At 43.5% G+C, this 70,299-nt stretch overlaps 5 protein-coding genes and 1 non-coding gene across 11 annotated transcripts; 4 read left to right on the forward strand and 2 right to left on the reverse strand.

Annotated features, from left to right (window-relative positions):
• The first annotated feature begins 26,795 nt into the window (after positions 1-26,795).
• Positions 26,796-31,809, forward strand: LOC139664245 (uncharacterized protein CXorf38). 2 transcript variants are annotated; one of them, XM_071543017.1, is made up of 6 exons: positions 26,796-27,036; positions 27,571-27,714; positions 30,073-30,195; positions 30,558-30,707; positions 30,918-31,100; positions 31,272-31,809. In XM_071543017.1, the coding sequence occupies exons 1-6, from the start codon at positions 26,824-26,826 to the stop codon at positions 31,380-31,382; spliced, it is 924 nt and encodes a 307-aa protein (XP_071399118.1). In that variant the 5' UTR covers positions 26,796-26,823; the 3' UTR covers positions 31,383-31,809. The 2 variants fall into 2 exon arrangements, with proteins under 2 accessions (XP_071399118.1, XP_071399119.1); XM_071543018.1 differs by lacking the exon at positions 26,796-27,036 and adding an exon at positions 28,254-28,375 and having other exon boundaries at positions 27,587-27,714.
• A 1,853-nt stretch (positions 31,810-33,662) lies between these two features.
• LOC139664238 (uncharacterized) lies at positions 33,663-49,009 on the forward strand. 4 transcript variants are annotated; one of them, XM_071543008.1, is made up of 25 exons: positions 33,928-33,973; positions 34,221-34,304; positions 34,510-34,638; positions 34,997-35,122; positions 35,228-35,383; positions 35,599-35,757; positions 35,855-36,023; positions 36,651-36,758; positions 37,206-37,376; positions 38,111-38,218; positions 38,667-38,837; positions 38,936-39,076; positions 39,179-39,304; positions 39,636-39,929; positions 40,171-40,311; positions 40,406-40,531; positions 42,202-42,495; positions 42,703-42,843; positions 42,938-43,063; positions 45,051-45,347; positions 45,510-45,653; positions 45,774-45,911; positions 46,300-46,389; positions 46,792-46,898; positions 48,278-49,009. In XM_071543008.1, exons 2-24 carry the CDS (start codon positions 34,293-34,295, stop codon positions 46,893-46,895), a joined length of 3,471 nt encoding a protein of 1,156 aa, XP_071399109.1. In that variant the 5' UTR covers positions 33,928-33,973; positions 34,221-34,292; the 3' UTR covers positions 46,896-46,898; positions 48,278-49,009. The 4 variants fall into 4 exon arrangements, with proteins under 4 accessions (XP_071399108.1, XP_071399110.1, XP_071399111.1 ...); XM_071543007.1 differs by lacking the exon at positions 34,221-34,304 and having other exon boundaries at positions 33,663-33,973; XM_071543009.1 differs by lacking the exons at positions 34,221-34,304; positions 36,651-36,758; positions 37,206-37,376 and having other exon boundaries at positions 33,663-33,973.
• Positions 49,010-49,529: 520 nt separating this feature from the next.
• LOC139664251 (SH2 domain-containing protein 1A-like) lies at positions 49,530-52,551 on the forward strand. The gene is made up of 5 exons (XM_071543024.1): positions 49,530-49,575; positions 49,708-49,940; positions 50,992-51,052; positions 51,262-51,409; positions 51,758-52,551. The coding sequence occupies exons 2-5, from the start codon at positions 49,765-49,767 to the stop codon at positions 51,778-51,780; spliced, it is 408 nt and encodes a 135-aa protein (XP_071399125.1). The 5' UTR covers positions 49,530-49,575; positions 49,708-49,764; the 3' UTR covers positions 51,781-52,551.
• A 485-nt stretch (positions 52,552-53,036) lies between these two features.
• LOC139664244 (interleukin-13 receptor subunit alpha-1-like) lies at positions 53,037-58,584 on the reverse strand. The gene is made up of 10 exons (XM_071543016.1): positions 58,483-58,584; positions 57,870-57,952; positions 57,709-57,770; positions 57,403-57,569; positions 56,647-56,837; positions 56,364-56,497; positions 55,128-55,272; positions 54,830-54,941; positions 54,024-54,105; positions 53,037-53,865 (listed from the first exon to the last, which is right to left on the reverse strand). Exons 2-10 carry the CDS (start codon positions 57,943-57,945, stop codon positions 53,776-53,778), a joined length of 1,059 nt encoding a protein of 352 aa, XP_071399117.1. The 5' UTR covers positions 57,946-57,952; positions 58,483-58,584; the 3' UTR covers positions 53,037-53,775.
• Positions 58,585-59,429: 845 nt separating this feature from the next.
• On the reverse strand, positions 59,430-59,501 carry trnae-cuc (transfer RNA glutamic acid (anticodon CUC)). Its single transcript has one exon. It is a non-coding gene; the product is annotated as a tRNA-Glu (tRNA).
• A 1,085-nt stretch (positions 59,502-60,586) lies between these two features.
• On the forward strand, positions 60,587-64,536 carry LOC139664217 (caspase-8-like). Of its 2 annotated transcripts, XM_071542968.1 has the most exons (7): positions 60,587-60,685; positions 60,818-60,920; positions 61,638-62,023; positions 62,188-62,222; positions 62,884-62,986; positions 63,087-63,645; positions 63,869-64,536. In XM_071542968.1, the coding sequence occupies exons 3-7, from the start codon at positions 61,645-61,647 to the stop codon at positions 64,020-64,022; spliced, it is 1,230 nt and encodes a 409-aa protein (XP_071399069.1). In that variant the 5' UTR covers positions 60,587-60,685; positions 60,818-60,920; positions 61,638-61,644; the 3' UTR covers positions 64,023-64,536. The 2 variants fall into 2 exon arrangements, with proteins under 2 accessions (XP_071399069.1, XP_071399068.1); XM_071542967.1 differs by having other exon boundaries at positions 60,589-60,920.
• Positions 64,537-70,299: the final 5,763 nt, after the last annotated feature.

Raw genomic sequence — 70,299 nt, forward strand, 5'->3', positions numbered from 1 at the left:
TTTATGCTTAAACACTGTTCACTAGGACCCCCGTGCACGTGTCATGCGTGTCATGTGTAGCCCATCGGAGTAAAGGCTGTCTCCGGCAGGCCGAGCTGTCCCAACGACCTGCCCCCTTTGACTGGAAAATAACTTCATGCATGCAAGAAGGTGAGATGATTTGTCCTTTACTCCAACCCCAGAATGCCCTGCTCCACTCACCCACACAGATGAGCTTTCATGATGCACTTTCCAAACAGCTGAAATAGTGTTCCAGTAGCTTCACATGCTGAGTGATGGTAGAACCACAGCCGCAGAGAGATTCAAAAGAATGTGGTGTAACTGGTGGTAATAGCATCATTTGATTGTTCATTTTATTCCCATTCATAAATTCCATAAATCTGCTCTGCCTTTCTATTATTCATCCCCCTAGTGTGTTGTAATCCAGTAATTGTTTGCCTATCAGATCATATCTGATTCAAGAAAAATGGCTATATCCACTTAAACATTGATTTTATTCTAATTTGGACTCAGCTCAGATCGGCTCACGAGATGTCGTGTGAGCGGGAGAGGGGATTTTTTAATTAAAGCCGGTGTAACGGCCCGGTTTAACATGCGCCTCTCCTTGGCCTCGCCTGCCAGAACAGAGTGGCGCAGGTGAAGACGAGACACACACACACACACAGGCTTCCACACACCCGTTACAAATGGGATTTGGCTGTAAACGCAGGGGGGATTTATCAGGATTTCAATAGTGAGATTATATCAAAGGCCTATGAAGCCCTCGTTAGTAGTGGCGGTATAATGGCGTGGCAGGGTCTCCCTTTGCAGCCGTCCACGGCTGTATTGTGGCCCCTGAGCCGGCCTGCGGGGACCCTAACCCCTGCTGCCTCCATGCAGCCCTCCGCCTAACTGCAGCATAATGAGGCAAAGCCACATGCAGCCTTTGTAACAACTCGCCCCCCACCCTCCCGCCCCCAGACCTGCCCCGATCCCGGCCACGGCTCCTTTCATTAGACGGGAGATGGGAGATGAATTGCCCCGGACATGAGGGTCCCTCTTATTAAAATACATTTAGAGAACGGCCGGGGCCCCGTCACGGCTCTTTAAGAGATTTTCTCATTCTTTCCATTGGACTCAGGCTCTCTCTCCCTCCATCTCTCTCTCCTCTCCCTCTCCTCCTCTTTCACACACTCTCACACACACATACACACACGCAGCTTTGAGCTTTTTCAGGGGCAACACTTGCCTTGCAGGAGAAGCTAATATCAGTTGGCATGTTCTATAAAGAACCCATCTGCCACAGAAAGTCAAATAGTAGACACCTGAATGGACAACATCCAGTCAAGCAGCATGCAGTTAGACACAGTCAGGCCTATCCCAAACGAAAAGGAACTATAGTAATCCTATGTTCAATTTTAGAAGGATAGCCTTCTAAAAAAAATATCACAACAAAACTATAAGCCCCTACAGGAATATAATAGGGATAACACAGTTGTACCATATAGGATAAGGCAACTGTCAACTCATTATGAATACCACTGTGTAAATCCCTATATTTTAGGAATATATAAAAGTAGGCTATCCGTGCAGCAGCATCATTGAGCTTGATCCAGTAGACCTTTTATTAACTTTAAAGCATTCTGAAGAGCCTATTCTGTGTAAATTGAACGCAGAGGGTCCATTCAACCGCCGTAATAATGTGCTCACTGCGGGGTTGTTTTTTTGTTGGTTTTTTTGCTTTTTTTTTTTACTCCGCCGTGTGAGAATCGTCGTGTTTATTCTCATTTCTTTATGTGTTTAGAATACACAGAAGTCTAATGGTATTCTAATACCGCTCAGCATTCTCACACACACAGAAAGACAGAGCAATCAAAAGCAAATTACACTATGTTGAGTCTCGCCTTGCGGATTAAGCTCTGTGTGTGTGTGTGTGTGTGTGTGTGAGAGAGAGAGAGAGAGAGAGAGAGAGAGAGAGAGAGAGAGAGAGAGAGAGAGACTTTTCACAATGTTGGGCAGACTTTTGCACCCCCCCCCCCCCCCCCCCCCAAAAAAAAAAAAAAAAAAAAAGCTGTCTTTTGAAGGACACACAGTCACACACACTCACACCTCAAATCGCAATTCTCTCACGTGATCACCATGTCAATCTCGCCCGTCTGCACGCGAGTTCAACAATGGTAGAATTAGAGAGAGACTCCAAAATCCCCTCCATTCTTCACGGGACACATTAGCATTTTCTTTAAATATATATATATATCTCGTTGGAGGATCCCCCCTCCTCCTCCTCTCTCCCTCCCTTTCTCCTCTTCTTTCTTTCATTCTTTCTTCTAACCCCTTTTGGCATTGTGGTCCCATTTGCTCTAGTGATCGCTGGGTATTTGGGGTCTGGAGCACGGTCGCCCGATCCCTGCCTCTTGTTGGAGCTTAACGCATTGAGATGGAAATAGGCGATTTGGTCTCTATTGTCCAACAGATAAGCGGTGGAAGGGGGGAAAGCGAGGGAGGGAGAGCGAGAGGGGGGGGGGGGAGTTTAGGGTGGTGGGTGAGAAAGAGATGGAGGGTGGGTGGGGGATCTAAGCTAATCGATCTGAGAGCTGCACCCCCCCACCTCCAACCCTTCAGCCCCCCAGCTAACCTTTGCTTAACTCGCGTGCCATCACAAGCGCACCGTCCTAATTGGTTCCCAGCACTAATTATCCAATTATCGCCTCTCCACCGGAGAAGCGCACTCCAGGGCCCGTCTGGATAATGGCCCCGTCCTCGATCCTATTGATAGATATGATTAAGAGTGAATGCGCCGTTCAGGCTCGACAGGAGAGAGTGCAACACTTGAGAAACTCGTGTCACGGCCCCCGGTGTAAAAGGTCTTCGAGAGAGGAGCGCACTCCACATAACAAGGGAGGCGAGATGCACGAATTCAAGCCGATTCAACCCGTATATTCCTAAACTGTTGGTGGAATTGAAGACATGACTAAGTGCTGTGGAGGTTAATTAGGCCTTTGGGGGTGGCCAGACAGTGCCACTTTGAGTATTTCCATTTCGTGAGACTTTATACTTTTACTCCACTACATTTCAGAGGGAAATATTGTAGCCTACGTTTTACTTCACTACATTTATCTGATGGCTGTAGTTACTACTTACTTTGCAGAATAAAGTTTTACATGCAAAACATAATAAGCTCTTAAAATATGTTGCATTGTTAGAGTTTAAACTTCCCAACATTAGGCTATATGGAGCAGTTAGACAACATTAAAATACTTCTTACAGATTAATGCATCAATAATTTAACAATCTCAAAAGGATCCATTCTACAGGATGAGTACTTTTACTTTTGATATGTACCTACATTTTCTGCTAATACTTTTACTTAAGTAAACTTTTGATTGCAGAACTTTTACGTTTAATGACGTATTTGTCCATTATGGTATTGCTACCTTTACGTATAAAGCAATAAACTAGGCTATATAAAGTAAAGGATTTGAGTATTTCTTTCCACCATAGCACCTATAGCCTGGCCTGGATTCTCTAGTAACAACCATATAAACTTATCTTCATTAACAAATCATTTACTGAGTCTTAAAATATAATTCCATAATAAGTGAAACATCTTGGAGTGAAACTGGTTGGTGGTTTCCAACACAATTGGTCTTATCCAAATAATTTCCTTGAATCCAGTGACATTATCTTGTTACTAGTGGAGTGATCTGCTTTTTTCCCCCAAGATACTGACACATGTTCATAACAGGTGAACCTGCATAGGAAACGTAGGCTAGTGCAATTATGTCACACCACTGGCAAATTATTTCACTCAGATTCAGGTTCAATACTCGATTAAATTAGGCTACTTGTTTGGAAGGACATTAGTGCAGTGTACGAGTATGGGCTATTAGACTATTTTGGCTACATGCTCAAATGTCGCAACTTGCAGCGACTGAATGAAGTGCGCCAAAAGCTGCGGCTGAATGCGACGGCGCACAGCAGGCACGGACTGGCACCAGAATGCCACCAGATTGGTAACGTCCAGCCACATTAAACATTTATTCTCTTTCCTCTGTCTCCTTCTCTCTTAGTTAACTTCTGCTCCGATCCATCACCTTACAGCCCATCTGTCGCTGATAACTGCAACACTTTGAATAAATTCCTCGCAACAAACAAAACGGTTAACATCTCATGAATACAGCTTTTTACACCCCGCACACCAATCGGGGGAAACTTTAGGGCCAGTGGAGTAACTAGTGCAAAGAAATCTGTCCTGGGACACTCCCTCTTCGCTTCCACTTCATTACCGGTATTGTGCTCGGGAGCGCGCAATCTGTGCGGCCGTCTCCGCCCGGCCCCGCCAGGTTTCTAATGACTTTCCAATGGTGATTTAAAGGGCCGCTCAGCCTTTCCCCCCCTCTAAACTCCTCCCACCCCCCCTCTCCTTGTTCCTTTCACTCCTTTTGAATCTCATCCGCTTTTGTCTGGAGCCGTTTCCATCACTGGCATTTCTGGAGCGGGATTCAGGGGAGGTCAGGAGGAGCGCACATAAAGATTCACACATCAGGCCTGAATAAAGGGAATGGCCCAAGTTACAGGGGAGTTACATGGGACCAACTTTGGCCCCTACATTAGTCTAGTGGGAGAATCCGGGGGAAGGGATTAGACAGTTGGATTCGGGCCTGTGTCTGGTCTGAGGATGCTGGTCTGAATGCAAAAAAAAAAAAGTCTGCTCCAAGGCCATTCTGTTGTTTTTTTTCTTAGTTTGGTCGGGCCAGAAAAGACAAAGAGGAAGTAAAAAGTTGGAGTTGGAGCCAATGAAAGGCTGTGGGGGCTGTGTGTGCACACACCTGATGGTCGGGGTGAGCCAGATTGTGCCGTGCCTTGGCTGAACAGATGGGGGTGGATGAGTTAAGAGAAGCATGGAGGAGGGGGGGAGGGGCGGCAGACGTCTGGATATCACTCATGTGAAGTTATGTCTCCCCTTCTTTCTTCCCCTCCTGCACGGTCCACATACATTCAGAACACACTGACCAGCATGCAGATGAGCGCCTCCCTTCTAGCTCGCTTGATGTGTAAGGTTGCTGTGTAGGCAGTAATCGGTGGGACACTGTCTCTGCTTACAGTGACCTAGATATTAAACTTAGAGAGGACCGAATACAGCTTTGTGATGATACTCTGTTTTAAATATATACACAGCAGTGTCACATCACACACACAATCCCTACATGAAAGATGCCCACACAGCAAAATGTATCAGCGTTAAACATCAACGCTATGCCAGGGTTTAAATCAGTCCATAGCCATCAAAGTTAATTGAACACTTTTTGATAGTTTTGAACAGCCGCCCCAGTGACATTTCAGCTCTGCGAGTGGGAAAACACTCCAATCAACACTTGTCGACACCAAATAATTGTCACTGAAAAGCAACACTTACTAGCAGTGGAAAAATTGCTGTGCACACAACTTTTAGGCTGATTACAGCGACGATTTGGCATCATGGCTGATTTTCAAGATCAGACCGTATCCACCCTACAGAGCTAATTTTCCAGTATGTGTATCTTTCATTTTCCTCACCATATGTATATTCGGCATTATCCATATAGGTCATTTCTGACTGAATGGCTTTATTGTTATTGTTTGGGGCAAGATCCCCACATCTTCAAATGACATGTGCTGCTTGCATCAGTGTGTCAAACCAGAGAGTGTTCTGCTGCAGTGTCTTCTTGATACACCTTGAGACAAAATGTTCCAGTCATCAATTTCCCCTGCTGAGATCAAAGAATCTGGTCCCCAGTCTAACAAAAAACAATCCAAATTTGCCGTTTAGTCTGCCTCACCTATAGCATTTCATTTTTAATGATGCATTACCTTATCATAGCCAAACTTTTGGGCAGACTTCTCTGTTGCTGAGTGATTACTGTCGTGAATAAAAACATTTGGAGGCTTATTAGCTGTTTAACTTTGGGCAATAACCCACTAACCTACTTTATAGAGTCTATGAGTCACGCACCACAATCACCGGGTGCATTAGCAGCCGAGGTGGAAACGGCTCTTAAACTTGCCTACCTATTTGATAGGCAACAGAACTCCTACTCTCACTTACTTTGTAATTCCTCTCTCTTATCTTTTCTCCCACTCCTCCTCTCTCTTGCCTTTTCCCCTCTCTCTCGCTCGCTCTCTACTATTTCTTTCCGTTTCAAGTCTCTGCAGCACTATTTTGAGCCGAGCATTGAACTATATTAATTCGACTAAAGAGAGGACTGTACAGGTAGGCTGGGGGTCGGTGCGGGGTGGGTGGGGGTCGGTGCGGTCCGACCCCCACCCCCCCACCCCCCCACCCCTGCTCCTCCCTCACAGAACATTGTTATAGCTCCCCTGTTTATGGAGTCATCCTCCATAAACAATACTATATAATTCTCTTTGAACGTTCGAGCACATGCCTCATAAAAAACAATGCATAATATGAGGGGACACCACACACACACACGCCCACACATACACACACTCACCTACACACACACACACACACACTGAAAGGCAAGCTGGAGGTGCACGTGCACACAACCGAGGCATTATGCGATCAGTGTGTCCCCTCTGCATGTGCCAGAGAGACTTTGAAGGGAAGGCACTGTTTTCCCGCGGGAGTAAACAACCGCTGAAGACAAATAACTATATGCAACACATAGTCTATATGCGACAAAACGCCCCGCACAAAGAAAATGCTGAAATATCTCTCCGTACACTATAAGGCCTAATCAATATTTCAACAGCCCAGCCTTGATTGTTCATGCAGGCCATGAGAGGCCTAATGAGGCGAAGCTGCAAAGACAATGTGCTCACCAAAGTAGGCTATCTTACTAAAGGACAAAATGATCCTTCAGATCTCCCGGATCAGTCGCACTCTGCCCAGGATGAGATGTTATTGAAGTGAGCCACTTGAGACCTTCCGCCGCATGACATCTTATGAGTAGGCATATCTGCCTGAGAGAGCACAGATGTGCCTCTCTCTGTTCTAGCATGACAAAGTACTCACACATCATGTGCCGTTTGTTGTCAAAGCAATTTGAATTGCATTTCATGTGTGAAACGTCTTATGCAAATAAATACTGCTTGATATGTTGACCATGAGCTTGGAATTCTAAGGCTCTATCTGACTTTTTTTTGTGTTATCCACATATTCATAATCTTTGAATGTTACTAATGCTTGTAGGGTGTTATTTCTTTTTAAAAGGAAGCTTTTGAGGTTAAATATCTTAAAGGACAGAGCTGGTATGTCAAATCTTTGATGCTCAATATCTCATTCCTGGTTAGAACCTTCTAATTCCAAGCTCACAAAATGCTAAAAATGTTGAAATAAGGGTGTTAAGGTCATATAGGGAAATTAATTCAAGAGATAACATATGGAGCACTGTCAGCCTGCTGCATTTAGAGGTTGGGTCTCTGCTGCCATCAAAGAGAAAAACAAGCTATATAAACACAGAGATCGTTACACACGCACACACACAGCAGGCAACACCCAATTATCTTTGCTCACAATAAATGAGAAATAGTCAAATTAGTATTGGGTCTGGGAAGAAGCTTCATAGATTAGAATATAAAAAGAGGAAGAAAACATCCTCACTCGCAATTCCTCACAGACCCTCGACACAAAGCCAAATGTAGGCTATTTCATAAAACTACAACCCCGTGCCATCAAAGCTCTCCCTGCGGAGGCGTTGTTCTTGATCGCTCCTCCCGCCTAAGCGCCCTATTTCTCCACATAAGCATCTTTGTTTGCAACACTTGTCTCGCGTCACCGAGAGGAAAAAGCCCGCGTTCGATTCATCTTAACAGTTTGTGTGTCACTGGGAAAGAAAAAAAAAAAATGGGTGAAACTTTAAAATTCAGGCTTTGTTGCCAGAGAACAGAAGGCTGACAAAGTTTTATAGAGGCAGCCATGAAGTTCTGCCTCATTAGATAGAATAGCTGTTCTATATTCAGGGTCTCTGCGGGGCTAACAAACGCAATGAGTGGGCTAAACTTGCTTCGTTCCGCCGGAGTGAGGGCCTTTTTGTCTGCGTTGGGTGGGTGGGGTTGGCTGGGGTAGAGGGGCCAGGCGGGCCCTTCACAACCTGGATTTGACCACGACAGAGGAGCCTATAGCAGGGAGGGAATGTATGCGATGGGCCGAATGAGACACCCTATAGGATCTGAAGTTCCACAGAATGAGCTAATCCAGTCGGTTACATCACTGCTTAGACCCAGATTGATATCTGCCATATAAGGTCAAATCTATCAAAGAGGGAATAAATTCGATTTTTACTGCCCTATAGCACAAAATGACCATAATATATCTGCATTGGGTTGGATGGAGCTGTTGATCAATACCAATGACTCAGCAATTACTTTACCAGATGCTGAGATTTCCAGCTTTCCAAACTCACTTTCAGTTTATTTAAGTCCATTACAGGCCACCGTAAGCCAGAGGCATGTGATGTTTTGCAAATCATTGGTCACCAATAAAGGTTGATCAAACTCATAGATCAATTAACGCCCCTTTATACTTAAAAACCTCCATGATGCAGCTGGGGAAAGCACATGCATGTGTGATGCTGCGAGTTTGAGACCAACCTGACATGCCAGCCTCACTCAGTCACATTGTTTCCTATCACTCTCTAGTGTGTTATCCAATTAAGCAGAAATAGCATATTTTTTTTAATTGAACACATAGAAGCCACTGTGTATGGTGAGAGGCTCTATATGAGGAGAGCGCAGCTGCTTAACATTTGCATGCCCCGCCACTTCACATTGGGAATAAAACTAAGACTGAGATACCAGCTGTCATTGTATAGGAGAGCTGATTACTTGAATTCTAATTACCTTCATCAGTTTCAAATCGCACCTCCAACCAGGCCACTTGTAGAGCTACGGGGATATATCATTTGCTGATTTTAGATAGAGTGCAGTAGTATAGAGTGCAGCTATAATTACTTGTGGTGTTTATTTTTTCCACAGCATTTACATTTCTACCAAGAGTGCCACTAATTCCAGCAGGCACTGGAACTGAATTTTTTCTTTTTCTTTTAAATCCACTGAATTTAAGAACACATCTCAGAGTTGTCCTCCCAAAAAAGATTAGAGGATTAGGAAACCATCTAGAAGTTGCTGTTTCAAGTCGGTGTCCTAGATTCAGCTTGATATTCTTTTTGATTGCACACTGAAAGCAGCTCTAAGGCTATGGCGCTTTGGGCCAGCATAATGGGGAGAAATTGCATTGTGAGTCATTATTTTCGTCAGTGCGTGGTCTTATTCTGTAGCAATCATTTACTATTGGTGGTATTTCATTGATAACTTAATAGGTTTATTCTCTGTTCAAGTTGCCTTGCTCATTAGGCCTAATAATGCAAATGGTATACCGGCTATTAGAGGTGTTTAGCAGCCGTGTGTCTGAAGACGTGGGTATTTGTTGGGCAGATGGACGCAGCTCCGGGGTTGCCCTCACCCCTGACCCCCCACAGATGTCCCAACCCGACCGCAGCTCCGTCACGAAGGAGTGGAAAATCAGTAATACACCGGAACCGGAGTTGTCAATAAGCGGGACAATTAGACGCGTTTGAGCGCCACTTCTGGCTGCGCAGCGGCGCTCGTTGCTGCGTGAAACACGCAGTGATTACTGCCGGGATGAAAGAGGGAAAGAGGCCATGCGGTGCCTTTCTGTGAAGGCCTGTTTGAACGATGGGCCTCGCCTGAATGGGGCTCTGGTGGTCATACATAAATTAAGAGGTTAAGTGAGCCATCAGCGGAGCCATCAGACACAAATGTTTGCATTTATTAACTAAGGAAAATAGCTCCCAGCAGTGCGTCCACTGCCCGGCTTTTGCTTTAAATTGAATTTCTAAGCTCACGAAATTATTACAATTTATAAGATATTCAGTTTTGTATCATATGGACTCAGGCCAAACTATAGGCTATATGTCGATCAAATATAATTAGCCTCGACATAGGCTCTCTCTAACGAAAAAGAACGATGATTATAATAGATGCTGTACAAATATTACATCAAAACTTCCAGTCCCTATAGGAATATTATAGGAATATCATAGAAGATAAAACATGCACTGAAGCACATGCACTCACTGTTGAGTGCCATTGCCACAAGTCCCTACAGGAAAATATACTATAGTGATCTTTCTAGCCTATTAGGGTCATTAGGCTACAGACAGCTATGTTTCAGATGAGTAACTAGCCCGTTATGTGCACCAGGGACTGTCTTTAACAATGTTCAAAACCAATAAGCGGCGACTTCATTAAGACATCGGAGACTAAATGTTCACGAGGCTTGTTACACAGAACAAACATTCCCACTCACATACGAGCAGGGATCCCGCAGGAATGCATGAGGCAGGTGTAAATTTAAACTGTTAATGAGGCGCATCAAAAGCATCAAAGACGCGCCGTGCTGAGCCATTCTACTGTTAGTCCATACTAGACAAAAGCCATCAGAGAGTTTTCCTCGCTAAACGGTGCTGAATGAGTCCGAGCAGCGGGAGTTATATTGTAGCCCCGAACCCCCGCGGACTGAACCAGGCTAACCAGCCAAGTCTTATGGGTTTAGGCCCTAACTAGACAGATGAACCGTCTACTATTGGCCGGAGCGCAGTGCATGACCTGCATCTGGACACATACTATATCAGAGAGAGTTCAGCAGTATTCACGACAAGAGCTTAAAGTCAGTGTATGTATTATCAAAGGAGGCATGGAGTGAAAGGATGGCCTATCCTCTGAATGACAGAATGTATCTTGTGATGTGCACTCCTCATGAAAATGGTTCTTTAGGCTTGAAACAAACCATTTTGTGTGATAAAGGACCCAGATGGTTTTGTTTTGTTGTTTTTTTTGTACCAGCGTGATCTAATGGGTCTATAGCCTTCATGGTGCTATGAGGAACCCCTTAAAGATGCATGAAATGTCCAATATCAGCAGCATTAAAAGACCTTTTAAAGAAACACACTGGGGTATTTTTTCTGTTTTTTCATGTTTTTTTATTTCAACAAATCAGAGGGTTATTTGAGTCATTACATTTCTATATAGAAGCAAAAGCCTAACCAAACAACTGTTCTTTTTCTGTGCATGTAGGCTGAAATGAAAGAGCCCTTCTCGCCGCCAATCCCTGTTGTGCTGTAACACGCATTTCAAATGGGAACATTTCACCACTCAGTCTTCAAATTCACATATGATATTTGCATGGCCTTCAGGTCCAATCAGCATTGTGTGAATATGAACAGCTCCCTGCCAAAGCCAGAAACTAGAGAGCCATGCCTCTGTGGTACGTGATGTCATATCAATCCCGCTCCAATGATAATGAATGGGCGATCCTGACTTTGGAAACGTGGAATATCTTTGCATCCAAATGGAATTTTACATCGTCTATGGCGCTCTGAACCAGAAAATGCACTCTTATCCCCAGAAAATCCTCTTTGATATTGCCAAGAGTGACCTTTTCCACTTCATTTTCCTTGTACATCAGTGTGAATTCACAGATGCAGGGGCGGGACAAACCCTCTCTATCCTGTTTCTGGCAATGGGAGCCCAGCAGTGAATGTTCACTAATACATAGGAAACTGTCCTAGGGCATCGGAATAACATATTGGAATGATGAAATCCGGTACTATTCCCCTTTAGCGGGCTGCTTCCCTTAAAACCTATATGCTTGCATCTCAGTAGGTACAAAGGGAAAAATGGAGAGGTTTGAGGAAATTAGGTGTGTGTGTGTGTGTGTGTGTTCGTGTGTACCTCCCCGAGGGCTGGTGGGGTTTTTTGCATGTGCGTTATGCACATTTGTTGTAGGTGGTTACATGCGTGCGTGTCGTCGGAATAAAAGGCAGCTTATGCAAATGAGCTCGTGTGACCAACTCGGGGGACGATGATACCTCACGCAGAGTTTCACTGTGTGCCGCACCACTTCACCCCGCTGTCTGCAGACTAACGCAGGACACAGAGGAGGAGGCGAGAGAAACAATGTGCAAGCGGAAAGGAATTAGGAAGAGTCGACTCTGTGGCCTAGTTCTTGGCCTTTGGAGAGGGACTTGATAGGTGACATCCACTGTGTGTGACACGTTGGCATGGCAGCCTGTGTGCCAGTGTTTGTGTGGATTGTCAAGGGGATAACAAACAAGGGGGATCGCCTCCTCTCCTCTCCTCTCCTCTCCTCTCCTCTCCTATTTCCTCCTCTCCTCTCCTCTCCTCTCCTCTCCTCTCCTCTCCTCTCCTCTTCTCCTCTCCTCTCCTGTTTCCTCATCTCCTCTCCTCTCCTCCTCATCTCCTCTCCTCTCCTCCTCTCCACTCCCAGCTGTCACTCATCCCTCATCCGTAGGACGGAGAAGGTGGCGACGACTCCAAAGCATGGCCTACTTTTCCCCCTTCCTCTTGCGGAGAATGGAAATGAGCTCAAGTTATTTCTTGCGAACGTCTGTCTGATTTTAATTAACATCACAGTCGTCGTGATAAAACAGCGCTCTGTCTATATCTTACAGCAATGAGATCCCACATCCGCCTTCTGAGAGGGAGAGAGAGAGAGAGAGAGAGAGACAGAGAGAGAGAGAGAGAGAGTGCACGACAGAGAGAGAGAGCTGAAATCCATAATTTAACCGAATGCCCACAAGCTGCACAGAGCAACAGTGATTTCAACACGCCTTTCTCAGGTCTCATATGAAGTGTGGCTGTGGGTGTTTTCTAACACATTCTTACACACACACACACACACACACACTCAGATGCACACACACGCACACACGCCCTGTTATTCCAATCTACTGTATATTTAATTGTTGTTCATGTTCTCCTCCCCAAACATATAGCATCATGGAGTGCAGTGTTTCTCCCTTTCTTTCACTCTGTATGTTTGTCATACAGCACACAAGGCACATTTATACCATATTCTGTCAGACAATGTAGTGCATTTGTGTGTATTCATTTGGAAATAATAACATTGACAACTGCTTGAGAGATGGAGGGGGTGAGAGAGGGAGAGGGACTCATTTTGAGCATGTACCCACTAACGAGCTGTATTGTGCTCCAGGCGATGTGTATGATGGCTTGAAGCCGCTGTGCGTGTGTGTGTGTGTGTGTGTGTGTGTGTGTGTGTGTGTGTGTGTGTGTATGTGTGTGCATACTTATTGGCAGCTGAGGGATCTTAGCCGTCTCTCATTTTTTCTAATTTTCATGTGCTCCTCCTCTCCTCTCCTCTTCCTCTCCTCTCCTCTCCTCTCCTCTTCCTCTTCCTCTTCCTCTCCTCTCCTCTCCTCTCCTCTCCTCTCCTCTTCCTCTCCTCTCCTCTCCTCTCCTCTCCTCTCCTCTCCTCTCCTCTTCCTCTCCTCTCCTCTTCCTCTTCCTCTTCCTCTCCTCTCCTCTCCTCTCCTCTCCTCTCCTCTCCTCTTCCTCTCCTCTCCTCTCCTCTCCACCATTTTTCACACTGAGAAGCATAGGGTTAGTTTCTATCACGGCCCAAACTCTCTCTTCCGTGCCATTGTTTAGAGTGTAATGCATTATCCATCTCCATTCCACTTTGCTCACTCCACTTCACTTCAAGCAGCTGCAACTTATGAGCAACACACACGCACACAAACACACACACACGCACGCGCGCACACACACATGCAGGCACGCACCGCTACGATCCCATTAGCTTTAATATTTCAGCAGCGTCATAGCATTCGCCGGCGGCCTTGTCACCGCCTCTCCCCCGGGGGGGGGGGGGGGGGGGGGGACGCAGATCCTAGATCAGCCCGGCTCGTCCTCACCCTCAGACGTCACCGCCCAGGACTAGGAGGAGAGAGAGGCACTCGGCTGACCTCGGATCAGCGCTCCCAGGAGTCTGCCTGTCAACCCCCCCCCCCCCGCACACCTCCCCGTCCTCTCCCACCTCGGGGGAGGAGCAGAAGGAGGGGAAGGGTAGTAGGGAGAGTGTGGGGACTGAGAGCGGAAGAATGCAAAGGCAAGCCTGTGTGGGAGGGAGAGAAGGAATGAAAATAAGATGAGGAGAAGAAGAAGAAGAGAGAGAGAGAGAGGGAGAGGGAGAGGGAGAGAGAGAGAGAGTTTGTGTGGGTGGGCAATGGGGTGCTGATTAGGCCCTCGGTTTGAAGTGCTCAGTGGCTTACCCTCGTGGACGTGCACGCGCGCACACACACACACACACACACACACATTGTTTCACGCTCTCTTCACAACTCATTCAGTGCTACAAAGGCCTCAGAACTAACGGTGAAGACAGCGCGCCACGTTTAGACATTCTGTCAGAAACTCTCCGCTCTCTTTGAGGTGGAATATTTCTCTTTTGTTCTGAAATTCATGTCTCTGATCAGTGGGAAGGAGAGGTCTACTGCATAATAGAGCTGTGTGTGCGCGTGTGCGTGCGTGTGTGTGTACGCGTGTGTCCATATGTGTGTATACGCATCCGTGTTTATCCTGGCTCTGTCTCCGCGCATAACGTCTCCATCGGGCGAAGAATAGAGCTGAATGGGAAGACTCGAACAGAACATTCTGTTACGCGAGGCAGGAATTTGTCTTTGTGCTCACCTAAGGCATACAAAACCTCATCACAGCGTGCACAGCTCTTTTGTATTTGCGCTGCACAATACTCCCAAGCTCCGCTCTGTTCGCTCTGCCAGGGTCTGACCACTCGTTAGCCAGGCGATGGAGGCTGTGGAGGCTGTGAAAGCCCGAGACGTGAGGACACACAAGCCCAGACACACACACATATACACACACACACACACACACACACACAAACAGCATAAGCTCTGTCGTAGGAGTTATAACTCATGCATGATCACTAAATGGAAAGCATTTGTTATCTCCACAACAATACAGCCAGAGGAGCTGAATCTTTTATGGCTCCCTCGTACCCCCCACCCCCCACCCCACCCCCACCCCCCTTCTTCCCCAAATGCCCTCCCCACCGCACACACACACACACACACACGCCACACGTTTGAGCTCACAGGTCGTACTCCTGTGAATACGCCCAAAGACGAAGCATCCAGGCATAAACAACCACGCAACACCTCCCCTAAACTTATGCTGCATGAAACATTAAAAACCGGGGCGGGGCGGGCGTGCACGCACACACACACACACACACACACACACACACACAGGCCTTAACGCCTTGATAAACGTATGGTTATGAAACATTAACACAAATATATCCCCAATGTGTGGCCATGAAACATTCAGGTTCTTGTTTAGAGTGATCCACGCTCTCGGCGCTCATCCTCTATTCATATGGACTAAACATTCACTTTATGGAGGCTTGAGGGGCTTCGCCGGCCTCCTACGCCCCACTCCAAATCTCCAAAGTCTCCTCTGTTGGTTTTTTTTTAGGGGGGTAACTTCCGAGTTTTGACCTACTTATTCCAGCTGGGGAAACTGTCCACTGTCAATTTATGCATCGCAGTAAGATCTAACCTTGACTAGCGTCACTATTTATAACGAGATAGATAGATAGATAGATAGATAGATCGATGGAGAGAGAGAGAGAGAGAGAGAAAGAGAGAGAGATAGACTACTGTTGCAGTCACATGATGCATAGAATTAGTGTTGGTGGTGGAGAGAGACAGAAGGACAGACACTCTGGAATGAAACACAAAACAGCACCGTGAAGAATAGCTGGGCGGAGAATGGAGAGAGAGAGAGAGGTTGAGTGAACACACACACACACACACACACACACACACACACACACACACACACACATACACCTAAATCATCATTGGAAAATCATTAGAAATCTGGCGAAGTAGAGAGGCACAGATTGAGGGACAAACCCCCCATTCACACGCACACAAAGACGGGCCTAGACACACACACACACACACACACACACAAACACACTCACAGAGAGGCAGCCGGGTGGAAGGGAAAGAGGGGCGGTTCCAACGATACACCCCTTCGCACACACACACACACACAGAGGCAACCCCTCCGTACTTCCCACCCCCCCCGCCTCCGTCGACATTTATTGCTCCCTCTGTGTGAATGTGTTAAGAGTTTCATTCACATGTCAGCCATTCTGTGTGTGTGTGTGTGTGTGTGTGTGTGTGTGTACGTGCATGAGTGCCTGTGTGTGTGTGTGTGGGTCCGTCAGCGTGAATGAGTGCTCCATTAGTAATTCATTTGTGTGTAGTTAACCATTGTGGAGAGAAGGCAACATTTTATTTGTCTGAACCCAACCCTGACCATATGGCAACACCTTCCATCCCCTCCTCTCTCCTCTCTCTCCCTCTGGACTTTGCACCCCTCTCACTCTCTCTCTCTCTCTCTCTCTCTCTCTCTCTCTCCCTCCTCTCTTCCTTCCCCATCCCATCTTCTCTGCATTTTCTCCCACTCTCCTGCTTTCTGCTAAGTAGCTGGCCCCCTCCCTTCTTTCTTTAGTGACTGTTGGACTTTTGGGAAGCTATCACGCAGTGTGTGAGTGTGCATGCGTGTGTGTGTGTGTGTGTGTGTGTGTGTGTGTGTGTGTGTGTGTGTGTGCGTGCGCGCTCTAGGTCGATGGGGACAGGGCTCTTTGCTTGTCAGCTACGATCAGCGCCTCACGTGTGCCAGTAATGTTGTGTATTGTCCGAACGCATCGCCAGAGCAGCATCTGAGCCGTCCATTAAAGTTCAAAGCAATTTATCACTTTCTCCCTTCTCCTCCTCCTCTTCTTCCTCCTCCTCTCCATCCCTCTCTACGTCTCCCATCCCACCCCCCACCCCCTCCCCCCGCTCCCCGCTCCCCGCCTCCTTCTCCCCATGCTGTCACTATCTCTTCCCTCTCTTCTCCTCCCTTCCTGTCCCACTCCCTTCCTCTCAGTCTCCTCTTCTCTGCCAGCCATCACCGCCTCTCTCTCTCTCTCTCTCTCTCTCTCTCTTGCACTCTCTCTCTCTCTCTCTCTCTCTCTCTACATCTGTAAATGTCTCTCTCTCTCTCTCTCTGCCTCTGTCTGTCACACTTGCTAATGCACGATGCCCTTGACATCTTGAGTGTGATTTGTGACAAGCTGAAGGTCCTGAAGGCTTTGAGCGTGTGTGTGTGTGTGTGTGTGCGTGTGTGTGTGCGTGCATGCATGCGTGTGTTTTCTATGTGACAGGAGCTACCCCGGGGTATGATAACTTTAGACGGCGAGTTTAAATATTAAACTGGCCTTAACAACTGGCAGCTCTCTAACACCCGTTCAACAGCCGTTCAACATGCGTGCACAAGCTCTGCTCGCAAACACTCGCCCACACGTGTTCCAGGCTTGACAGTAAGTAGCTTTCCTCAGCATACATGGGTGTTGCGGATGTGTGTTGTGTGCGTGCATGTGTGTGTGTGTGTGTGTAGTGTGTGTGTGTGTGTAGTGTGTGTGTGTGTGTGTCGAGCGCATGCGACACAAGGTTGGATTTGGACTTGTTTTTAATCAGTGGGATTTTGCAAATGGCCTCGGGCTTCTCCCAGGGACTAATTAGTGATGTGACTTCGGCATAATAAATAAACACACACATACACACACACACACACACACACACACACACACACACGCGCAGCCACCAACACAGCATCAAAACACACACAAAAAAAAAGAACACATGCTCAGAAGAGAGAGTTAGAGGAGCGTCAGGATTCACAGATCAGTTGGAAAAAAAAAGCTTCCATTTACAAGGGAAGTAAACAAATACACTGATGCCGTCTCTCTGTATCTCCACCCTAATTTCTTTCTCTCTTTTTCTCTCACTCTGTCTGCTTTTCAGTGTGCCTTATAATGTATGTTTCTATCTCTCTGTCGCTCTACTCTCCCACACACACACACACACACACACACAGATTCCACTATTTAATGTGTTGACAGCCTGCGCCCAAGTGAGAGCAGAAGGTTGACGGCCTAAGAGAACTCCTCGGGCTTTTCCACACTGCGCCTTAATGCGGACACATGCACACACACACACACACACACACACACACGCGCGCACACACATTCTGGCTGTGTAAACCAGAGAGATTAGCAGCTCATTACCATACCACAGAGGGGCTAAACACAAGGGACTGTGTGTTTGTATGTGTGTGTGTGTGTGTGTAGCCAACACACCTCAGAGCATTGTCTTCTGGTCATAACAACAACTGTTCCATTATTTGTCGGTGTGTGCCAGAATAAAAGCGTCTTTAATCAGGAGGACAGACAAACAGAGGCCACAGAGAATTACTGAATATGTTTTCATCACCGAGACAATTATCAGATTAAACAAATTCACCTCGTTAAGCAGCTAATCCATCTGTCCAATCAGCGGGCGGGACGGAGGCAACACCTGCTCCCTGGCTGTGACCTCAGACAGATGTGGAGCTGATCCACTTTCTCCAGTCACTGTTTGAATTCGAGGGAGGATCGCTTCTTCCTTTTGAAGTCCCGCATTTGGCAACGGAAAGGGGAATGCAACCCAATTTAGGAACTTTTCCCTTCCTTTTTTTCTTTCCACCTTTATTTTATCCGGGAGAAGTTGACGGAGCGCCGTGCACTTTTCCGGCAAACACCAGATGTGAATGCATGTAACTGTATGAATGTGAAGCATCACATTCATACAGTTACATGCGTTCACATCTGGGAACCGCCCAGTGCGACCGCAGTCTTCTGCTGGACCAGTAGAGGAGAAATTTGGGGTCGCAAGAATACTTCGACTGTACTTTCTCATTCACTTTCCCCAACCCAGATCTTTCCAGCCATTCCAGGGATTTCAACCAGCGACCATCTAGTCCAATGATTCTCCTTTTTCATATCAAGGACCCCTAATTTAGTCCATATTAGGGCCACAGACCCCCATTTGAAGAGATTTTGTCTCTCTGACCCAAATCTGTGAATATTTTTTATTCTGAGATATGATTTTGTCCAGAATTCCATGACTGTCTGTATTGTAGGTAGAGAGATAACAGTGAAACTATGATCAAAATAGTCATTCTTCTACATCTACATCTTCTTGTAAATGAAATAATGGTGAAGTTTAACGATTTATCAACTTGCTGGGGACCCCCTGGAACCCCCTCAAGGACCCCTGGTGGTCCCCGGACCCCATGTTGAGAACCGCTGCTCTAATCACAAGCCCAGAACAGCCCAGTCAGCCTGTGTACTGTATGAGAACAACTCTCCTCCAACACCAGAAGCTAGAGACCCGACACACAGCCTGCTGCAGAGGCTTCATTGACAATGAATGGGGAACTGACTTGCTGCACGCATAGCAGCCTCGTATGAAATTCTGTCTACCAAACAAGCTTTATATTAGAATAACGCTATTAGCTCTGAACGGGCAAATAGAATCGGTTCAGCAGAAAGTCCTGTCGCAGGCACTTTTTCCCGTTGTTCATTGTGTTTTCTGTTTTTTTTCCCTGTGTATTGGTACAGCATCACAGGAAAGGGACAGAACAGACTCTTGACTCATGTTCCTGGCTGCAGGAGACAGCAGGTAATGTTCGCAACAACAAACAGACGCACCCTGGGGCGAACGTGTCTCAAAGCTGACATTCAGTGGCTTTCTCCTTTAAGAATGGGAAGTGCAACGCTGACCCTTGATCAGGCTGTAGGCCGAGATTTACATAGACTTATAAGATTATCACAGTCATCTCACACTGGATAATTTATCGAGGGCTACAAAGAAGCTGCCCAGCTTAACTTTGGATCGCACCGAAAGACACCAACATGCTAGTAAGAGTGTGTGTGTGTGTGTGTGTGTGTGTGTGTGTGTTGTGTGTCTGTGCACACCTACACACACACACACACACACACACACACACACACACACACACAGACACACACGCACACCTCTTCACAATCAGAAATCAGTGCCTGGCTGCAGAGAGAAAAGAGAATTCATTAAACTCAGCCACCCACGCTGGGCCACAGAATAGACGGGGGGTAGAGCGGGAAGGAGGGGAGGAGGACGAGAGAGAGAGAGAGAGAGAGAGATACAGAGAGAAAAGAGAGAGCGAGAGGGAGGAAGACGAGGGAAAGGGAGAGGGATGAAGTCCTCTTAGCAGGGGCCCATCAAATGAAGTGGATGGGAGGTCAGTTGAACAGAAAAGCTCTTTAGGAGCAGAGGGATGTGAGAGAGAGAGAGAGGGAGAGAGAGAGAGGAGACTAAAGAAATAACAGAACGCTGGAGGAGAGAAGAGAGCAGTACTATGTGCGAAAGAGGTATTAGATAGGCTCTACTGCTGTGGAGTTACAGGGTCTGAGATGACACACACACACACACACACAGCAACAATGTGAACCTACATCACTAACATGTCTTCTTGTAACAGGGACAGACTGATGTGTTTGACCGTGTCGCTGCTGCATCCAACAGTTTGGTTATGTCTCGTTGACCTGCCTTGCCCAGCAGCCATAGCACAATGTCATCCCTGCTCAGTAGCCAATAGGCTGTCCTCATACCTTGGACCAGACCGGTGTGGTAGCCAATAGGGCGGTGCGGTCCTGGTGAGCCTGACTGTGACCTGAGGCCAACATGTCAGCAGGCCTTTTCCCTCTCTAACCCCTGCCGCTCCGTCCTCATCCCGTCCTAATCCACACTGCGCTAATCTGGTTAACTAGAGCTGTTTCCGAAATGAACAAAAGCCTAATCTAATTCCCACTTAGCACTAATTAAGAGATTATTGACCGCATATCCTATTATCATAATCATCAAACCTTGGCAAACGGTCAAATAGGAAAAGGGAGTCAATAAAATGTCGGCGGCAGTCACGAATCAGGAGCCAGCAACTGTGTACTGTTAGAGATTCTGTGTGCGACAACAGCACTCACTCAGATAAGATGCAGAGATACACTGAAGGAAGAATTGTGAGTTCCTTCTCTCTGCCTTGGACACACACACACACACACACACACACACACACACACACACACTGCACCTTAAGCCTTTTACTGTCCAGAATGTCAGCAGCCATCTCCAGCACCGTGGCCTGTCACAGAGAGTGAGAGAGAGGGAAAGTGTGTGTGTGTGTGTGTGTATGTGTGCGTGCGCACGTAGTGTGTATATGTGTGTGTGAGACAGAGAGAGAGAGAGAGGCTGAGGGACGGAGACATGGAGGAGGGAGGGGTGTCCTTGAAAGAGGACAGAGGTGTTCGGCTGGATCTAATGTGACGGAGGGAGCCACTGGAGCACTCACACACACACACACACACACTTGCACACACACAACACACACACACACACCACTGTTGCATCAATAACATTCCTTTTCGGGGGAAAAAAAACATTTGCTGGGATCAAATTCACATGAATCCACAATCCTTTCCGACTAAATCCGTTTGTCCCGTCCAACCCTCCATAGGTTTGCCTTTTCTATCGCCACTATAGGAATGGGAGCGAGAGCAGGCCGAGCCCCAGCCCCAGCCCCAGCCCCAGTCCCATCCCCAGCCCAGTCCCAGCCCCATCCCCAGCCCCAGCCCCAGTCCCAGCCCCATCCCCATCCCCATCCCCATCCCCATCCCCATCCCCATCCCCATCCCCGGCCCCGGCCCCGGCTCTGGCTCTGCGCTGGGCCTCAGCATCATTATCATCAGCAGCGGCCCCTCTCAGATGCGCCAGCACAAGATCAAAGGAAAGCCTCTCAATCTTCTCCCCTCACTGAGGCAGCACAGAGCCGCTCTATAACTGGCATCTTGGCCCCGCGATAATCCTCCCATTGATCTACTTCACAGAGTTTAGTCTGCGCCGAGGCTTCTGGGCCGAGGGTTAAAGATGCCGAGGAATGTCTGTCAGAGTTTGCAGCTCTTGGGTAGCCAGATCTTATTAGGCTGCACACAGGCTGGGGCGCGCCTCACAGTGTCCTGCGTCGATGCGGCCCCTCTCGAAGTGCTTTAGCTCTTTAGGGCTAATTTCGGTGTTTTTACGAGGCCTTCTAGCATCTGCGCAGATTCTACACACATCATCATTTAGGCTTTTGTAAAGGATGGGAAAATGAGTTATGTATTTAGCACAAGCAATTAAAAGGCATATCCGCCGCGTGCCAAGTGCTACCGTGTAGGAGTGGGACGGGGGGGCAAATTTATTCACCTTATTTTCTAGTTCCTTCCTTTCCTTTGAAGTCCATGGGGGTGGTGGTGGTGGTGGTGGGGGGGGGTATAGACTGGAAGGCAGGGAGGGTGGAGGGTGAGGATGCATACAGGGAACAATAGACCAGAGAGCCATTACCTCAGCTATGCCACTGGGCCTCCCTCTGCTCACCGGCTCCATCTACTGGCGGCTTTGTAAACTGCGCCATCTGTTTGTCCCCCATAGCTCTGCTGATTGGCACTGCTGAGTTGACAACATGGAAGTCTGTTGATATAATGTCGGCTGTAATTCACTAAACCCCGAGGAGCGGTAAAGTCCCCGCATCTACCATTTACCACCGAAACTCTGAAACCTTGTCAGACGTTTAGCTTATATAAACCCATTTCTCGGGGCAAGTGGAGTAATGACTGATGACTGACAAGATATTGTTTGGTCAGTGTGATAAATGATTAGACAAAGGTCACCAAATGCACACAGCTTAGAGGGAATATCTGTCCTGAATGCTCCCTCATGTGTTTTTTTTTAGCCATGGCCTCCAAATAGATGTTTTTGCTTGATCTTTATTTTTCATTATACTGCTAAAAATTACAAGATTAAATTTGGACCCACTTAGGCCAAGTTAGGGTGAGTGCCTTGCTTTATCATTAACTGAATGTGAGAATTATGGCAAGTGATACAAAACCGGAGCAACAATGTTTTTTATGTTGTAGTGAGAAGGGCTATAGCAGGACTATGGTGTGGCCATTGTGCATTATTATGAATCCTGTGTTATCTGTGAAGCACTGAATGTGTACATGGTAGATGAGACTCATCGCGTGTCTTTTTTGTTTCTTAAACACTATAAACAGACAAAGGCCCACTCACTCACACACACCCACTCACGCCTCTGTAGTGGCATCTTCATCACTCGCTTCTTTCAAACATGGTGAAATGCATTGATAAGCAAGTGCACGTGTGCATGCATACACACACACACACACACACACGCATACACACACACACTGCAGTGTGAAATTGGGTCAGCAGCGGAGAGTGGGCTTTAATGCTGAGCACATACGCTCTCTAAAACTGATCTGCATATTCATGTGGGTGGCTATCAAAATGACACACACACAAGTAGACACGCACAGACAGATGCACACACATATATAAGTACATGCACACATTCGACTAAACTTATCCGTCCCACACACTTGCCCACATGTGTACGCACACGCACGCACACACACGCATGCAAATGCACACACACAGACAACAAAGCAAAAAAAAGCCCCTCAATCTCACGGATATTGTAACTGTCAGAGAGCTACAGGGGGCATTTATGTTCAACTCATTCTAATTCTATGGCTAAAAACGAGCTGCTTCCTCTCCAAGTTACCATGTCAATCATTTTTCTCCCTTCCCTTCCACTTTCTCTCCTTCTCTCCCTCTATTCCCCTCTTTCTCCCACTGGCAACAAAGTAAAACCCAGCTGATGCCGGCTGCCCGACAGGACGGCTTGTATTACTTGCTGCACATTCATAACTTGTGGGGGTTAGTGGTAACATTGTGAGAAGTCTCAGAAGTGCACACACTTCTCCAAAATGATATTCAACCGCAAAAAAAAAAAAAAAAAAAATCACCATCGCCTAGCATCATTGTGCTGCCGAGCTTAGAAGAGAGTTGGGGAGAGAAGCAGAGAGAGTGATAGAGAGGTGGTGGGGGGGAGAAACAGGGAAAGATAGAGAGAGAGATGGAGAGAGAGAGAGAGAGCGAGAGAGAGAGAACGAGAGGTCTCTCCCCAAGGATATACTTGTCAAAAGCCCCTACTTTGCGTTTCTGACTTTTCCTGCGATGAACAACAGTTTTCTCTGACAAAGCATTTTCCTGCTTATTTGCAGACGGAGGGAGGAGACGGGGCTCAAGTTGGAACGTGAGAAACTGAAAGGAGGTAACAAAGGATTCAGAGCCAGTAAGCAGATAGCTGTGAAGGCCGCTAGGGGCCGGTGGGGAAGGGGTGGGGTGGGGGTTGGGGTGTCTTTTGAAGAGAGAGATGGTAGGGGAAAGAGAAAGGAGGAGACGGAGAGAATGAGAGAGAGAGCAAATGAGAGAGCGAGCGAGAGAGAGAGATAGAGAGATAGAGAGAGGGAGAGAGAGAGAGTGTGTGTGTGTGTGTGTGTCTCCTGTGTATGTGTTTGGGGACCCACACAGCGAGGCCTGGGCATGTGATTTATTTCAGAATACTAATGTCTCTTTGATCTCCTCTGCTTAAAAAAAACACCCTGCTGGGATTGCGGGCACACACACACACACTCACACACACACACACATTCATACGCTCACACTGACACACACAAATGCATACATATATACACTCGTGCACACATACATACATGCATGCATACAGACGCACACACACATTTGTACACACACACACACACAAATGCATACGAGTACACACATAAATATTGTCGTGTCCCTCTCGATTGACTGCTAAACAAGGCTCATTTATGCGCACACACACACACAGACACTCACACACACACACACACACACACACACACACACACACATACACACACACTCCAGGGCGTCTAATCTACTTTAACTATCATCAAATCCATAGAGATCCAATTACAAAGATAGAGGGATATTTGTTTTTCTGTGTGCATCCTAAAAGACTAATTAAATTTTCATGTAAAGATGAAATTATTTGATACAACACAAATGTCTTTTCATTTTCATAATTGCTCTTGGTTGTATAATATGTTTTAATTTGGGTTTTGTGACTATTTCAGCCCATTTCTTGAGCCACATTTCTCGTCTTGTTACCCTGTTCAAAGGTTAAGTCAGTCACACAAAAACTAGAATGCACGCTCCCCTTTTACCTGCTTATTTCTATTCAGGGTCACGGGGGGCTAGAGCCTATCCCAGCATGCATTGGGTGGAAGGCAGAGAAACATGTGCAGGTCGCCGGTCCATCACAGGACTAACCCAGATAGACAGACAGTCACTCACATCCATACCTATGGGCAATTTAGAGTCTCCAATCCACCGGACTGGCATGTGTTTGGACTGTGAGAGGAAATCTACATGAATATTAGTAATCCTATAATGAATTTTAGAGGGAGATTATACAAACATCACAGTGAAACTACATGTATAACTTAAAGTAATACCATGGGAGATTAAAAAAAATACAATAATGTACAATAAGGCCAATATAAACCCTCTATTGGGTATCACAGACACACAATATGTCCCTAAGGATGTAATATAGGAATATTGCAGGAATATTATTGGGATGTTTTGGAAAAACATCTGAAAAATAGATGAGAAACTAAACACGCTCAGAATGAACACGTTAAAAACTCACTAACACACACACACACACACTTCCTGCAGGTCAGAAAATTGCTGCCATTTTATTTTGTTAAGAAGTGTTGTAATTTACTTTTTTGTTGTAGCCACTTTCCCTCAACCTGCCTCACTTGCCTCTACTTCAGTTAGTGATTTCCTACATTTCCCAGAATGCCTTTCAACATCCCCCAGAGAACATTCCTGAACTTGTTGCAACCAGCTGTGTTTGTGGAGAGAGCAATAGCGATAGTGACAGTAAAAGCAAGAGAGCAAGTTTTTCCAGTTGAGAAAAAGTGAGTCGTCAAAACACAACATGTCTTGTGGCTGCATTGCATTCTGGTCTACTGAGGCCACTGTCTGTAGAGAAATTGGTCTCTCTGCCTCTTCTATGATGGATTTCTCCCAGTATGATTGTTGAACATCGGTGGATTTCTGAGGGACTGAAACCAAGACCTGACCTTTGTCACCGTTGATATTTCAGATGGTTGAAAATTGTTATGCTATTAAACTCCATTGTAGCTGCTGGAAATATCTCAACGTGACGTCACATCACCAGTTGGCCAGTTATCCACAGGAATAAGAAAAATACACCACCGAACAACAAAATAGACCCAGAAATGCCAATAGCATGCTTTTTGGGGGGTTTTTTTTTACACCGTTTAAGTGTTTTAGGGTGTATTTTCCCTATACCACACTATACTGTATACAGGACCTTAACTGCTGTCTGTCCACACTGCCCAGGCCAGCAGTCTCCCTTCCCCCTGCATGCTCCCAGGTTCAGATGACACACGGCATCTGTCAGAAACTCCAGCACTTCCCTGTTGAACCCCTCCAGCAGCCTCGGGGAGGGCAGTCCAGCCTGTTGGCCGAGCTCTTGGGGGGTTTTCCACCCTCCCCTGACAGGACACGGCAGATGTTGTAGCTTGGTGATGCCACCTCTCATAAGGCGCTTGGGGTGGCAGAACGGCACCGGCTCCAGAGGAAACGCTGGGTTACGGAATAGAGGCTCCTGCCATACCCACAGTCCCAGCTTTGCAGGATGTTTAGAAACCCCCCCCCAATGGGACAGGCAGGTAGAAGACAGCAGCTCTCAGCCAAAGATGTCCTGACCAAAATAAGTCCACCAGCTTCTTCTGGACCTCTGCAAGAAAACTGCTATAGGGGCCGTTAGTACAGTCTAACACCTTTGTTATCAATTAGTTGCATAAAATAAATTCCTATAGCCTACTGAATCTACTGAATCAATACTATGAGTGGCCCACCTCCTGCCTCCAGCAGCAGCAATCGCATGGTAGAGGCCCTTCCCTGCGTTTCCAATGCGGATGGCGCCATCTTGTGGCCACTGCTGCACATTAGACGAGAGGATCTGCCTTTGTTGCACTGACTGGGTGGAGCTCAAGACTGTAGGCGGAAACTCCGAGGACTCTCTGGAGTTGTCGCGACTTGCCCGTCGCCTTGTTGTTGATTATAAGCAAGTTGAGTCGAGATGGTTCTCGAGGAGCTGAGGGACCGACTGAATGAAAGCGGGTATAAAAACTGGCTGAAAGCAGGACGATGTCTCCTAATACTGCAGCAGAGGCTGCATCCGTTTATTAACAACCAGATGAGAGCTTTCCATGGCGATCTGCTCAATCAAAACCCTCTTCTGCGGAGACAGTGTGGGAGTGGGACTTCATGCAGCAGGCCGAGAGGGAATAAGGTCAATTTGCCTTTAAATTCTGCTTAATAGCGGATTAATTCTTGCCATTAAAGCTTAACCAAAGTATTTAACAGAGAACTCCGTCCAAAGCATTTCATAGCCTGCTTCTATATGAAGACACGTATTTTTCCCCATAATATATGATCTAGCAGCAAAATCCTAACGAAAAATCACTTTATTATTCCTGTAATACTCCCATATGGCCTGTAGTGTTTCTGTGGTACTCAATAGTGACTTTATGGTGACTTTATTGTAGCCTACTTAATGGTATGTTTTTTATCTCCTGTGGTATCATTATAATATTCTTGTAATAGCCCTGTAGGGACTTACAATGTATCTGTGGTACTTAGTGCTGAGTGTATGGTGACCTTATTATACTTAATGGTATTTTTATCACCATAATATTCCTTCAATATTCTCATAGGGACTTACAGTGTATGTATGATATTTCTCTCTCTCTCTCTCTCTCTCTCCCTCTCTCTCTCTGTGTGTGTGTGTGTGTGTGTGTGTGTGCGTGTGTGTGTGTGTGTCCAGTCTGGGGCCCTGACTGGGCTATGTACAGTGTGTTCAGAGTGGGGGAAAGTGATCCTGAAACACCACAGACAGCCTGATGCCACAGTGAATTGGGACAACTGTTCCCCCCCCTCCTGGAGACACAACCACTGGGAACTGGCCAAGGTATCTATACTGCTCAAGAACCCTGATTTGTAAACCTGAAAAAACCCATAAATAAATCATTAAAAAAAAAAAAGAACCCTCTAGTCCCTTATTTAAAGTCCCCATGAAATGAACTCCCATTACTTTTACTTCCTGGACAACAGTGAATCTTTCATGGTGACCTCATGCTGCACCAGTAATAAAAATTCCAAACAATAAAACCATCAGAGATTTTTGAACAATCCGACCCCTCCCATCCAATAAAACTGCCTTTCTCTCCCTGACTCATATTCCATTGGTTTAGACTTTTGAATGATCCCTCACTGTATTATGTCCCGCCCCGACATCCTGTTTCAACAGGAAATACATCATATCAAGGAAGTATAGATGCCGTTTCAAGGGGTCTTTAAAGAGCAAATTAACACTAAATCACATATCTCAGATATATTCGCAGAAAATCATTGTTGCACTGCTTTCTATGGGTTGAAACTTTCAAGCATGTTGCACTTCTGGCCACATCCCAATTGATGATGTCAAATCCGGTATTTTGCCTTTGACAGATGATGCCAAACACCTGGGGCACGTTCAATCTGAAAACGGTGTGCACCGTTTTGCTACGGTTTCCGGGTTGAACTTCATGTTTCCTCGAAAAGGTGTGAAACGGTGTGCAACGGGCTTTGAGGTACGTTGTCTCTCGTTTGGTGGGTGTGTCAGAGGTGTTACCCAATCAGCAGCAACGTGTATATAAACCCCGCTGTATTAAAAAGGCAGTGCGCACAATGGATCCAACAAAAGTCCTTTACAAATGCGTCCGCTGCAGCTTGGTGTCTGCAACAACTGAACTAATTAGAAGACATGTTTGTATCTTTTGCTATTGTATGTACCATTGTGGAGTGACACTTTCATAAACTTTTCTACTTCACTCTACTTCTCTAAATATATAATGGTAAATATTACAATATCATATCACAACAACAGTGATCAGCAATAATGATAGGCCTCATAATAAAATAATTAGCTCATATAGATCCTAACGCAGTCTTGAAGGTAAGAAGTAGATTACCCTTCACCTGAAATGTTTGCCTTGTCATCCTGAAATGCAAATGAGGCAAATGCAGGGCACTATAATTAGGAAGCACAGTTTCCAGAAACCCCTTCACTCGATTGGGATGTTCTCTGCTATTCTGGACGGCAAGGGCAGTGACTGTAACATCGAGCGCATTTTGTAGTATTAAACACATATTTAAAGAACCCAAAGAATGGCCTTCTCAGCTGCCGGAGTTGCAACACTTGCGTAACACAACAGGGTGTTCAACGCACCACCGTTTCCGTTTAAATAAACGTTTTGCTACGTTTTGTCGGGGCTGAACGCAGGGCTGCTTTGACATCACTGATTGAGCTTTGGCCAGAACTGCAACATGCTTTACAGTTTATGATTTTCTCCCCTGAGATTTAGTGTTGATTTGCTCTTCAAAGGTGCACGAGTAGCATTTTAACATCAATAAATCATTACAACATTAATTTGGAGACATTAGTATAATTACCCTAAACAAACAGATCTACTGGATTGCTTTACACCACAAAACAGGAGGAAGGTGTTCCATTGGTGCTCCAAGTAGCATCCTCTTTGTAACAGGAAGCAACAGGGGATTTATGGGAAATATGGTCTTCATTTTGAGAAACAGTAGCACTAACAATACCACTGATGTGAGAGAGAGGCTACCAATCGTCTCCACCATGGTCTCATTTGTTTTCGGTAATTATACCAAGGCATCACAGTTAATTTGACAATGATATATTGAAGTTTAAAATGCTACACATAGCACCTCTAATTGATTTTGTTCAGCAAATGTAAGGACACATTTGAAATGATCAGGGCTGCCAGAAAGAGGTCAGAGAGATGTGTGTGACTCCAGACCTGGCAGTCTCTCTCTGCTCTCAGTGTTCAGACTGTTAGCCTCTCCTACATTTCACATTTACATTTTAGGCGTTCAGCTGATGCTCTCATCCAGAGTGACTTACAATGAGTGAGTAGGTAGGGGCTCAGTGCCTTGCTCAAGGATACTTCACGTGACTTGACCTGTACACATTGGATGGGGATTGAACCCGTGACTTTTCCACTGGAGGACGGTCTCTCTAAATATTAGGCCCCCCTCTCCTTATGAGAGTGAAGCACGGGTCATTGTCTTGATACTAGTGATTTGCCTTGTTTTGCATTGCTTCAAGATATTAACACTTGTTCCTGAAATAAAACAAATGGAACCATCTCACCTCATTGGCAGAATTACCCACTAGTTTAAAGAAAATAAATAATTTTAATATTACATTCAAGCAGTCTGAAGTAGATTCTAGTGATTAATTCTCTCTCTCTCTCTCTAGGCCTATATGCCGCGGGGCCAGGTGAAAGTGAAGGGTGCAGATAAGTGCGATGCCTCTGCTCTGCTCAACCTCATGAACTACTGTGATCGTTTCCGCTCCATAGACACCAGACCAGTTAGAGAGGTAACACATAGTCTCACACACACACACACACACACACACACACACACTCACACAAATACGGTCAAGTCCAATCCAGACTTTTGAGTATGGCATCCCATCCTGTTTTGCCACAATTCATTAACAATGGCAATGGGTGTGTCGCCATTCTTTTGTTCATTCGTTTTTCCAGCACACGCTATATCTCAGACAGCACTGATCAGAGATCGTCAAAATTGGGGGCAGGGGGTGGGGGGTCGGGGTCATGTAGGTCATGTTCTTTTTCAAATTAATTGGAATGGACTGTTGATGCAAAGACTGACAATATGTGACAGCTGTTGTTATCTCTAATAACCGTGTGTGTGTGTGGGTGTGTTTGGTCCTAGGTGATCCGATGCAGGAATGAGTTGATGCATTCTTGTGAGTTGAGTGTGAGTGATGAGTGGATGAGACGCTTCGAGAGCAGCCTGAAAAACCTTGTGCGGCAGTTCAGACACGTACCAGAGGTGGGAATGGTTGAGCAACAAATAGACGAGGTGAGGTGAGCGTGTGTGTGTATTTGTGTGTGTATGTGTGTGTGTGTGTGTTTGTGTGCGTTTGTGTGCCTGTGTATACAGTTGAAATTTGTCAACACTCAGTTACAGAAGTTTGGGCTTAAAGCAAGATTTGATGCTAACCTTAGAAAGCGGTCAACAACCTATGATGTTTTGTTTAACTTAATACTGTGTGTGTGTGTGTGTGTCCAGATGCTGGGAGTTGATTGGTCAATATGTGTCTCTGGTTTGGACCAAATGGATGCTGCTGACCTGGATGTTTTAGAGAGTGACTCTGCCAGCCAATGGGAGACCAGCGCCGACTCAATCAGCCAATGGGAAGCTGAGGTGCTACGAGAGAGACTGGAGGAGCTGCTGTGTGATGCGGAGACACAGGTGCGAAGAACACGCGCACACACACACACACACACACACACACACACACATGCATACAGTATAAGAAATGTATAACATGACTCTTACTTACTAGATCTCTCTCTCTCTCTCTCTCCCTCTCTCCCTCTCTCTCTCTCTCTCTCTCTCCCTCTCTCTCTCTCTCTCTCTCAGGACATGGAGCAGTTGACGAGGCTGGGTGATTTCCTGCAGGCCAACAGAGATCTGGCCGAGCTTTTCTCTGCAGAGCTCCAAGCCATCAGCTCACTGAAGGCCAGAGAATGAGGAGAAGAGGAGGAAATGGTTGAAAAGAAGATGAAAGAGGAGCGAACTGTTTGACAGAAGTGTCTTCCTAAGCCTCTGGACACTGGGGTTTTATCCCTTTAACAACAATGGAGATATGACCAAAAAAAATGTATTCTCTCATAACTCATTATTTTATTAAGCATGTTTGAAGACTGTAGAGGTTACTATATGCACACTTTATAAGAAGCAGGTGAACTATCAGTACGGATGCAAAGGCATAAATGATCTGCTGTCCAGCAGGAGTATCTCAACCATCCATTCATTCCATAAAAAAAATATATATTTTTATTTTATAGTGGATATAGCCATTACCCAGCATTTAAGCTGAGGAGGAAGATTTGTTACAAATTACATCTGGCAAATGTGGTTGTGTGTACAGTATTTCTATGAAAATGTGAATAAAAAATAGTCCAATGAGAAAATGTGTATAGCATCTATTCTGATCAGAGGTGACACTCAGGATCCTTGGGATGCAGTTTAATCAAATAGGGTGCATGGCCTATTTGGAGGGGCCAGTAACGCCTTAATATCATTACTTTTTGCAGTAACTAGCAGTGCAATGAATGACTGATTTCAGTTTCAGTAATAGTACCAGTCAAAAAATGAGTGGTTACTTTTGCTGTCACTCCTCTAAATACCAAGTTAAGGTTGAATTACACACACACACACAAATATCAGATACACTAATAAGTCCCTGTGAGAATATTACAGTGATTAAAATACCATTAAGTATGATACGGTCACTATACACTCAGTAGGCTATTACAGTTTTTTACAATTGGTTACAAACATTTCTCAATACTGAGTTGAATTACACACACACACACACACAATCCCCTGATTAGTTTTCATTCTCACGCTAAACCACCTTTGATTAGAGGCGATAGAAAAGTTGACTTTCTCCGGGTGGAAGTATTCTCAATACGTTGTCTTTATCCAGCAAAAGGATGACAAGAAGACAACTCTTTGGTTTCCTGATTATTTACAAGCGAGGTTACTGAGTTTTCCTGATTTTCAAATAAAGAGAGGATGCAAACGCCAATTTGGAAGGCATAACGGAAAAGACGCGACTAATGAAACTAACAGTATTTCTGAAATGAGTAACGCCTGATGAATCATACATTAAACTTCTTTATGAGCGACAAGCCCAAAACTGGCCTTGAGATGGCAGATCTTGGGAACGTGTGATCTAGTGCAGGGGTACTCAAATACAAATCTTAAAGGTCCACAAAGAAAATTTTCAATTAGACAAAGGTCCGTTTATTAAGGTCAGTCAAGCTTTTAACGAATTATAATTAAATTATTAAATTAATAATATAAAATTAAATATAAAATATATATAATATAAAATTAAATTATATAAAATATATAAAATAAAATAAAATAAAATATAAAATTACATGTTAAATTAAATTAAATTAAAGCTACAAATCACCATTTCCCCATTATCCCCATCCCCCAAACCCGGTTCACACACCCAGCCACCAAAGGTGAATCAAACCATCCTAAGAATCAAAGTCCAAATAAGTCCAGAACTATTGTACATTGTGTCAAACACTGTTGCTTAATGAGAGAAGTGGCACCTTTGGTCTGCTGCCAAGACTTTGAACTTTGGCACAAAAGGTGTGATGACCAGGCAGAGACACTGATGCAAGTGTTCATAGGTGAGTCGGCTGCGGTACTCGTTCTTCACCGTGTTCATTGTTGAGAATGCAGACTCACTGCTGTAGGCTGGCCAGCTTTGAACGCCATTTTAGATTGATTCACGTTCCAAATCTAGGCTAGTAGCTAACAGCTGACGACACGAGCTGCGCTGTCAACTTGATTACACCGGTCTTTGTTCTCTTCTCTTGTAAAAATAAAGTTTGAAAAAAAAAGTGTGGCTCTACAGTATGACGTCGCGTCCGCGACTCACCGCTGTCATGGAGATGACGGGACGCTGAATGTGATTGGACCAAACCAAAGCAGAGTAGACGTCCTCACACAGACAGTGGAGCAGTCAGACATCAGAGCGCTGCTTGCAGTGGAGAAAGCGGAGAATTTTGACTCGTTGCGTTGCGGCGAAGTCTCGCAGATAATACAAATAATACATATGAAAAGTATAATTTGCTCAGAGTCCGGAGACAGTTGTGGTTCGGTCCGGGTCCGGACCGGAGTCCGGACTTTGAGGATGACTGATCTAGTGTATGAGGAATATGATTAGTCATCCTGCGCCGCCCTCCGTCCCACAGAAGCCCAGTCGGCTCTGATAGTGTACGGACACCGGGCGGTGCGTCCTGACAGCGGCTGTACGGCGGAAATCCTCTCGGCGACTGAGCGCACGAAAGTCAGTCTGTGCACAGATGGATAATACCGGCGGCACGGGGTCCTTTCAGAGGTTTCAAGATGAAGGATATAAGAATTGGATCAAAACCACCATGGGTCTGGCGTATCTGAAAAGGAGACTGGAGAGTTTCCTGGAAAAGGAAACCGAAACTTACCACCAGGCTCTGTGCAATAACATCGACTTGAATGAACGGGAGTGTTCCAAGAAATGCGACTTAAAAAACTGGAAACCCGGGACAAACCAGGTGACTGAAATTTAGATATGCTAATCATCTGGGGTGCAGGGATATGAGGGAATCCACTAAAGAGCAGTCACTTATTTCAATAAATAGTCAACTAAAATTGATTTCCACTGCACCACCACTGTGTATAGCCACTTATAAAAGTTGACATTTTTGTTAATAAGTGTGGCTTGGTGGATCACGTGTAAGCTAAATTCACCAGTGGGGTTGAAATATATATAATTTATAATAATCACCATTTGTCAAACAGATTTCAGGGTGGAGTCGACAGAATGGGGGCTAGAAAAAGTCCAGCCCAGGGAGGACAAGAGTTGAAAATGAAATGGAAAAAAAAGTATATGTGAAAATTAAATAAATAGGAAAAAAAATACATTCACATTTACATTTTATTGTGACATCATTATACTGCACAACAGTAGGCTAAATAAAAATTAAATAAACAAAAAAATTATTTGGACTCTTTTGGTCCTCCTGTTTTGTTGTCGTTGTTGTTGTTGTTTTTTTTAACTTTGATTCTACTTTTGTGTTGCTGATTACAGAAACCCAATTTGTGTGAGTTGTGTTCGGCTTGGGAAAAGGAGATTTCGGCCAACCACGCCGGTGGAAAACGGTTCTTGATTAACTCAACGCCCCACCTGTGGCCCACAGATAAGTGGGAGGTGGCTAAGGTAGGTAGGCCCACGATTATCATAATGTTCAACCTGGGCCTTATTTTCCTCGTTTTTGCCTTGACGATTGAGCTTCCTGGCTGATTTTCAAAATGTCTTCACTTCACTGTGGAGCTTAACAGATTTCACCTTGAGCGCTGATCTCGATACACACACAGAGGGCCAAAGCAATCTCCAACAAGCAAACCCAAAAAGCGATTGAAATCCGTCCTTTCAACACAATAACACTCACCCTTCAATGAGACCTTCCTACATCTGACTTTCCAACTATCCATTGCCTGAAACTTGCTTATATAAAAAATGTAGACCATTCAAATAGGTACTCTTTAATGATCTTTTGTATTGTGTTTGTTTACAGGTGCACATGCCAAGTGGCCATAAGAACCACAAGTCAGTTGGCGACTTTGACATCAGTGCCTTCCTCACCCTCATGACTCAATGCAAGCACTTCAAGCACTTTGTGAAGGACAGTTTATGTACAAAGGTATACTGCTCATGTTTGTGCAGGATCCGATAAATACATATTGAAATAAATTAGCTTTCTCTGACCTGTGGAATGTGTCCTGTATATTTTTGCCCCTGTGTATAGGTGGTCTATGTAAGGAACCAGGTCATGCATTCTGCAAGTTTACAAGTGAAGCTGGAGGATTTGCATGACTACCTGGATCAAATCAGAGCTCTGGCTAACGCACTGGAAGAACAATTCCCAGAGTTCTTCAAAAGCCTGTCCAAAGAGATTGATGAGGTGCGTGTTTCCCTCTGTTGCAGTTTATGAGTAAACGCCTGTACTCTATAGCATGGTGTTGTATTTGATTTTTTTTATATAGGGACAGAATGCAAACTCATTGATAAACATATGAGTTCCATTGTGAACCAAGACTGAAATGTAAGACATTATGAAACTGGCTGAAGGAAGAGATGATCTTGAGTTGTGATGTATATTTATCACTCTGTCTTCAGCTCCAGAACCTAGATTTCAGTCTGGTCTTGCATGGAGCTCAGGCTGCTGACACAGGTCTTAGTTCCCAGGACGTCCTCAACATGGAGCTGCAGAGCCTGAAGGAAAAGATGGAGTGTCTGACTCAGCTGTATGAAGATGACAGACAGAAGATGCCTACTGTAAGACACACTCATACACATGCACATGCACAAACACACACACACACACACACACACACACATACTGCTTATTCTAAGACTGTGTGTATTTATCCAGCCGGAGGAGCTGCATGGTATGAAGGTGTTCCTGAAGGAGGTCAGGGACCTACCGGAGAGCCTGGTTTCACAGTGGGAGAGGCTGAGCAGGGTGCAGGAGCAGCAGGGACAGCAGATAGACTCGCTTACTGGCCGAGTGGAACAACTGGAGAGGAGGGCACACACCCCCGGTAAGACCAATATGTTTTTCCATTATGTTTTACATGCTGGTTTCTGAGTTGTGCTGTCCCACACCTGCCCAGTATTCCAATGAAAAACCAATGGGTTATAATACTAAGAACAAGAAAAAGACAGGTTGGGTGTCCGTCTTTGTCGGTTCTGTAAGCAAAATCATTTCATATTTCACTGCTGTCAACCAGTTTAGGAAGACTTACATTCAGTTCCAGGCGTGGCAGACTGTTTGACACTCTGTTGAATTTTGCACTGCAGTCCACAGTCAAGCTCCAAGATTCATAGCAAGAATCACACATCACGTCCAAACAGAGCTATAATCTATGGTACAGAGCAGGTTGAAACAGCTGGGAAAATGAACAGCTGGGCATCTTAAATGATTGCACAACATCCAGCTCAAAGCTCATCTCAAACAGTATTGAAGAAGTATCGAAATTTCAGTTATCGTGACAACACTAACATGAATAAGAAACACAGGATGGGTAATGACACATTAAATGCCAATGAGATGTGTGAGTTATATATGGGAGAAAATGACCCCTTTGTCTGTTTTAGGGATGATAATTAGCTGTGTGAGCAAAGGAGAGAAGAGTGTGTATAATGCTCGTCCTTTGTGTGTGTTTCAGAGCCAGAGAGCAGCACCAGCATCCCTATGTATAAAAATCATCTCTTTGAGCTTGCCAAAGAAAAAAAATGGCCTGAACCTGACTTCTCTGTGATACGGGAAGGTGCAGGTGATTACTGCACACACACACACACACACACACACACACACACACAGACCCTCAACTTTGCTGAGCATACATTCCATGCTGCTATGTTCAGTTAATGGCAACTTTATTTTATTGTAGATACAGAGGACAACATCATGCTAAACACTTTTATCCCCTTAGGAACTTTGTCATCAATGTCCATAGTTCCCAGTAAATGTGTTTGTGTTTTTGACCAATCACCACATTTTTTCAGTATAAAACCTGCCCTTAAAGACAAAGCAAAGGACACTATTTTTATGAATTGACACCAGAGTAACACAGCAAACATTGAAGTGTTGTGAGCAGGGATAGTCACAGAAACACTCCTGAAGAAATCTCAGAGCGAATAGCACAGACATCTGTCCAATGCTTTGCACCAGGACAAAGGTGGGTTTGGACCTTTGACCCCTGTATATGTGTGTCCAATAGGAGTCCGGGGTCAGGTGACGATTAAGGATCAGACATTCACTGGGTTGCAGGTGCATAAATCCAAAATACAAGCCCACCAGGAAGTTGCAAAAGTAGCCCTGGAAAAACTAGCCAGTGAAGAAGTGGATGGAGGGGACTCTGTCAGCCAATCAGAGAGCGCTGCACAAGCAGGTACTGCATTCCTTGACCAATCCTGTTCATATGTGTAGATAAGAACACACTTGACTCAAAATTAATTTAAACAGTATTGCTTCTTCAAACAGTATGTGTTACGGCTCGTTATTTCATCCTGTGTTCTACATTTGTTAAAGAGGTTATGTTTCCCATAGATCGTAAAAAATAATGGTCCAAACAGTACTATTAGCTATAGTAGCCTACAGAGCAGGTTGAAAAGGCTGGGAAAATTAATATCTGTGTGCGACGTCAAGCACAAAGCTCATCTCAAACTGTGAGGATGTTTCTCTTCTCTTCTCACGTTCTTGAGAAGTTTGTTCTCTCAAAGACAACCTGGGAAGAACTCTCTCCACAAAGACACAAGTATCAACTTGACATTCTTGGATTTGATATTTAGCCTATGTCTCCTCCTTCTTCTACCTCAGTCCCCATGAATACACCCTCTGGAGGTGATGTTGAAATGGAATTTCAGCTTGCAGAGCACATTTGGTGAAAGTATTGAATTAAATTTTTGCAACGGTGATGAAGTAGTATCAAAAGTTTGGTTATCGTGACAACACTAACAGGGAGGGGACGTTTGGAGCAAATAAAGATACACAGGATGGGTAATGACACTTAAATGCCAGAGTGATGTGTGCATTATGTATGGTTTGTCTGTTTTGGGGATAATTAGCTGTGTGAGTAAAGGAGAGAAGAGTGTGTATAATGCTCGTCCTTTGTGTGTGTTTCAGAGCCAGAGAGCAGCACCAGCATCCCTATGTATAAAAATCATCTCTTTGAGCTTGCCAAAGACAAAAAATGGCCTGAACCTGACTTCTCCGTGATACGGGAAGGTGCAGGTGATTACTGCACACACACACACACAAACACACACAGACCCTCAAATGTTCTCTGAGCATACATTCCATGGTGCTATGTTCAATTTATGACCACATTACTATTTTATTCTAGATACAGAGGACAACACTATGCTAAACACTTTTATCCCCTTAGGGACTTTGTCATCAATGTCCATAGTTTCCAGCAAATATTGCAAGTGTTGTGTTTTTGACCAATCACCACATTTTTACAGCATAAAACCTGCCGTAAAGACAAAGGACACTATTTTTATGAATTGAATAGTAGCACAGCAAACAGTGAAGTGTTATGAGCAGGAATAGTCACAGAAACACTCCTGAAGAAATCTCTGAGCGAATAGCACAGACATCTGTCCAATGCTTTGCACCAGGACAAAGATGGGTTTGGGCCTTTATCACAAGACCTTTGATTCCTGTGTGTGTCCAATAGGAGTTCGGGGTCAGGTGAGGATTAAGGATCAGAAATTCACTGGACTGCAGGTGCATAAATCCAAAATACAAGCCCACCAGGAAGTTGCAAAACTAGCCCTGGAACACCTAGCCAATGAAGAAGTGGATGGAGGGGACCCTGTCAGCCAATCAGAGAGCGCTGCACAAGCAGGTACTGCATTCCTTGACTTATTCATATGTGTAGATTAGAAGACATTTGACTCAAAATGTATTTAAATGATCCAACCTTCATTTTCACTCTTTCCCCAGGTTTCTCTTTCTTTGGCAGCGTCACAATGATCCTCAACACCACAGTTTTCCCTGATCAGAACTCTGCTGGGACAGAGGAGGCTATGGAGTCTGCCTATAAGAAACTAGTTCCTCTGTTTGGACTGGATCTCTCAGCACCAGGTTGGAGACAATACCCTTCCTCGTTCTGCTGTTCAGAGTAGTAGTTTTTTTGGCACAGTCACAGTCATTCTCACTGACATTCATGCCATGTTACCATTCCAGAATCTTCCTGTAAAGAAGCAGTTCTGCAGTACTGCCAAAGTCGGGATGTCCCACCTCCGGAGGAAAGCAATGAGCCAGATGGCTTCTTTCTTAGACTCACTGGACAAATCACCTTTTACGACTCAAGTAAGAATTTGAATGATGCTACATTCACGTCATATGGCAGTGTTTCCCATACAATGTTTTATATATGGAGGGCTGTCCATATAATATTTGGGCATGATTTTCACATGAAAACTATACAAGTTAGATGAACCACCAAAAAAGTTTAATTTAAAAAGACACTCCTTGCATTAGAAATCCATAGCAAGCATTTCCTGACTGAATTAAAATCATTGCACTGGATCTTTAAATTATTTGCCAAGCCAGATCATTTTTGGTGCTTCAAAAATGTGTTATGGCTTATTGTTTCATAGTTTGTTCTACATTTATAAAAGAGTTTATGTTTCCCCTCCAGAGGGCTCCAGTAATAAGAAGCAGGCAAACCAACAGGCAGCTAAAGCAGCCCTGCAGGGCCTGTGTGGGGTCCTGGGGAATCCTGCAGTAATGCAAGAGAACTACGTTGGAGCTCTTAATGAACTACTGCAGGCTTTGAGTCTCGGCAAAGCTTCCTTTGCTGTCACCGAGACACCAGGGAAAGGAGTAACATGGGTAGGGAACAGTCAGATGCCCCACCTGTTACCTGCTGACACTTCTATGGCCCCAGGGACTCAAGGCACGGCTGCTAAACCAAGGGAAAGGAACTTTTCAGGTAGGAATTAAGATCAATATACTGAGAGTTGTGGTTTAAGAGTGTATGTGTTTTATGCTGTTACAAACATGTATTCTCCCTTACAGTTTAGCTTTTAGGGTTTTTGAAGGTGACCATACAAAAAGACCTTGAACATTTTGAGGCCTCCAGCCAGGAGGGGGCAGTACAAGCTGCCTTCAGTAGTCTACTTGACTCAGAATTAATTTAAATGATCTAACCTACATTTTCACTCTTTCCCCAGGCCCGTCTTTCTTTGGCAATGTCACAATGATCCTCAATACCAGAATTTTCCCTGACCAGAGCTCTGCTGGGACAGAGGAGGCTGCGGAGTCTGTCTATAAGAAACTAGTCGATCTGTTTGGACTGGATCTCTCAGCATCAGGTTGGAGACAACACTCTTCCTCGTTCTGCTGTTCAGAGTAGCATTTCTTTGGACACACCCTCACTGCCATGTTCATGCCGTGTTACCATTGCAGATTCTTCCTGTAAAGAAGCGGTTCTGCAGTACTGCCAAAGTCGTGATGTCCCACCTCCGGAGGAAAGCAATGAGCCAGATGGCTTCTTTCTTAGACTCACTGGACAAATCACCTTTTACGACTCAAGTAAGAATTTGAATGATGCTGCGTTCACGTCATATGGCAGTGTTTCCCATATAAAGTTATATATGGGAAATTAAAGGGGTGTTAAGTAATAATAAGTAATCTATGGCCTCTACTGGCCACCAGTTGGAATTACAACAACATTGGTAAAACTTTCCTCCTCCTACACTCTACTCCTTTGGTCCAGTAAACACAGTAAGATAAGAGCATAACAGTCAGGGTCCATTACCAAACCCTGAGTTCCCAAGTAGTATTTATGGTGAGAAAGCTGACGTGGATGGTCTTTTAGAGTAGGAATCTCATATCTACAGTCTTTCCCATGTGACGTGGATACAGCATTAGGCACAGCTTCCATGATGAAATAGTATGCATTTTGTGTCACGTTATGTCATGTGAATTTTATGTAGTGTTTTGTTGATTGAATTTACAGTATGTAGAAGGTTAAAGGTCCAGTGCAATGAGAATCGTCAGTATTGGGGAAATTTGACTAACACCCTTTCAGAAACTAACCATTTTAGATATCCAGTCTACTTCCCAGAGAAAATTGATGTCAAATGTACCCAGAGTTTAATGAATGCTCTGATTGGTCGACAGTATGTGTAGTAAACAGGGCACCCTGTAGTCTGTCAAGACGATAGCCAGCTGACTGCTTGACATAGTAGCCATAATCACCATGCCTTGATTCTGTATTGCCAAAGTTTCAACACTGGATATTTTTTCATGAAAGATAAAAACTTTGGTATGTAGGATGGCACATTTGCAGTGGAGGATTAGGCTCACTTTGTCCTACAAATTTTGTCTCCACCACCCATTTTTAGAAGGAGAACTTGGATTTGATCATTTGATGTTGATGAAATGAGTGATACCTTTGCTTTTTATGCACCAAGAAGTAACTCAGAGGCAAGTGACACTCTCTGAGGTCCCTTGGTCACTTAGGTAAGTTAGATGAAGGTGTTTGAGAAGCCAGACATCCCTCCAATTCTTATCTCTTAATCTTGATCATGCTATATTTCATCAGGCTAGTACAGTTAAGTGGACAAGATGGGCAAAAAGGGAAGGACCCAGGTCAGTGTGTGTAGGTCTGTACCAGGTCTGTATGGCAGCGAAGACGAGGTACTGTCTGCAAATCCCCGTTACTGACTGTGGAATGTTCAGTTTCACTTTTGTTTTCACACCGGGAGACTCTGTGGATTGAGTTCAATGCTGCTGGTCTGCTGCCTGTACATCTCCAAATTACAGACATGACATGATGCGCATATCAGGCGCATTAGAGATCGATTTAGATCCATTTCTATACAGTGAGCAACTTTTGATTTGTGTGCCTCTGTATTGGTAACACTGCATCTCACAGCAGTCAAAAATGCCCTGTAGAGGCCCTCTGACGAAGCGCATCATCTCGCTAAGCGTTACCTAACTGACTGACTGACTGAGTGCCTGCCTGACCTGGATTTGCCTTGTGATGCCCTCGGCTGCGCCATGGGAAAAAAAGACACTCCTTGCATTAGAAATCCATAGCAAGCTTTTCCTGACTGAATTCAAATCATTGCACTGGATCTTTAAATTATTTTCCAAGCCAGATCATTTTTGGTGCTTCAAAATGTCTCTCACTGTGTTATGGCTTATTTTTCATGTTTTGTTCTACATTTATGAAAGAGTTTATGTTTCCCCTCCAGAGGGCTCTAGGAATAAGAAGCAGGCAAACCAACAGGCAGCTAAAGCAGCCCTGCAGGGGCTGTGTGGGGTCCTGGGGAATCCTGAAGTAATGAAAGAGAACTACGTTGGAGCTCTTAATGAATTACTGCAGGCCGCAAGCCTCGGCAAAGCTTCCTATGCTGTCACTGAGACACCAGGGAAAGGAGTAACATGGGTAGGGAACAGTCAGATGCCCCACCTGTTACCTGCTGACACTTCTATGACCCCAGGGACTCAAGCCACGCCTGCTAAACCAAGGGAAAGGAACTTTTCAGGTAGGAATTAAGATCAATATACTGAGTTACAAACGTGTATTCTCCCTTACAGTTTAGTTTTTAGGGTTTTTGAAGGTGACAGTACAAAAAGACCTCAGACCTTTTGAGGCCTCCAGCCAGGAGGGGGCAGTACAAGCTGCCTTCAGTAGTCTTCTTGACTCAGAATTAATTTAAATGATCTAACCTTCATTTTCACTCTTTCCCCAGGCCCGTCTTTCTTTGGCAACGTCACAATGATCCTCAATACCAGAATTTTCCCTGACCAGAGCTCTGCTGGGACAGAGGAGGCTGCGGAGTCTGTCTATAAGAAACTAGTCGATCTGTTTGGACTGGATCTCTCAGCATCAGGTTGGAGACAACACTCTTCCTCGTTCTGCTGTTCAGAGTAGTATTTCTTTGGACACACCCTCACTGCCATGTTCATGCCATGTTACCATTGCAGATTCTTCCTGTAAAGAAGCGGTTCTGCAGTACTGCCAAAGTCGGGATGTCCCACCTCCGGAGGAAAGCAATGAGCCAGATGGCTTCTTTCTTAGACTCACTGGACAAATCACCTTTTACGACTCAAGTAAGAGTTTGAAACATGCTGCATTCACGTCATATGGCAGTGTTTCCCATACAATAATATACTGTATGGAGGGCTGCCCATATAATATGTGGGCAGCCCTGCCAGGTAAATTAAAAGGGTGTTAAGTAATAGTAAGTAATATATGATCTCTATCAGCGACCAGTAGGAATTACAGCAATAGCTTAGCTTGGCTTGAGAACAAGGCTGTTTTGCCCTTGTAACTGAAATGTCCATCCCATCTTTATCTCTTTATCTTAATCATGTTAGATTTCATCAGGCTAGTGAAGTTAAGTGGACAAGATGGGCAAAAAGGGAAGGACCCAGAGTGTGTAGGTGTGTAAGCAAAGCAGATTGAGACAGAAGGAGGGAGAGACACCACTGTGTGGATTACCCTTGGCTTGTACTCTATATTTGGCATTGAATTTTACATGTGACATTTAAAGCTGCAATAAGCAAAATTTTCTGACCACTAGAGGGTGACAGAAACTGCAACACATCTGTAAATAAAGCACAGCAAAGCCACTGCACTACGGAGGCCTGCTAAGAACAAACCACAGAACTTGAATGGATAGAAGGCTCTTTCCCATTCAAATCAACATTACTGGATGGACGGAGTGGCGGCCATTTTTATGTATGCCACTGGGCTAGCTTCCATATGAAACGACTTATGTCAAGTCGCTGAGGCGAGAGGTTTTGCAGCAAGGACCAAAGCAGTGGAAAACTGGCTTTGCAGCTGAATGGAGATATCACTCATGCCTCCACTAGGTGAAGGTCTTTTACAAGCTGCTGCTTTCGTTTTTAAGTCGGTCAAAGGTTTTGACATGCAGTTATTGGAAGTGGTTATAGTTGAGTTAATCTGTTTCCGCCGATGTCCATTAGCTATTTGAAGTTAGCGAATGCAAACTTTTCTTCTCCACTAGGCTAAGCTATGTTTATATCATATAAGGGGCTAAAGTTGATGATGCCTTTGATGAGAAGAGCTAGCAAGAGAAGCGCAATCTTTTGATAAATCTACATTAACCTCGTTGCATTAACCATGTCAGCTTTCCACTGAGTTTTGACAATTTGCTAAGCACTCATGCAAAACACACACATCTACACAGTTCTCAAGCAAGTGTGACACACTTCACAGCCTGAATGGTCTGGACTTGCGTTGTCACCATAGCAACTAACCCTTAAAATGCCATAGTCGCCATTTTATGGTGTACCAGCCAAATTACCATAGCAAACAGTGGAAGGACCGTTCTATCCGTTCAAGTTCTGTGGAACAAACATGGCACCATGCATAAAGGCTAATAGCTAAACGTACCTACGGAGAAGTGTCACCGGTTACCAGACTCGCTTTGCCAGATCTTTCTCCCGCTGAAGGTTACATGTCCCACAATGACAAGTGAAAAGATAGGTAGCAAGTTTACTAGTTTAACAAGTTTACTTGCTCACTTCATCAATTCCGCGATTACGAGAATTTTTTCAGGAATGGGAGGGGGTGAGCGCTGCTTTTAAACAGCGAGGGAGCAGAGAAGCTAGTTTTAAAAAATGAAAAGCTACTGAATGAGCTTCGTTCCAGACCAGAATTTGACAACAAGTTTTAGAAAAGTGGTGAAAACAGCAACACAGCTGGCCTGCATGTGTGGATATTGGTATATATCATTCAGTCTCAATGAAATCTCCACATAGCACAGTTTCAGGATTGGTTATAAGGTCTGATATCGCTTATTGCAGCTTTAACAGTTTTCATGATGAACATTAACATGAACATGAACATTAAACAAATTAGATGAACCACCAAAAAATGCAAAAATTACATGTCTTGCATTAGAAATCCATAGCAAGCTTTTCCTGACTGAATTCAAATCATTGCACTGGATCTTTAAATTATTTTCCAAGCCAGATCATTTTTGGTGCTTCAAAATGTCTCTCACTGTGTTATGGCTTATTTTTCATGTTTTGTTCTACATTTATAAAAGAGTTTATGTTTCCCCTCTAGGGGGCTCCAGTAATAAGAAGCAGGCAAACCAACAGGCAGCTAAAGCAGCCCTGCAGGGGCTGTGTGGGGTCCTGGGGAATCCTGAAGTAATGAAAGAGAACTACGTTGGAGCTCTTAATGAATTACTGCAGGCCTTGAACCTCGGCAAAGCTTCCTTTGCTGTCACCGAGACACCAGGGAAAGGAGTAACATGGGTAGGGAACAGTCAGATGCCCCACCTGTTACCTGCTGACACTTCTATGACCCCAGGGACTCAAGCCACGCCTACTAAACCAAGGGAAAGGAACATTTCTGGAGGTAAACAGGCCTACATTCAACCAAAAAGCCTCTAATGTCTATTTAGTCTTAGCAGATTAAAACATTTTAATTGTGATGACTGGTAGGAATTAAGATCAGTATACTGAGAGTCGTGGTTTGAGTGTTTTTCACTTTTACAAACTGGTGTATTCTCCCTTACAGATGGCGGGCAGTTTTTAGGGTTTGTGACGGTGACAATACAGAAGGACCTCAAACCTTTTGAGGCCTCTAGCCAGGAGGGGGCAGTACAAGCTGCCTACAGTAGTCTACTGACTGCCTTGTGTCTGGGTCCAGCTGCTGCAACAGGTACTAGACACATGCACACACACACACACACACACACACTCGCTCTCTCACTCACACACACACACACACACACACAATGGATTCTACTGTAAAATCTTCTGTCTTGTGGTCATACTGCAGTTGGAGAGAGGCAGACAGTCCTGCAGTTTTTCACTCAGAAAAGTTGTCGCCCCCCTCTGGAGGACAGCGAAATAACAACTGATGGGAGGCACAGATGCACCCTGAAAATTAATGGTGCGCTCACCTTCTGCAGTGCAGGTAAGTAGTGTGTGCGTACATGTCTGTTTGTCTGTGTGTCTCTTTCTCACTCTCTCAATTAATTTAGATTTAGTTAAATTCCATCCATAAGAGGCATCCTGGTGGCCTAGTGTTCTAAGTTGCAGACCATGTAACCGCGATGTCCTGGGTTCGAATCGACCCAGGACCTTTGTCGCATGTCACCCCCTTGTCTCTCTCACAATATTTCTTGTCTTTCTCCACTGTGAACTCTCCCCCACAAAATAACCTAAAAAAAAATCCATCCATAATATTTACATGAATGGAAATGTCTTGTATTGCCAAATGATATCTCACACTGTAGAAACAGAACATAGAGCAACCTAACATAGCCAATATAAAGTGTACTAACGCGACTCTCCTTCCTCAGAGGGGGCCTCCAGAAAGCAGTGGGCAGAGCAGCTGGCAGCAAAGGAGGCACTGAGGCATCTGGAGCTGCTGCTGAGCAGCGAGCTATCTGGTCTGAAATATTTATTTGCTGGAGATTTTTCACATCAGAAAAGAAAATAATCTGTCCACTTCTCAGAAAAAAATGTGTCCCTGGACCAGAATTTCTTGAAGAAGGCTTGTGGATGTCATTAGAGTCATTATAACTCAAAATATAGGTCTATTTTACTCAGTATTTACAGTATTCACAATTATTACCAAACAAATATTTTACAACCCCAGAATACATTCAAAGATCATATCTGTTTTTTCCTTGTTAGTCCTCCAATGAAAATATGCCTTCATTCCCATATATTGAACCCATTTTTTACATGAGAATTACAGGCATTTAAAGCATTGCTACACTTCTAAATAGGCTTGTTATTACTGTCGTTTTTACTGCTGTTTTTCAGTGTAATATGTTGTCCTATCCAAGGTGGAGAGAACTACAAAGGCAGACTGCAGGAGCTGCTGGTCAAGCATGGGAGTGGAGTCATGCCAGAGTACAAAACCAGAGTACACCAACCCTTGCCACAGTAACAGGTCAGTTTCTATGTTCACAAGCACAGAGAATCCCAGTAACCTGGTTTTCAGTTGCTACATGTAAACATCATAACCTGGCTAGTTAGCATAACCTAGCTAAGCTCATACTCCAATTATGAGAAACATACCTGTTAAGATGCCTGGCTTACACTCATATTAAATGGGTTATTGTCCTTTCCTGTCCTGTGTAATGTGTCAAACCATTTCCTTTGTGCTGTATTTGCCACAGTAACCACAGTGTGTTAAGTGATTAGCAGCACAGTAAAAAAAAAATAAGTAGATTTATTTGAAGCAGTGGTGAGTTTGTAGTTGATAATGGGGTTACCTTGATGATTTGTGTCGACAGTAAATGAGTAAAGGAGGGGACAAATGTGGCCATCTACAGTATATCACCTTTATTCCACTGACCACCACTTAATTATATAATGAGATCAAGATAAGTGGCAAAGACAGCGTAGTGCCATGTTGGACAGGTTTGAGTTGCCTAAATTTGCAATGGTTTGCTCAAAACCACTTGCACAAACACAAACATTTTTGTTTCTTTTTAATAGAATTTCACAGGATTTCACAATTTCAGTTTAGTTAGAAAGTAGGAACTAGAATATATAGGTATCTAGAATATAGCACAATCCAAGCAGTGGCGTCTCCTCCCCTAGAACAGCTTAAGCTGTGAGAAGATGACTCTGGATTTGAGCTCTCAGACACCGTTTGGCAATTTGCAGTTGAACAAATACATTCAACTTCCATCTGCCACATGGGCTACTTCAATTCAAAGTATACCACAGGCTACATTATTCTAGGAGCAGGCTTGCTGAGATGTTTGCAGGAACAGGCTCAACTGGCCACCCTTTACCATATCATATGTTTTAGTCGTGTTCTGGCTTGGCTCTGTTCTGGTCTGCCATCTTCAAAACATTTTCCTACATTTGTAATAAGGACTTACATCCATACTCCAGATTAGTCACAAGTTAGAGTGGGGCATTTTACGTAGCTAATGTATGTATGTAATATATGTAGTTAGGTTATTTATCTATGGATAACTCTCATCAAATCATTTTGTCTCATGTCCTAAATTAAAAAAATGAATTGATGATAACAAAATGTGACCAAATCATAACTTTTTGAGCAATAATGAATTTAAAATGATATTCAGAAATGACTGATCCCTGTTGGTACTACATCTATTATTATTATTATTCTTATCATCATCACCTGGTACCCATCTGTCTGTGTCTTTCTCTCTGTCACTCTCTCACCTCTCCCCTCCTTTTGCACCCACAAGGTCATTATACTGCTGCATAGACATTTTCAATGTGCAGTTTGCCTCTGTGTACGTTGTAATCTGCTCATTTACTCATCATTGCTACGGTTTGTTGTAGTTTGGCAGGCCGGTCGGGAGAAAGCTGGAAGATGATTGGTGGAGGAGCTTCAGAGGAGGAGCCTCACTTCAGTCACTGACCAATGAGATGTTTTCCCAGTGATTGTACTGCACCACGTGGTCTTATACAGTGTTAGTCTGCTTTTATTGATTTTTATTGAATTATCAAACATTCAATTCAATTTTCATTTTAACATGTAGAGGTATTGGTTTTAAAACACAGTGATAATTTAAAGCACTTAAGGATTTGAGGATTATGGTCATGTTTACATAATGGGTGAAGGTTGGGTAATTTTATCCTTTGCACTCCTTTTACATTAGAAAATATTTGAATATCAACATGCATTGTTAATGAGGTGAGGGGGTCATGGGAGCTCGGTATGTATTTCTGCCTTAAAAGATCTTTTTCATATCTCTTTGGGTTGCTCACATAACTAAATGATGCCATTCTATTCTGCATTGTATGAATTCATTAGCACTTTATATTAGCATGTCAAAGCCATCATGTTAAAGATAAGGAACCAATGAAATTTTACCAAAGTGATACATTTATTAATCTATGTTAATCTAAAGCTTTTCCTCTGAAACATTCTTGCTAAACCTTGAATAAAAGCAGTTTCCTAACTCTAGATTTCCTGACTCTAGAGACACTGGTGTCAGCATCAATTGCCACAGCTAGCTTTTATGTTATTCTTTTGTATTATGTGTGTGTGTGTATATGTGTGTGTATGCAAGTATGTGTGGGGCATTTGTCTGTGTGTATGTTTCTGTGTCTAGTCAAACCCATTATTTTCTGTCTCATGAGGTTATGATAAACCACTTTCATACAGCTTTTGCATCCCAACAGAGATTGTTTGTTCTCTGCACCACATCCTGAAAAGAAAACAAACCTATTGCAGTCAGAGTTCAATATGGTTTGTGTTAGAAAATGAGAAAATGATTTAGAACAGAGGAGCTTGTCTTCACTGCATGTGCAGGACTGTAGTAGTATGTAGTGTGTAGGAATCATGAGTGCATGTATGTAAGATTGTGGGCACATACGTACACAGAACATGTCACAGCAGCAGGTAAATATTGCATCTAATTTGACAGGCAGACACAAACCCATGCATGTTCACATACACACATATGGGTTATTGAATGGCAAAATAGTCTTCTAGATGGTAGAGCAGGACTCTGTTGAGTGAGAAATGTATTGTCAATTGTGAGAAAGATGTTTTTCCGCTGTTATATGTCTTGTAATTCACAAACAGGGAACTGATCTGAAAGCAGCATGGGCATGCCAACATAACCAAAAAGGTACTTTCACTTTTCAACAGAAAAAAACAAACACTTTAGATTAGAGAACTGTGCAACAGTTAGTGTTACATTGTGAGCTGCAGCTGCATAACAGAAAAGGTGTGAAACCCATAAAGGCTTTTCCTGCCTCAGCATTTCACACAGTCACCTGCTTCAGTGATCTGCTGCGCTCCCACGTCCAAGGCACACATGGGTTCCTGCCTTCAAGGCAACATGGAGCGGGAGGGCATGCTGGTCCAGTCTATTTACTATGGTAAAATTGGTAGCGAGGCCACAGAGAGGCTGCTGGGGAGGTATGGACATGATGGCAGCTTTCTGCTGAGAGACAGCGAGACCGTGCAGGGGGCCTACTGCCTGTGTGTGAGGTGAGTTACACAAATGTCACTCAAGTTGTGTTTTTTTTCCATTCAATTATTTCACGTAGCTTTAAGTCTCTAAAACCATTCTTGATCTAATCCTAGTAATAACATTGTAGGTCCTACAGGCATTCATTTTCATTTCATTCTGTTTAATTGTCAACAAGGAGTGATGTGCTCCACTGGTAGATGATATCCATTACATTGTATTAATAAACAGAATTGTATTATGCTCTTTAGCAAGCTTATGGTAAATTGGTAGCTTACCTTGTTGCCATATCTGATTCAGAGTTTTGTGTTGGCGTTCAAACAATTTTACTGGTAGAATCAGAAATCTTTATTCAAGCATCACTCTACATTATTACAGTAACAATAAGACATTACACATAAAGCATGAAGATTTCCCTGTTTCAATGAATCAGATACAAACATCATGCAAATACAGAACCGGGTACAAATTAGTCAGAGTCATGCTATATAATCACATATAATTATACCCAGAAGTCATGAAGTCACATGCTTTTAAAACAAACACATTCACCTATACAATAATGCCCAAAGCAGCAAATATCAATTATTAATGGGAATGTTAAGGCATTAATGAAACAATGTCCATGTCTTTTATCATTACAAGTTTTAAGTCTCAAGTGCAGCAGTTAGAAATATAAACAGAATTAACGTGTGGAAAAGGAAGACTGAAGAAACATGATAATCAAACAGGTTTTTACTAGAAATTAAAACCTACTTAGAAAGTTTAGAGAATACCTTTAACCATATGGCATGTTTGGGAGTATCTTGATAAAGAAAACTAGATCATTAAAGTACATTGAATCAGTTTGACTACTCACACTAAAAAATGCGTAACTAAGAACTGACCTCATTGGATGTCGAACACAAAACTCAGATGACTGGCCCATCTTTTATTTCAGATACATACGCATAATCACTTTCAGATTTAATCATTAAATATGAACATTTTGTAGAACCCGATTTATGCAGTTTCTACCTTTTTCACATTCATTGTAAATGATTTGAATTTCTAAGCTTGTGTGTTTTACAGGAAAACTCCCTTTGTACACACCTACAGACTTGCACACTCCGCTGACGGCTGGTCTCTTCAGGTGGGTCAGCATCTGCATGCAGAGCACACACACACACACACACACACACACACACACACACACACATACACACTCAATCTCACACACACACCCACAGAGAATAGTTCTGATGTTCTGGGAAACAAGGGAGTTATTTATGGTGTGTGTGTGTGTGTGTGTGTGTGTGTGTGTGTGTGTGTGTTTGTGGGTGTGTGTGGGTGTGTGTGTAGCTGGTTGCAGGAAACAGACTGCAGAGTTTCAGGACTCTGGAAACACTGATAGAGAGCTACAGAAGCGGCATAGCCTCTGATGCCAATATAGCCACCCTCACACATCCACTGGACAAAACACAGCTGGGAGACATAAGCTTTGGACGAGGTATGACACACACACACACACACACACACACACACACACACACACACACACACACAGGACCCCTTGACATGACTCTTAACTTTAATCTAAACCTAACCCTAAAGTGTGGATTTATGCAAAAATGTCCTAAAAAATCCATCTCTGGCAAATATAGTAGTATTACAGTTAAATGTGGTACATGCACAGACACAGATACAGACACACACACACACACACACACAGTGTCTGAAGTGTGTTTTTATGCCGACGACGCAGGACTTCAAAGAGTTCTTTTTCAGCCATTTTGTCTGTGGTGGTTCATGGCTCAGTGACTGAACTCTAACACAGTTTCAATGGTCTGCTCAACAGAGTCGGTCTACATGGAGATGTGAACCCAGCACTGTTCACCAGCGCCAGCAGCTCGGTGTCTGTTGAACCCGCATGCCTTTAGCCCTATAGTGAGGTGGACATACTGAAACAGATCCAAAACACACCCGCCATGTCAACGATGTCAGGGTTCCAACAGGCCTTGAAAATCTTTGGAAGATTGTGGATATGCAAAAAAAAATTAAATAAGGCCTTGATAGTTTTTTGAAAATGAATGGACGGCCTTGAAAGTGTTTGTTTTTTTTTAATTAGAATACAGCACCTAAATTCATCTATATGCCTCAGCTCCCTCTGTCTGAGGATCAACACTTCACAGGCTGAGGAAAAGCCCTGTGATGGATATTTGTGTTGCTATAGCGGCCTTTTTTATAATGATCATGTCTTGTCTAACCCTAAAACACGCCAATTGTGAACATTTCACCCAACAAGACCTTGAAAGTCATTGAAATGCATTTGAATTCGATGTCCAAGTCAGTGTGGGAACCCTGCATTTGGCAAAAAGTGTCTCGCTAGCAAACTGTATCTGTTTGTTTCTGTGGTTCCTTCTTGCAGACCTCTGTCCTTCATATGTGGTGCTTCATGGTGTGTGTGTGTGTGTGTGTGTGTGTGTGTATGCTTGTGTCTGTAAGTTTGTGTCAGTATGTGACTATAAATAGGCAAGAAGCTGCCCCTGATAGTCTGTGTGCATCAAGAAGTTTTGTGTCATAAAAGGAAGATATTTAAAGAGTTATGGTCCTGTAATGTCTCCACTCATTTCTTTTCCTCTCTAAATTCAAACATACAGTTGACGGGCTTTTGTGTTGTTGTTTTTTTGTCCACTTGGGGGAGTCGCAGCTGTGTGTACAGTGGTTTCTCTCTGACATCTGCGGCCTGTCTACAGTAGGAAATTTGTTTTATCACATCTGAGGTCATGGTAGGTTAATGGCCTTGCTGCCTAACAGTAGAGGAAGTGTAGCAATGTAGTGAAGGAGGCTCATAAAGGCTCTTGCGGGCACAGCTGTGCTCGACACTGACATCCACTTCAACATGTGACTTATTTTCCGCATTCATGGCGGTGAATACTCAGCCACGCTTTGAAAGGTAGACTAATAAAAGGATTCGTTCACATCCGGACATGTCTGTTGTACAGCTGTAATTAGACCTGGGTCAAGCAGTATTTGAAAATAGTCCTTGGTGTTTCTATTAACCTGCTTTACATACCACACAGGTGTTTACAATATTGGAACCATTATAGCACAAATATTTGACACTAAATTGATTTTCAAATACTTTCCTGACTTTTCCGGCACTCATTTTATTCTCCTACGTGACAAAACTCACCAGTTTGGCATATTAAGCAGATTACAACAAGTTATTTGCATACACTATTTGACCCAGGTCTGATTATATTTTGGGTTCCAGCAATTCATAAAGAGAGACAATGCAATTTTACATAAGTAAACGATTCTGTGCCACTATATTTCAACCATTAATCATTCATCCATCTATATATACAGTATATTATTCTTTATTTCAACCATTGTTTCACACACAAAAGTCCAAAAGCCCACACATTCATGCCTTTGTCCCTTTTCTATATATTTATAACAGAAACAGAAATAAATAGGCAAATGGCAAATGGCAAACAACCAAGAATGATATGGCATTTTCTCTCCAGTATACACACATCACCTATGGTATCAGTATAACATTCCTGTGAAAACTGTATAGTACAGTATATTTCTAAACTATATAGGATTACTAGTTCTTTTTTTATGGGTGGCACAATGTCTCAGCTCACAAATTTAAAAAAGTGGAATAAAACTGGATTGGAGAAATATAATGGATAGCAAATAATCTAATGAACCTGACAGACCCTGGGCTAAAAAAAAAAAAGCACCAGCAACAATAAAAAAAATGTCTTGTATGGAAATGTTCTAATATGGAAACCTGGATACAGCTATATGTGACTTCACTATATGTGAGTTGTATTAGAATTTGGATGCTTCGGTCCTGTGTTGCTATTGAAATGTCTTTTCGGGGCTTTGCTCTGCCTCCTCCACCTCTGTGATCTCTTCTATGTATTTAGGCAGCTGGACAGGAGGGGAAAACTGGAAAAACACACAAGAACACAAGAAAATCACACTACACATCGGCACCATTAATGTGAGTCATTGTGGTTGGATTTGAATGGGTGATAAAGTGTGTGTGTATGTGTGCGTATTTGTGTGTGTGTGTGTGTGTGTGTGTGCATATTTTGCATATTTACCAGAAATGTGTCAGTTTTCTCCAGAAAATATTTGTACTTGGGGGAGGGCCGAGGAATGGGAGGAAACAAAAGCTTGGACACCCTGAAACACGCACACACACACGCACACACACACACACACAATGAGCTATGGCTAAGAATATCGACTTGCATCTTAAAGAAATCAACTCACAGTAGGCCTACTCTCGGCTACTTTCCATCTGGCATAAACGTATTTTAGTATTTCATTTATTCTAAAACTGATAGCTCACAGAAGCAATGGAACAGTAAAAGAAAGAATGAGTAGATCCTTCCTCTAGGTGCTTTGGTGTTTTCTTTCATTTTGTGTTTTTCCACTGTTTGGCTGTTGTCGAAGACATATGGGCGGTTTCTGTTTCTACTTGGAGGAAGTTTGGGGTGGATGTTCTGTAGCCACAGTTAAAAAAAAGAAAAAAAAAACACCGCCAGCCGTCCCTACGCTCTCACTTCTCCTTACTGCGCTCAGTTTTCTCTCTAACTATACTGCTTCTACGGCAAGGTGCACTTTGTCCTCCAGTGCTGTCTGACTCTGCTCAGTTTCACATTTAAAAGAGAGGACAGAATTAAGGCAAGAAATGTCAAATGGCTCGTTGAATTGGAAAAAAAAAAAAAAAACGTAAGAGGAGAGATGGAAAGAGAGGCAGCGAGACTGTGTGCGTGGGCGTGTGTGTGTGCGTGTGCGTGTGCGTGTGTATGTGTATGAGTCTGTGTGTGTGTGTGAGTCAGTCAACCAGTTAGTCAGTTTAGTGAGAAAGAGAGAAATACAGAGAGAAACAGGACCCAGGTACCTCTGAAGCCTGAACAGCAGCAGCACAGCCAGGAGGATCATGGGTATTCCAAGTGAAATGGTGACGATCACCAGGCAGTTGAGTTTGAGGGGCGACTCAGTCGGGGCCACCGCTAAACACACACACACACAAACAGACACACACACATACTGACGGTGATGACCTTACCGAGGTTATTGTATTTCAAAATATAAAGCGGCTAATTTATTGCTTCCACACTCGTCCCAATAATCGACCAGTGGATGGAGGTGACACAAACTGGCCGCCGGCTTCTGGTTGAATGTGTTCCAGCACTCACTGACGGTGTGACTCCAGTCGCTCCAGTGAGGAGATTCGATGCACAGAGAGCTCGTCCTCGTCCTCATCCTCACTCGGTAGGTGCGTGTTGGATCCGCGTTCGGTTCCGTATAATTCCGCTGCCCGGTCACGTCCTTGAGTCTCTCCTGGGGCGAAAAGATTCAGTGACAGGGATTGCAAGTTGAGGATAAGGCGCATTGTTATAGGAATACAAATTGTTATAGACACATATGATCAAAGATGTCTAATGCAGACATTGTTAGGATGTGATTTTGTTAGAGTGGTCAAATTTGAGTTAGTGCATTTTACTTTTTTTTTTACAGCCCATTTCAAACTAACTCCAGTCAATACATTGCAATTGGACATGGTCTTGATGGATCCCTTAATAAACTATTTCTAAAACCCTTATTGTTTGCAGTATTGGAACTGGAAAGCCCCCACTCAGCAGGTTTGCCTCATTTGAAAAAGAGAAGTTGTTGTTGTCTGCCACTTAGGCTCTGACTGTGGGGACTTATTCTTCAAATTCATTTAAAGAACGATAGCTGTGTTTTTTAAGTTTGTGCCAATTCTCTATATGCATGTATGAAAAACAACCTCCACAGAGCGAGATAATCCATCACAGTAAACAACATGAAGCCTTCATTTGATTTGGTCAAAGTTTTGTTTTATCGTTATTTCGTTGTGTTGAGTGTTTTCATATAGTTACGCTCTGCTTACTGCCAGTCACCTGAGACTCACAACAAGAAAATGAAGTCGCTGCCAGGAAATGATCCCTCGAAAACATGTCGCCTTGCAAATTTTATTGTCACGTCCATTTTAGCGCGTCTTGGTCAGCCGGGACAGCAGTTAATGTGTCGTAAAATGTGCCATTTGTGTTTTAAAAACGATGAAAAACGAGGAACTGTTAATCTAATTACAAACAGCATGAATTGCAATTGGAGGAAATGTATGTACAGTAGTAAATGGGTAATAAATACCCTCTTAACAAAAGTAAATGTATTTGCAAAACAATATGAACATCATTTTTTTTATCCTGAACCATAGACTATTTGAAAGCAAACTGAAAGGCATAATGGTCTACAGCTCATATACAGTGAGCAGTAAACGGCCAGTAACACTCAAAGAAGTGGTGGAGACATGTAGCACAGTTGGATAACAATTGTCAAGTTGCCTTGGCGACCAACCAGGATATCTACGCACATACACACACACACACACACACACACACACTCTGTACCTGGCCACTGATGTCCAGCTGGTAGGTAAAGCATTTGGCTGGGCGGGGGCTGCGACTGTAGGGCTGACCCCAGGTCACCAACAGGCCTCCGTCTCTAACCACTGCAGAGATGTTATGGGGTGGAGGCAGGACCTCTGCGTCACACACACACACACACACACACACATACACACACACACACAATTAATACAATAATTCAGTACAGTATATAAACGGTAAGTAGTAATATTCATAAATAGACAACAACAATAACTCAGTGAAAGTGCTTGTCTTGGGGTATTACCTATGTTATCAGAGCTGTATTTGGTGGTGTAGGTTGTCCACATGTTGGGCTGGGACACATTGACGTGGAGGATCACATATAACTTTCTGTAATCTATGCAATGCTGGCACAGAACCACAGACTTTGATTGAACTCCTTCCTCTGACACTCTGACCTCCTCAAACGAATGTTTCTCCTCACCCTCACAAATACTAGAGAAACAGACAGACAGAGAGACAAATACACACTCAAAACAATTCATTGACTTTAAGTCACATCTATTGTATTTCTTAAATAGATCTTAAAGGGGAATATTACTGACTTTCAACTTTAAAAAAAATGGTTACCCTCGGACAGTTTGGTCTGGGTCAGTAACATTTTCAACACTGTCTCCCATAGCCAGAAACAGAAACAATGGAGAATAGTTTGTTCTGCCTCCTAATGCCTGATGTCACATCAATGTGCAAATTGATAAAGATTTCATTTCAAAAGCTGAATGAGACAGTATCCAGGACGGTCTTCCTGCCATTATGGTACATTTTCTAGTTTGTAACTGGCAGTGCCACTGTCGTGTGAATCTCATTTGGGTGTAAAAGTGCAGAGAAACATTGTACACAAAGTCTCTCACTCATTGTCCAGGCTTCTGCTCCAGGCTTCACATTTGGTGCAACACAGATTAGAGTACTGGCTCTCTCTGATTCTTTGAGAGGTGCTCATGTTCACAGACTATCCAATGCAGCAGTCAATAGAAATGACTAGGAACAGGTCCGAGCTTACATGACAAAGACGGAAGACTGCCTCTCTTTTGGGGAAGCGTGGAATGACCAGGAGCAGTTGAGCGTGTTTGTTGGGTAGAGGAGGCAGGAGGCATTGTCCTTCAGCTCTTCCTCCTCCTCATCAACAAGCTGCATCGGTCCTGAAGAATTTCCCCTCTGCACCTCAGTCTGAAATAGTGACAGACAGAGACGTAAAGACACAGACGAAGGAGACAGACACCTTCTTCAGGAATCTGGAATTATACAGTGAACAGGTGTTTATTGTTCCTGTATGAAATTAGGAGTAAAAATCTATTGTGACTCTCACTTGATCAATATACAGGTCTTCATCCTGACAGAGATATGAATCGGGGGCTTCTGCAAGTGAGACTGATGAGACACATTAGACATCATCATGGATGCACAAAGACACACACACACACACACACGCCCATACTCTGTAAGTCTGTAAGGTCAAAAGTCACCCACCATGTTGTGAGCTCCTGTGGGCCCACAGAACCAGCAAACTGGACCACAATATTAGATGGACAGGAGAGAGCTTCATAGCCAACCTAGGGGGCATGCGCACACACACACACACACATGAACAGACATACAGCAGCTACACAGAGCTAAAAATACTAACTATTGGGTGTCAGGTAGGTGGTTTATCACACTTAACATAAATGGTCATAGGCATACAGCAGCTGCTCTACAGCAAGTTATTTCCTGGCTTTTCATACTTCCCCTTAAAACTTCTAAAATAAGTAAGTAAGAGCTTGTAAGGGCTTGGGTAAATAATGGTCAAAAAAGCAGCTTTCCTATTATTGCAATAATCAGTGTTTAACCTCTTCTCCATTATATTGAATAGTGAGTTTTCAAAAATGTCCACTGCCTACAATAGCTTTTCCATTTTCCACAAGCAAAAAATCAAAAAGAGAAGAATTTCAGTCATCAATGCCTAGTTTTGCTGGCTATCCTCTCAAAACTGACAAATGGGTGCCCGTGGATATAGACTAAGCTTTGTTATGAATCAAATTTGAAATAAAAGGTTCCTGTACATTATAATAGCATTGTTGTAAAGGAAATAAAAAACAATTACCTCCCGCTGTCTCTCACTGTCTCCCTCTCTGTCTGGGCTCTGAGTGCGCAGTGACAGTAAACTATGACACATTTCTGTGGGCAGGAGAAGCGTGGCGTCACATAGGCTACTGTACCCTAGGTCTCTTTCTCTCCTTCTTCCTCTTTATCTTTCTTTCTCTCACACATGCTCGCTCACACTCAGACTCACACCACTCCCTCCCTTGGAATACATCTTGGGTTAGCATGATATGATATAAGCAGCCAGTGATTTGAATGGGAGAATGGCATTTCTCAACCAGATTCAATAATGGCACTGCTAAACATGGTCTAACCTGCATGGGCATTTGTGTAACCCTTGTGCTCTGCAATCCAAATTAAGCCAACATAGCACTTTAATTTGCCTAACCATGTCCATGAAACTAAATGAAGGATTAATATAGATGAGAATATATCAGGCATGCTAAATCAAAGGGACATTTTATCCAAAGGCTATGCCTTGGAAAGGCACCAGTTTAAGTTATTCATGGACAACACCAATGGATCAGGTGCATACCCACCCATTTCCAAGGCGTGGCCTGTGGACCACATTCGGCTTTGGTTTAGTACACCTGATAGATACTGAATGTACCAAATATTAGGTACACTTATCTTACCTTACCTTATTAAATCTATGCCACAATCACAAAGGAGGAGATAAGAAGCAGATGAGTTACAGAAGGATTTTAAAGCCTTGAGACAAACTGAACTCAATATCTAGGAAGATGTCCCTAACATTTTGTACATTCAGTGTCATTTCCTGTAAGCCAATCCTCTCTAACCCAGTTCATGTTTAGGTAAAGCAATTTCTCTCAGTGGAACTCTCAATACGGGTTTATGAGTTTACACTACTGAATTTGCTTCGAGAATGTCTTCTGTAGCTCGAAACTCATACAAAATGAAACATGCAATCCAATAAGAAAAGAACCGTTCCCTGACCGGGAATCGAACCCGGGCCGCGGCGGTGAGAGCGCCGAATCCTAACCACTAGACCACCAGGGAGCTACGAACCAACGTTATTGAATATATATATCAATTTATGTTACCCAGCCTGTCAGCTAAGGCGACCTTTTGTTTTCTCGAGATCACGGGATAATATGGAGAACTCGAAAGAGTGTCTGGTTCATTTGATCACACCTGATTTCAGCCTTCAAGATCACTGTCATGACTGTCAGGAGGATTCATAACTGAACAGGAAGCATAAATGTGTAGTTTTGTTTGCTGCAGTTACATTTCCAGACGACTTTTGTTTTCTCGAGATAACGAGATAATTAACTCGTGATCTCGACATAAAGGCATTAAAAAAAATAATTGCAAGCACGGCCGTTCTCGGCTTCCGTATTTTTACAGATTTCTGAATCATGATAAAAGCATTTATTTTTTAACATTTAATTGCACTGACATTTGATAGATAAATTGAATTTTTACTTGTTGTTTGCATTGAGGTTATTACATGTATTTTACATGTAATACCCAGACAGAACAACATGTTTTACACACTAAAACAAGAACCTTATTTGAACTGAAAAGCCCAGGAATACTGTGGCAGCTGTTGGTGATCAGGTCGTTAAATGAAAAGTGATCTTTTTAGGACAAAAAACACACCACAGTTCTGAGTAGCAGTGGATCCTGAGTTGTCTGTGAAGAGAGAAAGGAGAGAAGCTGTGAGGATAAAGCATGTTTCTTTTGTCACTCCTCTAGTAATGGTTCAAATATTGTTATTCAAAATATGTTTTCTTCAGATACTCTTCCGCCTTATAAAGCAAATCCAAGTGACCCCATGTGTTAATGGCTCAGCATCTTCGACACACAGCTTCTACCCACAGATGGACTGGTCACTGCATATTTTAATGTAAATGAAAATAAGAAACAGTTACACAAAGTAGAGATTATAAAGAAGTCTTAAGAAATACTGGAATATACCAAGACAGACAGACAAGTGTTTTATTATGCAGGGTTATTTTTCTTCCACTAGGTGGTGTGCGGCACTAAAAACTGAAATGTCTTTTTACTTTCCATTGTCTTCCTGCTCTGCTGCCCTTCCCTATTCTTAAACCAGACACTATCAGGAAGCCTCCTACTCATAGATATTAGATGAGTAGAAGGGACACTTCCTCATATATCACAATAATCTCCCACCACATATCACACCTGTCTTCGTACTATTAAATGATCGATGCCGTCGGGTAAGCGACCATATTTTCATGGTTAGTGCTAGGTTAGTGTATGAAACTTACTGTTTTAATCACGAGACTGAACTAGAGTAGGGTTTACTATCCATTCTATTTCTAGTAGAAACGTTTGTATGGACTTCCCAGGTCTCTATTGGAAATCGAAAGCAACCTGCAGCTGCGGTTATTACGGAAATTATTCTTCAACTGCACGAGCAACACAATCCGGAGGGAACATTTCGTGACCGTAGTAAGTTTAGGTTTCATTCAGTCATCATTACATTGTTCTATCTGCATAGTTTCGAAATAAGTGTTAAGTACATAGTTAATTAAACATGTTATATTTATGTAATGCTGGCTGCCAATTTACAGCTAAGTTAGCTAGAACATGGTTACAACCACGAGTCCGCTACACAGCACTTGACAACGTAATGCACATCCAGGTTTTAAACGGTTACGGGTTTTAAAGTGTGCTATCACCCCAGTCATGCAGACCTGGAGTATGGGGTATATTCACATAGGTCTACAAAAACGTGCTTTTAAGTTACCCGTTCATTTCGACGTTGTGACGCTGAGCTATTTTACGTCGATTATCCGTTTAAAAAGACGAAAAATGAAAGGGTACTGACTTAAATTTGCTTATATGCATTGAGTACTACAAAAAACTACTAACTAAAAGTGGTGAGGTAAAGATACCTCTAGTGTCCTTTAACAGTAGGCCTACTACATATGATATATTTCCCTCTGAAAGCGCCCTCGAGTTAGTCTTATTAGGTGCTATGTAACATAAATTCAGTGCTTCATAGAAGAGAAAAGAAACTGCTGTTAGAAAAGTGAAAACCTCCCTCTACTGCACCTTGTTTTTTTACTTAAACTTAATCTTAAACTCTTTTTTTCTCTATCCATCTGTTTCCCTATCTATCTATCTATCTATCTATCTATCTATCTATCTATCTATCTATCTCAGAGCCAGCATGGCAGCCAAAGATACAGTGAGATGTAATAAGACAGATATTCAGGACATTCTGTGTGCAGACTACCCACTCATCCTTGACAAAGTTACTCAGAAAAAACTGGTAACTCAGCGTGAGTACAACAACCTGAACAACATCAGCGGAGTAGATGTGGGGGGGCACGTCACCAGACTTGTGGATAAGCTTATGAATAAAGGAGAGGACACCTGCCGAGGCTTCCTGGACCTTCTACAAACTGACGAGGTCATCATCAGTACTTTCCCTGATCTGAAGAACATACAGTGGGGCCACACCCGTCCTCCATCTACCCCCATCCAAAGTACTGATGCAGCTCGTTATCGTGCTCCTGATACAACAGACAGCCCATTCCGCAATAAAGGTACGTTAACATACATAATTATGCTATAGCAATCAATGTGTCTTTTCTTTTCTCACATCTCCATTTGATCATATTGTACTAAGTGCATTATGTTGATATGTAAAGGTTTCATCACAAAGTTTTATGTTTTGGGGTGTAATTCTATTTTACTCTGATTTCCCCAGATGTCCTGTGCCAAGACAACAGAAGAAGAAATGAGGTGACATCTTTACTTAACCTTGAAAAACCTGACTCTTAAACGTGAAACAGCTGTAGTGAGCTTAACTAAACACATTGATGCCCAATTCAGCCTAGGCTTCTACAAGCCGTAGTTTACACACACACAGATCTGCACATCAAGTAGAAGAGCTGCAGCGTCCATCACATTTTACTCAGAATCAAAGTACATGACTAGAAAATTTCTCCAAACAGTAGCTCACTAACAATGCTTAAGTTCTTGCATATTTTCCCGTTTTGGCTTTTTCCTTCCAAATAATTAGATGGGTCGTTATCAGAACAAAGCCTGGGATGCTTCCTTTTTAGTTCATATCAAGATATAGAGTATCAGTGCTATAGTAGAGTAATAATTCATGAGAGGTGAAATTTCTATTGACGGCATTATTGTAAATGCCCAGTCTCCTTCCACTCACTATTCTTATGTCATAATATAATAGGCATTCAAGTAAAGTAGGAATACATGTTTAAAATACGTAGTAATACATAATTCATTTTAAAATGACGAAAATACTATGCTCATAGAGTAGTTATGACCAGTCATTTTCCACATCTGGTTATAGAAATTCTTGTAGTCCTAGAACTGACAGCATGGTGTGCTATCATGGATTTTCATCAAACTGTGTTTCTGTCTCCACTGTTTGTAGGATGAGCAGTATCAGCTGAGCAGCAAGCCCACCGGTCTCTGTGTGATCATTAACAACGAGAACTTCAAGAGTGGCAAGAGAAAGGGAACGAACGAGGATGCTCGTATGTTATGGAGTCGATGTTTACAGCATTACATTATTTCCCTGTGTTGTTGGTGGTTGAAGCTCAATGACTTGAGGGTCTTTTTTTTCCTTCCCTGCAGAAAGTTTGGCAGAGGTGTTCAGCTGGCTGGGGTTCAGAGTGCTGATGTGTAAAGACCAAACCAAGGACCAGATGGATCGGGCGCTGAAAAGCTTTGCTTCTCTGAGTGACATCTCTCAGCTCAACGTTAAGGAGTGGTCTGACAGTGGATTCACCGACCTTAAGAAGCCTCCTCCTCAGCATGGCGATGCCTTCATCTGCTGTATCATGAGTCATGGAAACACAGGCGGTGTCAGTGGGGTCGATAAAGGGCTTGATGGAGCGCTCCTCCCCATTAATGAAATAACTTCGACTTTCAATGGGGCAAACTGCACCACCCTCATCAACAAGCCCAAAGTCTTCTTCATCCAGGCCTGCCAGGGGAGCAACATACAGCCGCGAGTGGTAGCATCAGACCTGGAGCCTGGTGCAAGTTCTGGTCCGATTGTCTACATCCCCATGGACGCAGATTTCCTGGTTGCCATTTCCACTGTAGAGGGTTATAAATCATACAGAGACAAAACAAAGGGGAGCTGGTTCATGCAGTCCCTGTGCCAACAGCTACGGAACGGCTGTCCCAGGTAAAGCAATCAAAATTAAGTATTTGGTTAGTAACTGGGCTTGAAATATCGAAATTTAGATGAAGTGTTAGTCTCACTTTGCACACAATATTTCATAGACTTGATGATCTGATCATTATCGTTGCAGTATATCCTGTAAAATGTATTTGATCGTAATTCTGTCCACTGAATTATAGTGATGGTAACATGTTTGTGTACACTGTATTTTGTGTATTTCTTTCAGTGGTGATGACCTCATGAACATTCTCTATCGGGTGAACAATGATGTAAGCCAGAAAGACGGTGTCGACGAGGAGTCTCATCCAGTGAAGCAGATGTCTGAAGCTAGAAAGGTCACCCTGAGGAAGAAACTTGTGTTCTCACCATGTTATAATTGAAGCTAAATCACCACAAATGATGTAAACACAGTATACTTCATATCTTGATTGGGGATATATGAAGTACTCAGGAGAACCTATTGATATACATCTTCATATTCACAAATACTCCTGTATACACAAATGAGCAGAATATTTTTAATATCACCGTGGAAACAGACCCCAAAACCCAACAGTGTACAGTAGCCTATACATGCCTCAGTAATTCAGCTACATTTACCCTATCACAGCTGTCAAATTCAGGTTTCATATTGTTATGAAACAACTTATCCAGATTGTTGTAGACAGGATGTGACATGTACATGCACCACTTTTGTAACTGATTTTCTATTGAATATTTCTGATTTACTGATTTTCTATGTTATATTTCTTATATTTACATTCCTATATTTGTATTTCTGAAACTCTACTTTGTTTTCTTAAGCATTCAAAATCTTTTATTTTTTAAACATCATGTTGAATCATTGCCTTTTTTTAAATTGTTGGAGATTTTTGTCTGAGAATAAACTTACTTTTGAGTCAAACTATTTTGATCATCTTTTTGGCTGCTGTGAGAATACTCTTCCTTTCCATTACCCGAGATTTATCAGACTGCATTGTTGGTCAAGACGTTGTTAGACGACTTTAAAACACTTTTTTTCAACTCGGCCTGTTGACTCAAACTGCATTTACATTGTAGGCAACTGTACGTCATCAACATTTGACTTCGGCTGCGCAGATACGAGAAACTTTATGGTACTGCAGAGTCGTTGCCAGGACAACTCAAAATGTAGCTGTGTTCCTTTTTCTGTCCAAAAAGAGGCAGTATAGTTGTAAAAATCTCGCTGCATAGCTTTAAAATGATAAAACAATTCATGTGTCGCATCGATAGACTGCCTTAGAAAGCTGTTAAAGACACGTAGCGGCTCATTTTACTGTTACGGAGAGTTCTTGCCTCTCAGCGGCGGGTCGTGTCGGTCATGGAAGTCCGGCTGGAGGACGAGACTGCTGCCGCTACCTCAGCTGAGGTTGAGGGACACGACGGAGGAGAGTTTAAAACCTCTGACGAAGCTCTCGGCTTTCTCTCTCTCTCTCTCTCTCTCTCTCTCTCTCTCTCTCTCTCTCTCTCTCTCTCTGCTATCTTCCTATTTGAATATAGGTCAGCTGTAACAGTCAATGAAAAGATTGTATTCTCTGGCTTGTTGCTGACAGGGGTTATGTTTTATGCTTTTTTTTTTAATCCACTTGAATCTCGTCTTCAGCTCGAGGGCCACAGTTTGGACAGGAGGTGTCACATGGTGCAGCGTGACGGCCAGACGGTGATCGACAAAGTTACCACTGTAGGAGAGGTGAGAGAAAACACAACAGAGAGGGAGGATGAGAAGAGTCAACTGGCCAGAGCCCTGATTAAAAGTTACTCTACATCTTTTCTTTCCCATTTCTGAAAACAACTTGTATTCATTCCAAGCTCAACTACCTGGGCTATGTAATAAACTTTGTTATTTGAATGAAATATGGTGTGATAGAGTTTTACAGATCTCTGAATCATGATAAAGGTACATTTTGGAAAAATCACTCAGATGTTATGGCCCGTATCGCCCCCTAGCTGAACACCAGGAGTCTCAGACCCCCTTAAGAAACTTCCCCACAATCATTTAGAGGTTTGAACCATAAACATCAGACTCTGTGTCATGATCTGCCCCTGTCTGGCCCCTGTCTGCATGACCTGCCCCTGTTCCTGGTCTATCATTCCATTCTCTCCCCAGTCCTGCCATCCTGTAGACATCCACTTGATGTCCTCGGACTTCCCCTCATCACCTTTCCCCCCTCCTGCACCACCACACCTGTCTGTCATCAGCCGTTAGCCTTGTGTCCTTGTTCTGCCTTCTCCTGCCTGTCATCTGCTAATCAGCTCCCGGACTCTCTCCCCTCCTGCCAGCTGTTCCTTGTGTGTCATTAGTCCATGTATGTATATATAGGTTGTGTTTTGCAGTGTGTGTTGCCAGTTTGTCATTTTGTTACGTGTTGTGTTCCTCATGTTCCATGCCTGGTTACCTGCCCTGTGTTCGTTTAGTAAGTCTTTTCCTAACTACCTGCCAGCCTTGGACTCCTTGTTTGTTTAGTTTTTGCCTTTTGCCTGTCGGCCTCTTTGAGTTCTTGCCTTTTTGGATTACCTGCTTTATTTTGTACTTTTCCTCAGTTCCCCATTAAAACCTTTTACGTAACCCCAGTGTAAGAGCCATTTCTGTGCATGTGTTTCATTTGTATTTTGTTTATTTACTTGTGCTGTGAGCTTCCCACCACTTGGGGCATCCCTGCTGTGAACTGTGACAGGTCTTATAATCAGCCAGGTGAGGCACTCAGGTGTGGCTGATGGAGGGAAGCAAACAGTTTTAGACCGTGGCGTGTCGTGTCGTTTAATGAGGTTTGTTTCGTTCTGAACTGGTAAATCTGCATCTGCATTGGTAAGCAGACAGTTATTGGAAAAGTGGTAAAAGTCTGGCTCGTATTGGAAACTGTAGACTTTAAAATGTGAACAATAAACAGCACTATGATTATAATGGATCAAGCAGTGGAGTGGACATGTCATTTACACGCGTCGAAACATCCTCACCATCAGCAACCAGGTGCCCTTGACTGATAAAGGTCACAATTCAAGAGAAATAGTTTTGCAACTGCTGTCTTTATGTCAAATGAACCGGCTGTGAGTGTAAATAAAAAAAGCATCCAGACTCAAACACAAAGCCAAAATGTGTCACCTACAACCTCAAACTTCTCCTGTCTGTACTGTTCACATGGACACACATTGGATCAGTGTTCTCAGTTAAAAAGGAAGTCTCATCATGAGAAGTTGGACTTTCTTAAAAAGAAAGGAGTGTGCTTCGGTTGCCTACGCACAGGGCACATGAGCAAGGAAAGCAGTAAGCGCATATCTTGCAAAGTATGTAACCAAACCCACCCCAGCATCCTTCATATTGAGAAAAAAGAAAAGGGTAAAGAGGAGGATAGGCCAAAGGAACAGTCGGTGAGTGGCACAGCTGTCTTCACGTGTGGTCATACAGGGGCCGGGGGCAGTAACGGCATCCTGTCAATCCTGCCAGTCAATGTGAAGTGTGCAAAAGGAAACAAGGTGATTCAAACTTATGCATTTCTGGATCCAGGAAGCACTGACACTTTTTGCTCTGAGAGTCTAAAAGAGAAACTCATCATTAAAGGAAAAAGAACAAGCATTCACCTATGTACCATGGGCCACAATGCCACCGTGCCAAGTTACATGGTCGAGGGTTTGGAAATTTCTGGTCTCACTGACAATCAGTACTTCACACTTCCCAGTACATTTACACAACAAGAAATGCCAGTGTCAGTAGACAACATAATCAGTGAAGAAGAATTGGCGAAGTGGTCTTACCTTAGAGATGCACATATTCCTCGTATCAATGCCAACGTTGATTTGTTGATTGGCACAAACGCCTCAAAGTTAATGGAACCATGGGAGGTGATCAACAGTCGGGGAGAGGGGCCATATGCTGTGAAAACCCTTCTTGGGTGGGTGATTAATGGACCTCTACAGGGAAACAGTGCAAGTCAGTGTGAGAATGGCCACACTACAGCAATTGTTAATCGTATTGGTGTTGACAGACTGGAAGAGCTGTTAATAAGTCAATATAATCAGGATTTCAGTGAGAGGTTATGTAACGACAAAGAGGAGATGTCAGTGGAGGAAAAGAGATTCATGGAAATAATGGAAAGTTCAGTGCAACTTAAAGATGGTCATTACATGATGAAACTGCCTTTCAAGGACCGACATGTACACATGTCAAACAACTATTCTGTTGCTAAACAGCGTGTCAATTCACTTAAAAAAAGACTTCTGAAGGATGAAACTTTTCACAAGGAATATTCAAATTTCCTATCTGATGTCATTGAAAAAGGATATGCTGAAAAAATTCCAGAGGACCAGATGATGCGTGCTGAGGGGAAAGTTTGGTATCTCCCTCATCATGGAGTAGTTCATCCTCAGAAAGGCAACCTGCGTGTGGTGTTTGACTGCGGAGCAGAATTTAAAGGAACCTCTCTGAACAGTCAGCTCCTCCAAGGGCCAAATCTGACCAGCTCATTGTTAGGGGTTCTGACACGATTCAGACAGGAACCTAAGAGTGTTATGGCTGATGTGCAATCAATGTTCCATCAAGTAAAAGTGGCTGAAGAACATTTGGATTTTTTGAGATTTCTGTGGTGGCCTGACGGAAACTTGGAAGGGGAGTTAGTGCAATATCGCATGACTGTCCATTTGTTTGGAGCGGTGTCCTCTCCTAGTTGTGCATGTTATGCCCTAAGGAAAACAGCTGATGATAATGAGAACAGCTTTCCAAAAGAGGTAATTGACACAGTGAAAAGAAATTTTTACGTGGATGATCTTTTGAAAAGTTTGCCTTCAGAAAAGGATGCCATTGACATGGTTCAGAACCTCAAAGCTATCTGCCAGTCAGGAGGTTTCAACCTTACAAAATGGCTCAGTAACAGCCGTAAAGTTCTGTCAGTAATTCCTGAAGAGCATAGATCCAAGAACTTAAAGGAGTTGGATCTAGACGGAGACAAAATGCCGATTGAACGGGCTTTAGGGTTACTTTGGTGCATTGAGACTGACACCTTCAAATTCAAGTTAAGCATGAAAGATAAACCACACACAAGACGTGGATTGCTATCTATGATAAGCTCAGTCTACGATCCTTTGGGCTTCTTAGCTCCGTTCACCATCCCAGCTAAAATGATTCTGCAGGACCTGTGTCGATCAAAGTGTGGTTGGGATGATCCTATACCCCACTTCTGTCAATATAAGTGGAACAAATGGTGTGAAGACCTGGAAAAGGTGAGAGACTTTAAGATCAGGAGATGTCTCAAGCCTCAAGACTTTGGCCAGATAACATCTGCTCAAATGCATCATTTCTGTGATGCCAGTGAGACTGCATATGGCACCGTTACTTACATCAGAATGCAGAACGATAATAACAGAGTACATACTGCTTTCTTACTCGGCAAAGCCAGGGTGGCTCCTCTAAAACAAATAACTATTCCCCGCCTGGAATTAACAGCTGCTGTTCTTGCTGTTAAAGTGGATAGGATGCTACGTTCAGAGCTACAGCTGCCTTTGAAGGAGTCGCAATTCTGGTCAGATAGTACATCAGTACTAAAATACATCAAAAATGAGAACAAAAGGTTCCAAACATTTGTGGCTAACAGGATAGCAATAATAAGAGAATCCTCAAACATTTCACAGTGGAGTTACATTCCTACTGGTCAAAATCCAGCCGACGACGCCTCTAGGGGGCTGAAAATCGAACACTTGATTCAAGGAAGATGGATTGAAAGTCCAAAATTTCTGTGGAAAATGGAAAATGAGTGGCCGGTACAGACTGTGGATTCACAGATTGGTGATGACCCAGAAGTTAAAAAGGACTTCACAGTGAATGCAGTTATAGCTGAAACTGCTGCAAATGCCACTCAAAAATTGATCACTTACTTTTCCAGTTGGAAAAGATTGAAAATTGCAGTAGGTTGGATGCTCAAGTTGAAAATGATCTTGTTGAGTTTGAGTCAAAAAAGGAAGCAGCTTTTTTCTTCACGCACCAGTGGTGATAGTGGTCAGTCAACAGATGTGGAGATGCAGAAATTTAAAGCCACCTTTGGAGACCAAAGACTGTCTGTGGATGACCTGTCTGAAGCTGAAACCTCCATTGTTCGCTTCAGCCAGTTGGAAAGATTTCCTGATGAGATCGCTGCACTCTCCTCTGGAAAGTCTAACGTAAAGAGGGAAAGCAACATCTATAAACTTGACCCAATTTATGATGGAGGCCTTTTGAGAGTTGGAGGACGATTAAATAAATCTTCCATGCCTGGAGATACAAAACACCCGCTCCTTCTGGCCAAAGACCAACATATATCAGGTCTCATACTCCGCCATATTCATGAACAACTGGGCCATGGTGGCAAAAATCATGTACTGTCCAACCTGAGAAAAAGATACTGGATCACAAATGCTGATTCAGCAGTGAGAAAAGTAATAACAAAATGTTACATCTGCAGACTAATGAGAGGAAAGATAGGTGAGCAAAAAATGGCAGACCTCCCCACTGAAAGAATTGTTCCTGATCTCCCACCATTCACACATGTTGGTGTGGATTATTTTGGTCCTATCGACGTGAAAAGAGGACGCACTATCCTAAAGCGCTATGGAGTTCTTTTCACTTGCATGTCCAGTAGAGCAGTCCATCTGGAGATTGCCCATTCACTTGATACA

This window comes from Centroberyx affinis, unplaced genomic scaffold, assembly GCF_046629955.1.
Source record: "Centroberyx affinis isolate AG114_WGS23_722 - 3 ecotype Tasmania unplaced genomic scaffold, CSIRO-AGI_Caff_v1 ptg004204l_1, whole genome shotgun sequence".
Taxonomy (NCBI): Eukaryota; Metazoa; Chordata; class Actinopteri; order Beryciformes; family Berycidae; genus Centroberyx; species Centroberyx affinis.

Bases quoted from the DNA above. Each gene is read 5' to 3' on its own strand.
- LOC139664217 (XM_071542968.1), top strand. From the start codon at position 61,645: ATGGCAGCCAAAGATACAGTGAGATGTAATAAGACAGATATTCAGGAC. The intron at 62,223-62,883 runs GTGACATCTTTA...CACTGTTTGTAG, and splicing joins ACAACAGAAGAAGAAATGAG to GATGAGCAGTATCAGCTGAG. The intron at 63,646-63,868 runs GTAAAGCAATCA...TATTTCTTTCAG, and splicing joins CTACGGAACGGCTGTCCCAG to TGGTGATGACCTCATGAACA.
- LOC139664244 (XM_071543016.1), bottom strand. From the start codon at position 57,945: ATGAAGCTCTCTCCTGTCCATCTAATATTGTGGTCCAGTTTGCTGGTT. The intron at 57,771-57,869 runs GTGGGTGACTTT...GTGTCTCATCAG, and splicing joins CCACAGGAGCTCACAACATG to TCTCACTTGCAGAAGCCCCC. The intron at 56,838-57,402 runs GTAAGCTCGGAC...CTGTTTCTCTAG, and splicing joins CAGTCTTCCGTCTTTGTCAT to TATTTGTGAGGGTGAGGAGA.
- LOC139664251 (XM_071543024.1), top strand. From the start codon at position 49,765: ATGGGTTCCTGCCTTCAAGGCAACATGGAGCGGGAGGGCATGCTGGTC. The intron at 51,053-51,261 runs GTGGGTCAGCAT...GTGTGTGTGTAG, and splicing joins CTGACGGCTGGTCTCTTCAG to CTGGTTGCAGGAAACAGACT. The intron at 51,410-51,757 runs GTATGACACACA...TCTGCTCAACAG, and splicing joins AGACATAAGCTTTGGACGAG to AGTCGGTCTACATGGAGATG.
- LOC139664245 (XM_071543017.1), top strand. From the start codon at position 26,824: ATGGTTCTCGAGGAGCTGAGGGACCGACTGAATGAAAGCGGGTATAAA. The intron at 27,037-27,570 runs GTCAATTTGCCT...GTGTGTGTCCAG, and splicing joins GCAGGCCGAGAGGGAATAAG to TCTGGGGCCCTGACTGGGCT. The intron at 30,708-30,917 runs GTGAGGTGAGCG...GTGTGTGTCCAG, and splicing joins TTGAGCAACAAATAGACGAG to ATGCTGGGAGTTGATTGGTC.
- LOC139664238 (XM_071543007.1), top strand. From the start codon at position 33,746: ATGGATAATACCGGCGGCACGGGGTCCTTTCAGAGGTTTCAAGATGAA. The intron at 36,024-36,650 runs GTAAGACCAATA...TGTGTGTTTCAG, and splicing joins GAGGAGGGCACACACCCCCG to AGCCAGAGAGCAGCACCAGC. The intron at 43,064-45,050 runs GTAAGAGTTTGA...TTTCCCCTCTAG, and splicing joins AATCACCTTTTACGACTCAA to GGGGCTCCAGTAATAAGAAG.